Here is a 62,288-nt window from a genome sequence, read left to right as displayed (position 1 = left end):
CAAATTTGTAAGATGCTCAAAAGGATAGATTCAAGAGGGAACTGATCGACTGGTCGAAGAATGTAGGATAAGACAATGCCATTGTCCCTTTGTATTTTATGAATTGTTCTTTCTGATCCTCATCCTTCATTCTCTACCACCATCTCCAACATCATCCTTAATAATGTTTGTTTCCTCCTATTTCATCATGCTAAGTGGTTCAGTTGTCCGACCTTTAGAGTTGATTAGTGCACCCATCCTTCCCATTCCCACTAAAATGTCCCATGGGGTAATATGATTACCACCCAGATGGATGGGAAGAATCTAAGCAGGTTTTTGGAAGAGATACTTTGGGATACCTTGGGAAGTGCTACCACAAGAGATTTTGCAGTAACAAGTTAAGAATTGGCCCTAAGGTCCAGATGTTGTGGGATAGATGACAATGGCTATGCTGTTTTGGAAATTAGCTGTGAAAGAATATGACATTGGTGGTTTATTCTTATTTGCCCATAGAGCAGTCTATTTGAGCAAGTTAAGAAGCTAGGGAGTTATTGATGTCCCTTAACAAGACAACCATTGCTTCGACAAACTCTATTTCTATCGATTTTTTGAAAACCTCTTAACAATTGAATGACGGCAAACTCATTTGATTACCAAACCACTCTCGTTTGTTAACCCCCATTCTGGAGTTCTCTCGAGTTCCATTTCATTATTTTACTGAAATTTTTGAAAATTGACAGTTTTGTCGACTGGTCGTCAGGCATAGATACTGGGGAGGTGTACGATTTTTGTAGAGGGTGGGGTTTGACGCAGTTTTTGCGCAGGAAGGGCGGTGCCTGCGAATCTCTGCAGTGAGAACGTGACCTATGACTAATCTTTTTTCTTTTTTTAAATTTTGCAGAGATCCTTAGTCGGAGTCTATCACGAACACCTTTTCCACCCATCTCCCATTTTGTCGCTCTTGGTAATCACCTGCAGCAACCTCTACGATACTGCTCTTCTCGATTTCCAAAAACTTCCAGATTTTGGAAACCTGAATACAGTCTTTTTGAGAATTGATACAACACCTAAGGATGGCTGAAGAAGACTCTCAATGAAAACTAGATCTTTTGATGGTCTTATTAAATTACCTTCACCTAGTGATCCCTGACTTTATGGTTCCACCATGCATGACTTGGAACCTTGACCTTTTCCCAGATGTCCTTCATTGTATTCTGCATGATTTTAAACAGCATTTTAATGTACATGGATGGTCCCGTCCTGTCTTTTGTGAGTGATCCACAACTTGGACAAGTTTTTGCTGAAATTATGACATTGCCCAGGACACCATTGTGCTTGATCTAACCATGCAGTTCCCTTTCTGTCCATGGTTGTGCCAAGCACCTTGGAGACTTGTGTGCACTTTCTACCAGGTTTTTCTTCTTACTGTTCTTTTCCTCTCGGATCTGCAATCTGAAGAATCAAACTTTGTGCAACAGTTTGATGAAGTGTAAATTTCTTGTCGCATACAAGAGTATTTTAAAGAGAATAAAATACATTGTGTTGTTTTGTTTGTTGAGCCTGACATGATCATTACGGATAGAAAAATGAGTGCAACAAGAAATTAAAATAGTGACACTGCTGTCAAAATAGTGTTAGTTCTATTGCCAAGCTGCACTTCCTCAGCCAAGCTGATGCCATGGCTTCACATATTTCTTTCTTCATGTCCTTTCAGTTTGCTCATATACCCTATTGATTTAAGAAAGAAGAAAGCTGTAACCACCATAAACATAGACACATGTACCCAACCCCCAAAATTCAGAGTAGTCCTCAATCCACACAGGGTTAGTTTGTAATCGGTTTTTTCATCATTTTCACAAGTGGCATTAAAGTTATGGAAAATCCAAGTCCAGTTGCATTCTTATTCATCATAAGAAACTGTGTAGACAAATTCTGCACATCAGCAACCATTTTCACTACTGGAACATAAATATCTGGCTATAAGACAAAAAGACTTTAGTAATGTAAGCCTTGCTTGAGTAAATGCAATCTTAGATGCAGTCGGGAGGTCATGATGATGGGTGGAGCTCACTACGGAGCGGCACTTACAGTCAATCTCTAGATGGATGAACCACTCCGTTTTACCGTTGGAGATCATGTTAGGTTGCACTGCTCAGCTCCAGTCATTTTCGAAGCAATAGACTCCTCTTGAATATTGTGTAATCTGTTTGCCTGTGCACAAGTGTTTTATTTATTGAATCTTTGGAGATTCAACCTTTTCACTGAGACCAGCTAACATTTTAGAATTATTTATAGCACCTTATGAAGATTTTGAGCAATTAACTGATTCAATGAGCAGTTTAAAAAAGATGCATAACCATAAAATGGATGAATGAATCTCTAACTATGAATGTTATCAATCAATAAATGCTATACAAGTCCAGCCAATGAAAATGCACTGTAATTGAAGTACAATCATGACTACCATTATGTATTCCATCACTGTATACACATACTCAAGTCAGTGGTCTAGGTGTGAGGTGCATACTGAACAAGAACAGCAGTAACATACAAAACTTGACTTGTACGTTTACTTTTAAAAGAGATCCTCAGCAGAGTTTGCATGCTGGCACAATGCTCGAACCGACGCTTTGCTATAATTTAGGTTAGCAGCTTATTTAGAACACTAACCTTCAACATGAGCAATGATAATACTGGTAATATTTAGAAAACACCATTAATAATGCATATCTAGACTATGAAATAAATGCAATCTATGAAATTTTATTGGACTTAAACATTTATTTTGCTGTTCCCAGAAGTGGTTGCATATGATGATTAGAAGCTTTTAAACCATCAGATTTACTGACCTGTTTTTGAAGGTCACAGACTTCATACTATGCCTACATTAATGGAAATGAAACAAGACTCAGAAATTAGTTCATATAATTTTACTGTCACCAATTAATGAATTAGGTGGTTCATTTTCACAAAGCAAAAAACAAACTCTCATGCTTCTGGCGTCTCAATCATTCATACATACACTATTTCACTTGAGATTACAGTAGAACACTTCTAGGTTAGATATTAGAAAAAGTGAAAATGCTATCAAGCGCATTAAACCGCAGTTGGGTTTTAATCATGATGCTTTGACTCAAATCATAAGCGGAGTATTGTCAAACACCAAGAAAATTCACTTTTTTAGTATATTAGTGAATATCTGAGATTTCAATGTGATGTTTAAATGAAATGACAGAAAACACTGAATGTGCTCAACAACCATATTAAGAATGGGTGGAAAGTAATGTAAATATACTGGGAATAAATTAACACTTATTTTTGGTAATGACACTGGGATATTTGTATTTATATGCATTAAAGAGCAAAAAAAGTGTAGGTATGCTCTGTTAGCAGACTACGTCATTTCAACCAGGACCGCAACTTTTTTTTTTTTATCTGAAACCGGTCCAAATCAAAACTATCTATGGTCATCGACAACATGCCACAAATGTTGTCAGTTGAGCATAACATCTATAAACCTAGAATATTCCTTAATAACAAGAACTTTCTAAATACCCCTTGACTGACCACTGTGAACAATAATTTTAAACATGAAACAAAATCATAAAAAACCATGATCGCTATAGCCTTAAAACACTTTTTTTTTAACAAAAAGAGTACTGGGATGTAAACAGGGCAGTGCTATCTACGTGATAAACATACACAAATACATTTAGGCCACGTCTTTTTATGAACCTTAACAAAATGGAGCGACAAAAAAGGAGGAATTAATTTCATATGGAACAAAAGTAAATAGGACTCTGATGTTTACTTACACCTTCAATAAAGAGCAGATATTCAAAACAGAAACTCACATGGTTGATTATACAGATGTCATAGTCAACTAACTCAACAGTGCATCTTTGAGACCATTCACATTTGAAGTGCAACAATTTTTTTTAAATTATGCCTGTTTAGTTACAAATCATGTATATTAGTTAATGAAGTCATGCCCTTATCAAGTGCTAACCTTATTCAAACAGAGGACATCTGGATATCATAAACGTGTATACATTTGCACACATCCACCAAATAAAATCTGACCTTGGGATTTGAAAGATCCGTTTTCATTTTAAATGTTTCTCTGCAGAGACTATATATAAACAAGTGTAATCTGCATCAACAAGCCAAGTCTGACTGTACCAATTAATTAATTTTTTTTTTTTACTTTTTTGAAGTATAAACATGTACAGTATAACACAGACAATCCTATCAGAGTGGATTCCCAATCACAAAAAAAAAAAACAATCCCCAATTTTTTTGCACTGGCACAAAATCCATCCTGCAGCGCGTTTGTATGCTTACATTTGCACCGTCCTTCCACTTTCATTACAACATCAAATCACAGTGTCCTCATTTGCTTGAGTAGAAATGATGTTTTACACTTCAAACTGCCCTCTAGAGCGCAAGAGAAAGCCAAGCCTGGTCATGAGGATGCTGCGGTTTGCATAAGACACAGTTTTGGTAATCCTGTGAAGGCTGTTTGGGTTTTACAGGCAGTGAACATTCACACGGTAAATGAGGACGATCTGGTTCTGCTGAGAGCAGTTCATCAGCATAAACTGGAAAAAAGAACCACAAAGTGGAAAAGTGGCTTTGCGCACAAACGGCTTCCTGTAGTTGAACCTTGTGGGCCGTTTGCATGTTTTCCTGTTGTTTTTCAGCATCTCAACAGCATGATCGATTCTGATGATTGTGATGTTAATGTGGAGTGAAAAACTGCTTTGGCAGGAGAATCTACAATTAATAAATTACATTATTTTGGCTCATCTCAGCAGATGTACCAAAACAGGAAGAGGAAGCAAACTAACAGCAAACAAAATGAGGGATGTGAGCGCTCAGAATGACAAGCTAGTACAGGACTTGTCAATGGCATAGATGAATTTTGGGAATAGATGGTTCGGATTTCTTTGTGGCTTCAATTAATGACCCCATAAGTGAAAAATGCTCTGTTCTGGGTCATTTTACCACTGTATATCAATCGCTGTGGCCAGACGCTCAGGCGTAGATCTGATTCGGGCCTCCGGTGTGAGCGTTGTCAGCTAGTCGTTCTTGGGTGGGTTGGGTAGGTTTTACAATGCTGACGTAGTCGTGGACACCGACGTCCATGTTTTTAGCTCTGAGAGCAGCGGTGTGAAGCTTCTCCAGGAAGTCTGGCATGCCTGTGAGACAGAGAGGAAGTGAAATCTGAGTGAACAGGTGTCAAGAAACAGCAGCTGCAGAAAGGGCAGATTTCAAGGACAACTCGCATGATGGCAGCCAATTCATCTGTGAAATTCCCAACTGTGATACTAACATGAGTACAGTTACATTGAACAATAATGACTGTCCAATTGGAAACACACATACTCGGAGAGATCCTAATTATGAAAATATTGTGTCTAAAGAACCTGTTTACATTGTCTACAAAAATAGAAATATCATTACAATTTAAAATAACTTCTCTATTATTATTCGAAATTTATTACGTTAATTTTCAGCATCATTGCTCCAGTCTCAAGAGTCACGTGATCCATCAGAAATCATTATAATATGCTCATTTGCTGCTCAAGAAACATTTTGTATTATCATCATGTTGAAAACAGTTGTTTTTTCATATTTTTGTGGAAACCGTGACACATTTTTCATGACCCTTTGATAAATCGAAAGTTCAAAAGAACAGAATAAAAAAAACTTGTTACATTATAAATATCTTCACTGTCACTTTTGATCAATTTAATGCGTCCTTCACATTTATGTCCTGTAAATTCTCTCAATTCCCTCATATCAGCACTGCCAGATCATTTTTGACCCTGGATCCAACCCACTAAAAAAAAAACTCTCAATGAATGTTTTTACAGTCCAAATAGGGGCACATATTACAAAACAAAATGTGAGTGCATAAGACAGAGGGCTCACCACTAGACACCATCCAGCTGACGCAATAGCGAGGGAAGACCGTCTGGGGATCATCACTGTAAGTCAGCAGGTAATCAAAGCCATTCTGTTGAGACAAGATAACTAGCTTAAGACTGCAAATTAAGACCAACCGCAGACAGACTGACACACAGGAGATTCCCTATTCTCACCTCGTCAAATGACCTGTGTGGGCGAATGACCATCTTGGACTGGTAAGAATGAACTCGGACAAACTCCTGGGTTTCTGGCACAATGGGGTGTCTGACGGCTCTGATCGGAGAAAGGCACACTTAATATAAAGGACACACTTCAACCAATTAACACTAATTTAAAATGTCACTAAATAACGCCTATAAAATGGCAACAACAGTTACCTGGAGACTAAGACCATTAAGTTGTTCTCCATGTCAACATGATAACGGCGCACGTAGACATAGTCTCTGGAGTACATAGGATACTGCACAGGAAAGGTCAACAAATTATAACATCAATGGCTATTAAACAGCACTGTACATACTAACAGACATGTATAAGTACCTGTTAAGAATGTACATTTTTTCTAAATATAAATACTTATGTAAAATACTGTTTACTTAATTTAAGCATGCAAAGCGACTGGCTTAAAAATCTAAGGTCAACCTATTAGGATTTTGAAGTTTTGTAACTTCTTAATCAAGGAATTCTTTAACAATGCAAATTATTCCAAAATGGCAGACTGATGAAACAGGAAAGAAAGAAGATTAAGCTTAAAGGCTTTTAAATCTTCAGTCAACTAGTACTAGATTACACTTCTGTTAATTCGACTAGGGCCCACTCACTGCCCATTGCAAAAATCACAAGGATATTTTCTTGTTATGACAGCATGCAGAAGAGTACTTGTTTCAGAGCTTACTGGAAAATGCGTTGCCCAATGAATGACCTCGGTGCCTGTGTTGATGTCCCTGTCCACCACGTCCAGTTTGATAACCAGCTCGTCCCACTTCTTTCTGTACTCTGTGTCCAACTGGAGTAAAGGGAAATATTTGGTAGAGTCTAAATATAACATTCAAATACCAACAGCAGATGCCAGCCACATGCATACATCAAGTTAAGCCCAAATCGTGTAACTAGGTTGCCAACTCTCGCATTTGGCGTGAAACACAGATGCTGTCCCAGGTCACCACACAGCCAGTAACAAGATGCATTTGAATGATGCTTTCTCCAGTGCATAACTTAGATTTTACCATTTTATTCTTTATTCTGTAAACATTGTGAGTCACATGCATATTCCCACTGTGTGAAATAGTCACAAGATCAAGTACATGCAGGTCGTGTTAAACTTCAAAGATGTGGATGTATGCATACCAGATAGGAGTGCAAGAGAATAAAGAAAGCAATCATTTAGAATAAATAATTTAAAATATTATGATTTTCACCAAATATTTGTTGCTGAACATCAAATTTATATAAAGGAAGTACATGTATAGGAACAGTAACTAATGAAATCTTATAAGAGTCCCCTACATTTACAGGAGAAATAACGACAGTGACATGTTATTCATGTGTTCAGAAGAGTAAATGTGTGCCTGCAGAACATCTGACCACTGACCTGTTAAAACTGTTTGTTTTTTCTTGATTATGTATAATTTAGTGATTTCAAATGGTCTTGCTTGCTTCTCAAGATATACTAGGAAGGTAAACAGCACACAACTGAGTGTTGAAAAGTTTCTTTAAAATAAAACAGTGCATCCTGTAGAAAATTAACCTTAATTATAAAGATGAAACTAAAAATGAAAGGTTGCATCCTCAACCTCATTTAGGTGCCTGTGACTGGTTCAGACCATATCATCAAAATCTCACTCAGCCAGGTAACCAAAGTTGGCAACTCTGCATGCAAGGCTACGGAAGCTTGAACGGATGTACTTTTACTTTGTCTTGCTGTAATAATTGGAGTTTAATATTAACTCTATTTAGTACCTGAACATTGAAGAATTGCCGGGGTGTGACGTCTGTATATGAACCAAACACTGTAAAGAGAGAACCAGTCATGTAAACCCATTGTTTGAACAGGACTGGACAAACAGTCACTATGATGATCAGTTAAATTTGATATGAAGGGGTCCTTCAAAGTGCATGTGCCATGCAAAGATACCCTTTTCACAAAGCCAAATTTATTACTAATGAAAGACACAATAAATACATGCTATTATAATTTTAAAAGTACCTCTGTATTCAAAAAGATGGCTACCCTGGATGGGTCTCCTCCAAACTCTTAAGCTTTTCTTCTCCACAACCACCTCCCAGCTTGGATCTGCATGCACGGCTATCTTTGGGTTCACATTCTGGCTTCTTACCGACTCCAGTGCCTGCAGCTCCCATGCACACCTAAAGCACAAATTCAAACAAGTTGCATTAAACACAAATGCATAAACAAGAATATAAATGGATACCAAATGTGTTAAAAATAAATTCAAATAACATTTGGCTAAATTGCGCCTCTCCTCTCATCAAAACCACGCCCTCTAACAGCCAATCCGACGTCATAACAACTGAATGTGAAAAGTAATTGACAGCTAGAGAGCGTTTCTGACTGGTTAACAGAAGAGAGAGGCGCTCCACTATAACTATCTGACTTGCACAGCTAAGGCCCGTTTCACAGTAAACGCTTAATATCAGATAATAGCGGTGTCTTATTTCCGAAATTACAAATAGCACCATATAAACAGTCCAGAGGTGAGGGAAGTACCTTCTCAGCTCATCATCTCCAATCTTCTCATCTTCCCACATGAAGACCCCAGCCAGTGCAGCTATGAGTTTTCCAGTGGGGGCGTGTATGCTCTGCAGGCGCCGCCATATGTTGCCCACGAGTGTCCACCTGCTCCTCTCAGAGTACAGGTTTGAGTACAGCTCTCCTATCTGAAGGGCCCTTCTCAGCCTCTGGCCCGTCACAAAACTACAATGGTTGACGAATATAGACAACAGTCTCTCCTTCTTTTTGTCGGAGGCCAGCTTGTTCGTTCCCCTTCCTGCTTTTTGGATCCATGACAGCAGCAGGCCCACGCGCTCACCCAGCCACGACAAACTCCACGATTTGCTATTTATCGCACCATTTTGTTTAAAAGTGCTAAAGCTTTGCAGTCGGACAGCTCTGGCCCCTATATTGCACACGGGCCAATGCTGGACGGAGGGGATCATCTTTGTTTCTAGAACCACGACTCGACGATTTCTAAATTTGACTTTGAAGTGCCCTTTAACGCGCCTTGAATTAGCTTAAAAACAAAGATTTACTATACAAAAAAATAGCTCCCATGTATTGATAGGACTGAGACAATGTCAAGTTGACATGCACTAGCGATTATCTTGCAAAATAGTTAACGACAGGTTTTAATGGACAACTAAAATGCACGAGAGCATAATCACTTATTTTTTCGTATTATCATAATGTTATGAGACGCTATCATAGAAATTTATAAGATAAATAAACAGTTTGACATTTGCGAACAACTGCTGTAACGTTAGCTTAGTCAACATTCAATGACATGCGACCGCGAGCAAATTGCGATTAAATCAACGAAAACAACTCGAATGTTCTCAACAGTATGTCATACCCGGTATTTTATGACAGCTAAATTGATTTTCGTATTCCTATTGTTAAATTAATCTTACTTTATCCTCCTGCGTTAGCTTCATACCCTCACACCTCTACAGCGGAATGCGAGTTGCTTTGCGTCAAACGTGACTGTTGACAACGCCCTTTTTTATTTTTGACGAGAATCTATTGGCTGTTTCTTACGTCGAGGATTCTAATAGGCTAATAAGGCTGTCTGTCTTCGTTGGTCGCCACCCTGGATCAACCAGCAAGTTGACATGATGGTCTCACCTTACGTCAACCCATGGTAAAGGTCCTCTACTACAACTACAGATTTACCACGTGTCTACTCCGTGCTGTAAGGATGAAAATGACGAACCTCTTATCTATCCAGATATATTGATCCCATTCAAATATGTGACCCTAGACCACAAAACCAGTCACAAGGGTCATTTTTTCAAAATTTAGATTTATACATACTCTGAAAGCTGAATAAATAAGCATATTGATGTATGGTTTGTTATGATAGGACAATATTTGGCCGAGATACAACTATTTGAACATTTGGAATCTGAGAGTGCAAAAAATAAAAATATTCAGGAAATCGCCTTTAAAGTTGTACAAATGAAGTTCTTAGCAATGCATATTCCTAAACAAAAAATAAGTTTTGATATATTTACAGGAGGACATTTACAACATATCTTCATGGAACATGATCTTTACTTAATGTCCTAATGATTTTTGGCATAAAAGAACAATCTATCATTTTGACCCATACAATGTAGTTTTGGCCATTGTTACAAATATACCCAGCAACTTAAGACTGGTTTTGTGGTCCAGGGTCACATATTGATTCCTGTCTTTATTAGTTTAAATGGGCAATAAATGTCCTATCCAGTGTTGGGCAGTAACTAGTTAATAGTAATTGGGTACAGTAATATTACTTTTTGCATAACTAGTAGTGTAACTAATTACCAATAAGATTTCAGTAATAATATTATTATTTAGTTACTTTTGATGCCCAGACACCTACTGATTTGAAGTCCAACAATCTAATAATTCCTAGATTTATATTCATAATTTGCATGGCTTGCACAGGCACATGAAGTCACCAGTGAAGCAGGCAAATTGGAATTGGCATTATTTTGTCAGGAGAAAAGATTATCTGTAAGTTGTGGCATTACTTTACTCTGGCATTACATGGCTTGCCCCACATCCCTCTGATCCTGATATAAATTGTATTACTAGGATTAAAAATCTTTTTAGAAACTGAAACATTTTCTTGTGAACTTATGATTTCTTTTGATAAAACACATTATGAAATATAATCGTAGATGGGTAACAGAGAAATTATAACTACAATTAACGTCAAGCTACACAATAAGAATAATACAGTACTTTTACTTAAACGTTACTATCAATCACTATTGAGCATTTGTAATAACTTCCGACTTCGATCTAGTGTGGATTTTGGTGAAATGAGGCAGAAATATATTGTTAGTAACATTTTAGAGGTATATTGTGAGGAAGATATGCAATTACAACTTCTGTGGAGCGTGAAAGAAAAGTAATGTAACTAGTGTAACTAATTAATGTTTTCAGGAAGTAATAAGTAACTTAATAGTATTACTTTTGAAAGGAGTAACTAGTAATGAGTGTTAAATCACATTTTTTGAGTAACTATCCTAAGACTGGTCCTATCCGAAGCACATAAATCCTTTGCTCCTGAAGGGAGAACTCCATAGAAATCACTTTTTTTTTCTTTCTTGTTTTTTTGGCCAAATGGTGGAGTTATAGCACAGCTTTCAGGAATTGAAGCGTCACCTTCATAGAGTTTCATCTCAATCTATCCCATGACTTCCGATAACCCATGAGAGGAACTGGAGAAAATTAGAGTCACAGGGGATACAAATACGGGAAACAAGAAACGCCTTTGAAATATGACAGTAGAGCACATGACTATTAATAGTCACCAACAGACACCAATTTAGTTTCAGGACAACAATTAAGTTTTATCTATATAAATACACAATGACTGTACTTTGTGCCATTCTTTAATAATTAAGAGACTGTATTAAAGAAACCGACTCGATTTAGATATTTGTGAACACATTTCTGAACATAGGCCTATATCTGTGCTCCTTTTCGAAATCTTTTTTATATAGTCATGTTTTACTTCTTACAGGTCAGAGAAAATAAATACCAAATCAATTACGAAATTCCAAAAAAATGACTAAATAACTTTTTACAAAAAGAGCATTCTTATATAGCATCTGAAGTGAAGCATCTGTGGGGTAGATGCTGTGTGAATTCTTACATGAATATTTGAAATTTTCAGGTTATATAGTTACAGAGTAGTAGTAATGGTCTACAAGTCTAAGGTTAAGTAAATAGTTGTTTTTTTACTGCCATCGCCAAATAAGGTTAGAGGGCGGGGTTTGCCCTTGACGTCATTATCGACCGAAGACAGTCCCGCCCTCTCAGGCGGATGATATATGTCTTGCGTGGACAAGCAGGAACTCATCGTCTGGAGCCGGTTCAAAGCGGTTTATTGCGAATTTTTCATTGACTCAAGAGCTGAAAACAACCAGCAGTGTCTTGTTTGTAGCCTTAAGCTTTGAATTTACTTATTTATCAGACGTTAGTGCTTAGGAAAGAGCGAGAGCATTTACTGTGTTTTACCCCGCGCGCGCGGAAAGCGTCTACGGGAAGTTGACTGGGCGGGATACATTGTCAAAGATATCTAAATCGACATTTATCGACGGTTTTCTTTGAGTGGTGAGTAAAAAAAAATTTTTTTTTCTTTATTCTAGTTGTCAGTGAGTGATATTTGTCTTACTTTCTCGTCACGTTTTTCCTTTGGCTAATTTGAACGGTTAGAATGAGCGCGAGCTCGTGGCTTTGTCAGCTGACTCGCTGAAAACAATGCCAAGGTCTCTTTACGGTTAGTTAACAACACCGTGTCACTGATATATGTTTATAAGACACATTTTGGGTTATTTTGGTATTTTAATAAAACCATTCTGATTAATAACGTTATATTAGCTGTTAGCGGGTGTGAATGAATGACGACACGTGTAACGTAACGTTAACGTTAGTACGGAGCCGGTGCACAGAAAAGGTGGAAATCGCCCTAAAAAGCCCTACAAAATTTCTATATTGAAATAGTGTAAGATTTTATTTTTACATTAATATCAACGAATTGTAACTGCTTAAAGCGGTCGTTTTTATGGTTATTTTCGAGTAATTCGCTTCCTCAAGCTAACCTTAGCGAGGAAGTGCGTGTCCAGCGCGAGCGGGGAGAACTGGCTCAAACAGCCCTAGAGTGACAGTCAACCGCATTTCATCATTTATTTTCTGCGTTTCTTTGCCAATAAAGGCTGCATTGCAGGAATGATCTGGAAAGCCACATGACCCTGATGCGCTGACGGCTCAATTTGAATAGTAGTTGCTGTTTGTTGTCACAGAGCTTAAAATATTAATAAAAGCTTTGCCTTCTCGGGCTTGTAAAACAAAGTGGACCGATTGACTTTCATCACTGTTTTTACTGATAGTACTGTTTTAGTGTGTAATAGACTTGTCCAAATGCTGGCCCCTCTGCAGTGAAATTGTTACATAACACGGGAACCTTTCCACTTTCTCTTTTTTTTCAGGAATGAGCTACCATTCACCCACAGTGTCTGTTGCACAATGGATGTCCTCTCTGTCTGCCTAATTGCCCAAGCCAAAACAAACTGTAACAGATCTGGTCTATTCAGAGGATAGCAATAAGCCCTCACTCCACCCTCTCCCTTAACGTTACACATCAGTTTAGAGCAGAGCAGTGCAGATTCTCTGGTGTCTGGATTGCTTTGATTTGCTGGTTTAGCGAAGGGGCGAAGGTAGGTCTGAGGCAGAAAACAGATTTAGAAACGCTAGTACCTCAATTATCTGGGGATTAAAATATCCAGTGTGCTGCTGCTTAAATTATTTATATATATATTTGGTTCAGTTCCCTGTAAGATTGTGAAGTTTTAGTTTTTTCCCTGTATAACTTGAAAACCATCTACGCACAATGGTGTCGACAACTCTGGCCACGGTAACAATTTTGACCACCCTTGCTACTCAAGTGGCTCTGACAGATTATCTATGGCTCCTAATCTTAGGCTTTATCATAGCATTTATCCTGGCCTTTTCGGTGGGTGCTAATGACGTTGCCAACTCGTTTGGTACGGCAGTGGGATCAGGTGTAGTTACCCTTAAGCAGGCCTGTATTCTTGCTACTGTCTTTGAGACACTGGGCTCTGTGCTGCTTGGAGCCAAGGTCAGCGAGACCATCCGCAATGGCATAATCGACGTGACTATGTACAATGGCACAGAGCACGTGTTGATGGCTGGATCCGTCAGCGCTATGTTTGGTGAGTAGTTTATGAAGCTTACTACTCGTTTGTCAAATATTAATGAATTTTTTTTTAAACATGAAAAATTGAGGTTTCTCTAAGTTTCTCATTTCACTGCCCTTCAGGCTCTGCTGTTTGGCAGTTGTTTGCTTCTTTTCTGAAGCTTCCTATTTCTGGCACCCATTGCATTGTGGGAGCTACCATTGGCTTTTCACTCGTCGCCAAAGGTCAGCAGGGCGTCAAATGGCTGGAGATTCTTAGAATTGGTGAGTCAACTGCATTCACAAGGACGATCCGTTTGTAGTTGCACTTGTATAATTATTCCTGTTGTCAAGAAACTGGAGATGTTTGTTTCCTAACGTGTCATTGTTCTTTGTTCACTTAGTTGCTTCTTGGTTCCTCTCACCTCTCCTCTCTGGCATCATGTCTGCCGTTCTTTTCTACTTTGTTCGCATGTTCATCCTGCTAAAGGTAAATAAAATGATCTTATCTTTAAACTTGGTTTTCTTTGAATGTAGAAGAATATTATATAAGGTCATGCCAAAGCTGGGTGTTGGCTAAGAGTCTGTACTTTGTCCTTTGCAGAAAGATCCAGTGCCCAATGGTTTGAGGGCCCTGCCTTTCTTCTACGCTATTACAATGGGAATCAACCTGTTCTCCATCATGTTTACTGGAGCACCGAGTGAGTATTGCTCTATGTCTGCCTTTTGCATGCCCATTAACACCCAAAGCAGATACCCAGACTCTGCCAGACACCGTGCTTACGGCAAAGCAATGTTTAACCAGTGGGCTCTGGAGAACTCAGTGGAGCACTCATGACACGGACATGTGGTGCCTGTATTCATGACCTCAGTCAGTGTTTGTTCCTTCTCCATCATAGGAGAGAAAAAAACCCCCAGTGGAATAAAGAATTCATGCCCATCAAAAAGAACCGTCAGCCACAGTAGAGAAAGCGCCATGTTTTTGAGTGCCGTTAACTGTTGAGCTCTAAATACTTTTGCCTTTTGAATTTGAAACCATATTAAATGAGCAACCTTTGCTCCTTTTTGTTTTCTCTTACCCACAGTTCAATTCAAGAAGTCAACTGGCCTGGGCCGTTAAATGAAGGCTTCAGGCCAGAGTATGACACAATATGCACCCTCGGAGTGTGTACACGTATGCACTCCCAGGCGGGTGCACTTTATGTAGGCACAGCAAGGTGCAGCATACACGCATTCACATAGCAGCACGCATATATTCTGTCTTAATGCACCATGTAGGGCTTAAGGGATTGTATTTTTTTTTTATTATTATTAATATTTGGACAGTCTATAAGTAAGTTAGTTATGGGAAGTCTTTAAGTTAAGTTATAAAGTCTTAAATATTAAAGTAAGATTAAGTTTAATTGCTACAAAACCTTTTGACTTAATGTTAAATGCTTAGTCAATTCAGATAATGTGTAGTGGTTTTCATCTGACACACTGAGCACAGTTTCTAATGATCTTAAAGATTAATAGTCTCAAAATTAAAAGGCTGTCCTCTAGAGCCCATTTAATCATTCCTGTCTCACTTCAGGACTCTTAATTAATCAGAATGAGGTTTCTCTTCATCCAAATTCATCAGCTGACACGCACGTCCTGTGAGTTGTTTCAGCACACCAGGTCAAGAACATGTATCCTCACAATTTCCCACACCAATTCAGGTCAACAAAGTTGGCCATAGTCAAAACATCTTAACATAAGCTTATCCTGATCTTTGACCACACTTAGCGACGTTGTCATGTCATCTGATGTTGGATTAGCTTTAAAGGAACCACATCACCAGACATAGTCCCTTCACTCCTCCCACTCTCAGCCTGTTTAAGGCAGTTCACTCAGGTTCAGTTAATCCAGAGCGTCTCTCAGGACAGGACAATACCAGCACTCGCCGTTGAGAGGTATGTGGCATGCCATGAATTGTTGATCGACCTCCTTTGTCTTCTGAAGGGAACTGAACGCAGGCACACATGCCCTATAAAATTTCAGTCAGTATATAACTAGGTGGAGTTTCCTTGAAGCGGTGCGTCTGCACTGGTACTTGGAACACCTTGTTTTTCTGGTTTTGTTTTAACCGTTTGTGCAGTATGAGGGTAACAAAACATTCCAACTCACAGTACAAAAAGTTTAATCCTTTTAAACTGCTTTGGCATGTGAAATGGAAGTGTGAATATGCTCATCAAGTCAGGGATCCCTTTCTAATAACCCCCTTTCCCAAACATGGTGCCTCTCAACACTTTGTTAATCATGTGCTGTAACCCACCCACGCCCCCAGTGTCAGCACACAGATGTACTGTCATTTAGCAACTACAAAGTCTGGAAAGTTCTCCCCATGCAAAATACAGATGACGCACCTCTTTCTCTTTTTAATACCAGCAGCCCTCAGCATGAGACCTTAGTAGGCAAACAATTATTTGTTTGTTCTCCTCTCTTCTGTTTAGTTAGTCAACTAGTTTTCAAAATAACTTCTCTCCATAAACAACATGACTTTTACCCAGATTTTTTTTCTCGAAGAGTTTATACTAGTTGCCAGAAGTCAAGGCTAGTCTGCAGATTTTGGGCAGGTATAGTTGCCATATTTCCCAGAAAAACACACAGTGCATGATGGGCACAGACTTCAGACTGATTCTATGCAGTCAGAGGAGATCAAACTTGTTTAGAATTTTGAGCCGACTTTAGAATACATCTGCATCTCCTAGCAACAAGGCATGTGTTTCTGCATTAGTTTGTTACTTTCATGACTTCTGATAGAATAGTAGTGCGTGAACCTCAGTTACTGTATTATACCAACATTTTTTTTGTAACCATTTGATATATCATCAGGTGCCTGATCCCTAGAGTTTTAAAATCTTTTCTGATTTTTAAAAGTCATGTGTATTCCAGCCTTGTATTACTCATATTCCTAATTTAGGAATAAGGAACATTATGATTGGCTACACCCTCCCGCCCCCAGTACTTCAATGCTCGTTTTCCTGTCTGCTTCCCCCTTTGGAAAAACGGACAGTGGGGTGTTTTGGTTTCCCTGGGGATATAAAGCAAACACGAAAGACAGCAATAACAGACTTGTGGATTTGAAACCGAATGTTTTTATATTTGGCCAGACTTATTTAGCAGGACTCAACACAGTTTACAGTGTCAAAAAGAACGTTTTGTTTATAGTGCGACTCATTTGTGGGTGCTAGGGGTAAAAAAAAACTGGATGTCTCAACAGACACCAAACAATATTCTGGTGGTGCTACAAAGGTAGAATGTTGTGACAGCATAAAAGTTTATTTCATAATGTCAGGTAATTATCAAAAAATGCTTGGAACTTTTGGAACAGACACGAGGCAGTGAAAGAACCACTAATGGCATAATTGGCATAAACACCAGTGCCCAGCCCACAATGACTCCTAAACCATCATCCAGTCACCAGGATGAGGTATAGTGCTGAATGTGTCTGGAAAAACAACTCATGTTATTGTGTAATAAAGGCCATGGGATAACACATTTTATTGTGAGGTGAGGCAGGAAATGAAACCACTTCCATTCATTCATCCTGCTGCATGTTTGTGGTCTGGCTGCTCCCCTTTTGTGGGGGAGTGTTTATCAGACTATGTTGATGTGAGCATGAATGCATTCCCTGCTTAACTCGCATGCACAGGGCTGCAGTTTTCATACCATGAGCAGGAACCATGCCAGACTGCCATACTGGATTACTGGGCCCTATTCGTTGGCCTTTCTTTTATTTCCATCATTCACCCCTCACCTCCTCTGGCCACACCTGTTCTGTCCCTTTAGATGCTGCTAAGTCATTTGGGTATTGGGAAAGTTCAGCTGTTCCTCCTTCACATACCTCAGTGCTCTATTCAAAGAGAGTGGTGCTCCTTGTGTCTTGTCTTCTGAGATTGAACTAAAGTTGCATAACCAAAGCACGCAGTAGCATAGCATGCCCTGCAGTGTCCTACAGTAGTACGTGCATGTGGCAAGGCATGGGAGTTTATGCCCCACTGCTCCCTGTCCTTATCTCTCAACCTCTCTTTCTGTTTATTTTTCACAGCCCTACTCCAATAAAGCTCTGAATACTTCCAGTACCTTTATTCCACCCCTTTTTGGTCTTGTGAACCTGTTGACGCATTTTATTGTCTGTTTGTAGTTTTGGACCCTGTGGGGAATTTGTAAATGGCCGACTTGAACAGCCAGCACTCTTCCTTGAGCATGCAGCACGCATTCTTCATCAAAGCAGCTAACACCGCAGTCTTGGCTCAGATATAACCTTTCTGCAGGAGTGGTCACACTTTTTTTTCCCCCACACGTCCTCCCAAAGAGGTGGGGGTGATATCTTGCCGCAGTAGGCTTTTAAGGCACCCGAACTTGCTGACCATATGGTACAGCGGCCTTGTGCGCTGTCTTGTCACTGCAACATTTTGCTGTTGTTCATACTCTCATCTCACATGAAGTGTTACGTAAGATGACAGGCCTTGTGCTTGCATTCTGAATGTGACCAAGATATTTGTCACTTGGTTGCAGTGGTTGTTTTGGCTTGCATTTATATGGACTCCTAAACAAGTAGAGCAAGTCAAAAAATTTTTTTTTAAATGCTCTTCACAATAGTCTTATAAAGGCATCTTTACACAGCTGATTTAAGGCTGCTCTGAAGCGGGTCTGTGTCTGCTCAGAATTCAGTTTAAGATGCAATGCCGCATAAAAGCAGACCTAAAATACGCCGGGTCTAACCTACCTCAGTCCCTAGTATCAAAGGTGACGCAACGCTATTTTGATTCAGTGTAGATGAAACGCGAAACAGTGTCGCTCTAAGCAGCGTTGTTGTCATGACAACCCAAAGGATGCCTGTCAGTTCGAACCAAAAACACGTAGCCTACAGTAAGCTTGCTCCATTTGGTTTAGCTAACGTTAATTAAAAAAATTGTCTACCAATAGGGGAAACAACTGGTCCAACAAAGAAGTAAAAGAGCTTCTTTTAATAAGAGCAGAGGAAGAAATTAACTGATAAATTGACGGAACCGTAAGAGACAGTAATGTGTACTGTACTGTTGCTGAGAGACTTCGACTTCATTGTGTGCAGAAAGATAAGAAGCAGTTTACGGCTAAGCTCAAAAGTCTGAAAAAAGTCTGGCGCTATATAACTAATGAATATGTCTTTACGAGAAATATATTTTCACTTAAGTAATAATTTAAGAAAACGAGAGAAACTGTGCAACAAGTAGCCTATGCAGAGTTACGGTTAATTTTTGTACTGCGCGAAAGGAAATCGACGGCAGAAATTTCTTAGGCTTATTTTACTAAAGCACAAAGATTTGTTTTTATTGTGAATGTACACAAATAAAAGCAAACCTTTTACAATTCCGATTATCTTCATGACTAAAAGGAGTAGTTGTTTCACTGTTAGAAGGGGGAAAAAAATCAAGTGATTGCACCAGTGCCGCATGCGCGCGCACAGTTAAGCATTCTACCTTGACAATGCTGCCTGTTCATTATCATAATAAAAAAAACAATCAGTCAAACACACTGCTGGAAAAAAAACGCACTGCTCAGTTTAAATATGCAGTAAAATCTGCGCCGTTAAGCATTATCACCATATTGCCGTGCAGTTATGCAAAACATTTTGTTTTACGTGAATATTGGAACGTGAGTGAAGTAGGCCTACATAAAAGGTAAACAATATTTTGGCATTCAGATACATCGCGAATACAGAAACGTTTGATTGTCAAACGAGAGACCCAACATTGGTTTCAGTTTCGTTTTAGCCTAAATGAATTCGTTTTGATTTGTCATTTTATATAGCTATAGCTTCTTACATTTTAATTCTTGTTCTTTTCTGAATAGCCTACTGTTAATTGAAAGGATTTGTTGTGGAGTGAGGGGGAAGTAAAATAGCCTGGCTATGTTTAGTGTTTATTATAATGTTTGTAATTCGCGTCAGCCTATTTCTGAATGAAATAATAAAATGCTACTTTTTTTTTCTCTAAAATTTTTTTTTATACACGTATCTTATTTTAACCATGCAGCAAACCTTTTAAAATATTTTGATAAATTATTGAAAAAAATAAATAAGTGACTTGTGTAAACGTTTAACTGATTTTATTAATTGGTCAAAATTCTTATCAGTCGGTTAACCGGTTAAAATGAACATCCCAAAGCTGGTTTAAGTTCATTAGCCAAGGACATAAAAGTATCTCGACTAGTCCTAAAATGCTTAACCCCGTTAGTATCACTGTAATTTTGTACCGTTACATTCCTAAAAAACATCTCAAAGACGAGATTTCACCCACACACGATGATCTGGCGACATCTGCAGTCTCCCCTGGAAAGCTAACGCTAGTATAAATTTTCGTTTGTGGTGTCTGCGCCTGAGTGAATTCCTGGCTCTTTGAAACTAATTTTGGCCTCTTTTAATTATGCGGTGATGTTCCCGATGCAGTAATTCATAATTTCTTTCAAGTGTTTTTTCCAATTGGAACAATTTTAACAAAAAGAAAATAGTCAATACCACAGAAGCTAACATTTTGACAAACCGTCCAGCGCACGATACACTGTAGCACATGCAGGAAATATAAATTTAGTCTCGTTACCTTTTAAAATGTTGTGTTTTTATTTATTTTGTTACATTATTTGTTCTTTTTTTATATTTATTTAATTCATAGCATTTGTTTTTGTTAAAACTAATTTTAAAATTATTTTAAAAGGTATGTTTCCCACAATTTTAATTCCTGTGTAAATGCATTTATGCTGCTTCAGAACAGCATTAAACGGTCTGTGTAAATGCACATTTTCGTGGTTTTTATGCCGCTTCAGGTTTGGTTTCTGTGCCGCTTTTGCTGTGTAAAGATGCCTTAACTGAAAATGAAAAATGGGAGCTGCTGGCCTATGTATTATCCTCTGAATATGCATTTCTTTTCCTCTAAAAGCGAGTGCAAGCAACTTTTGGATAAAGTAAATCCATTTATTATGTCTTAATGTTTAACTCCAACACCATTACTAACAACCAGGAGTCCACAATGTCCCTGTTCATTCCCTAATGCTGTTTGTTGATGGTAGCACATTCTGCCTGTTGTCTCAAAAGTACCTTTCCTTTCTTCCCCTCCTCTCCCTCGACACCCCTCTTGGCCCCTTTCCACCTGTGAATGATGGGACTTCAGTGCTGGGCTTTGATAAGCTGCCCTGGTGGGGAGTGCTGCTCATTTCCATCGGCTTGGCCCTGGTCATCGCTATCATCGTTTGGTTTGTTGTCTGCCCTCGGCTCAAGAAGAAGATTGAATGTAAGTATCTGTCTTTAGTCTGTGTTAATTTTAACCATGTAAACCATAAAATGTATGTAATCATTAGCAATAGAACTATGAGTCCTATCCAGTTGCACAGTGTTATTTCCAGAGCACAATTGGGTAGCATAACTGTTGCCAAATAGATTATTGAAAGAAAGATAAAGGGGTGGGGTGCCTCAAGGGTGTGTGTTAGGCCCATTACAAATGTTTTTTTTTTTTAGATTGTACTTAAAAGATTTAACAATGCATCAACTATTTTATATTATTTTATGCACACACACTTAAAATTTGTAGGCCCTATTAAAGTCTGGACAACAATCTGTGGACATGCAAGATTTATTAGCCTTAGGCCAAGTACCAGGTGTTCATTGGGATTGGGGATAATACCCTGCAGATTAAAGATGCTGGCAGTGTACTCCAGTTTTAATCATACTCTTTAAAGGGGTCATTGGATGCCCATTTTCCACAAGTTGATATGATGCTATAGGATCTTAATGAAAAGTCTATAATATTTCTCAATGGTAGTGTAAAAAACTCTTTTTACCTTGTCAAAATCAGCTGTTTTCAGCAAGCAGTTTTTTAGACCATGTTGCTTTAAATGCTAATGAGCTCTGCTGATCCTGCCCCTCTCTTCTGTGGGGTGACAAGTAGACTGTAAACTTCAGCAGCGAAACTGGCTAACTAGTACATTATTAGGAAAGGCGATTTGCAAAGATTAATAAAAAACCCTTATACTAACTTATTCTGTAGATGAAACTGGATCACGAATGAATTGCGCGAACACTCATTTAGGCAGATCAGGGATCGGCGCATTCCCTTCAAAAACAAAAGTAACGTTAATCCTAAACGTCTTCAGTGGCTCAGATGTCAGGAGTAAATGACGACTGCTATATTCATTATTATATCCAACAACAAAACACCTCAATCGCTTAATCTGAGACATTCTTATCGACACAATGGCAGACAACTCACTCGGGGTGGGTTTAAGGTAAAACGGCCTTGTCAATCGCCTAACGTGGGAGTGGCCTGCGCAGAACATCATTCTGACAGGAATCTCAGAACAGCCTGATTTGAGAGAGAGGACTTTAAAAAAACAAACCAAAAAAAAAAAACACTGGTTGGATTTTTATCATTATAGAATATACACACTTATGTTCAAACAACGTATAAAGTGAAATTTGCATCTGATGACCCCTTTAAAGGAATGTTCTGGATTCAATAAAAATTATGCTGTCAACTCTATATGGGGTTTTCTTTGTATAAATTATCCTTTTACTGTATCCTTGCACAAGGCATGCAATAGTACTGGGTTTATTTATAAAGTATTTTAACAGCCTCACCTTGGTTCACGGTAACAGAAGTTTAATGGAAAAAAAACTATAAAATTGAATTAAAATTGATAAAATTATGTAAATTAGTTGTTAATTTAAGTAATGAATAAAAAATAGCCATTTAGAAAAATGTCATGGAAACAATCTTCATTCAGTATTCATTCAGTATATGAGGATGATCATATTTGGGGGTCTGTGGCAACTAAAATATTGAAAGCCCCTGTATTATGATATAAATTAAATTATTTTTTCTGCATAATCTGTCCAGATTAAATGTACTCGTGTTACCTTTTTTAATTTGCTAGCAAGCTTGGAGCTGACCATCTATCTTATTTGATATACAGGTGAAATGAAGTCTTCCAGTCCCTCTAAGAGTCCTCTGATGGAGAAGAGGGAGCTGCATGAAGCTCACAGTCCCATCCTGAAACCTGTCCCTGAGGAGACCAGTGCCATGCCCTCTATCACCCCCTCGGCCCCTCTTTCTGAGGAGCGCAGGGTCACCTTTGACATTGGAGATTCAGATGACGCAGATCAGAAGGACTGCAAAGAGTCAGACATGGGCAGTGGTGAGTCTGTAGCGCCTTGCATGCCAATCATGACACGTTTACTGTTTTTTTTGTTGAAGATCGATCATGTAACTTGACTCTTGTTTTCAGCAGCTCCGAAGACTGCCCATGTTCATTTCACCAACGGGCCCGCTCACATTCCTAGCAATGGTTACTCTCAGTACCACACAGTTCACAAGGACTCCGGCCTCTACAAGGACCTGCTGCACAAACTCCATCTGGCAAAAGTGGGAGACTGCATGGGGGAAGGTGGTGACCGGCCCATCCGCCGCAACAACAGCTACACCTCCTACACCATGGCCATCATCGGCATGCACGGAGACTTCAAGCCCAAAGAAGCTGAATTCCATGCTGTCGAAGATGGAGACAAGGAAAAAGCCTGCACCCAGGAGAGGAAGCGCATCCGCATGGACAGCTACACGAGTTATTGCAACGCAGTGGCGGAGAATGGTGCACCTGAAGGTCTCAGTGATGGTGAGGTTGCTTTGGAGGTTGCCGACGATGATGCTGGGAGTAGCCGTAGTTCTTTGGACGAGGATAGAACCGATGCTGACAGACCTGAAGTGTCAATGCTTTTCCAGTTCCTGCAAATTCTCACTGCCTGTTTTGGTTCCTTTGCTCACGGAGGAAATGATGTCAGGTAATGCAAATGCAATGAACTGCATGGTGCTCAAAATAGATTTAAGAGTGCATTATAGTCTTAAGCACTTGAAGCAATTTAACTAGTTCTCTTTTGCTTTCAGTAACGCAATTGGTCCGCTGGTTGCCCTGTGGCTGGTCTATGAGAGTGGGTCCGTTATATCACATTCATCAACTCCAATCTGGTTGCTGCTGTATGGAGGAGTGGGCATCTGTGTCGGTTTGTGGGTCTGGGGCCGTAGAGTCATCCAAACCATGGGCAAGGACCTGACCCCCATCACCCCGTCTAGGTATAAACACAGTCATGTTGTCACATCAGAAAGCACCTGCTGTACAGAACACAACCTCCCAACTGGCAGACTTCCCTAAACAATGTTTTGTTTAATTTCAGTGGTTTCAGCATCGAGCTTGCCTCAGCGGTCACTGTTGTGGTTGCTTCCAACATTGGTCTTCCAGTTTCCACCACTCACTGCAAGGTAAGATGGGCCTGTATGCAAAACAAACCAATGCAAATCAAGTTCTTCACGTAGGCTATTTACATTTACATTTATCTGATGCTTTTATCCATAGCTACTTACAGTATAATACATGTATATTCAGGCTATACTTTTTTTTTTTTTTTTTTTTTTTGTATCCGTATGCGTGTTCCCTGGGAATTGAACCCACGACCTTTTGCGCTGCTAGCGCAGTGCTGTACCACTGAGCCACAGGAACACATGTTCTATTTGAACATGTTTTTTTTTTGCTTTCAGGTTGGGTCAGTGGTGGCTGTTGGTTGGATGCGCTCCAGGAAGGCAGTGGACTGGCGACTGTTCAGAAACATCTTCATGGCCTGGTTTGTCACTGTGCCCATTTCTGGCCTTATCAGCGCGGCCATCATGGCCCTGTTCACCTACGTCATTCTGTGAGGCCTTGAAAGTCCGCTCTGCCTCCTTCTCTGCTCACGAAGAGCCCCCACCTGCAACCAGGATCCCCAGAGAGAGGTGGAGGGCATATCTCAACCTTCTCTGTCTCTCTCTACCTTCCCCCCTCTGTCATCCTTGTGATGAGTGGGGATGAAAAAGGCCCCTTTCGATAGAGCCTGTGATTCTTGGCTGCATTATTTTTTAGCCTGTATTGATTTGTGTGCGTTGCACCAGGTCACATGCCATAGGCCAGAGAAGAAAATGTCTTCAAAACTAAAATGGTTGCCATTTAAATTCCCTCTTGTACATATGTCAAATCACCTTGTTTTTGGTTTTTATGTAATTATGTACAGAACTAAATTTTTTTTTTAAGGTAAATGAACAATTACAATGCAGTATTAGCCTTCATTTGACATGCATTTTTCATTACTTTCATAATTTTAGTTTCTTAGAGAAGCGGTGTTTTGATGCAAAGAATTCTGGGAAGAGGAATTGAGTTGCATTTTCCTTATGCATTCAGTATGTTAATTTTTCCAATTTTTCCTTAAGCAGGCCTAACTAAACTCAAATAGAGCCTTATGATACCCACATTTTTAGGAGTGTCTTATGAGGGTTGATTAGCAAAGTAAATTAGTTTGCTCACATCATGTTCCTTAATACAATTTCAGTGTCCTTTTCCAGATGTCTTTTAGTTCTTTTGTAGGTTACACTACAAAACAGGCCTCTTGGTAAACTAAACAGTTGTTCTGTTATCATTCTTTTAGTTCTCTTTTCTTCAATGGTTTGCAGAATATCAGATTTTTTTTGGTGTTTTACACCACTGTAATTGAGCTGTTAATATTTGCTCTGCTTTGCCCAGCGTCGAATAACTATAACGGACCAACCTGTGCTTGGAGATGCAGTTTAACATCTCAGCAGCTACTGCAAAGATTCACGCTTTTCCTTAAAGAACAGAAGCGCTCTGCTGTAGTTAGTATGCTCTTGGCGACTCCCGTAAATGCAGTTCGTCCCCCAAATGTTTGCTGTAGACAATTGAACTCCATATGGTGGATTATGGCCCATTGTGCTCAGTTGCCAAGGGTCGCTGTTGTTGCATATGGATGAAGTGTTACTAGGATACCCAAACACTCATTTTACAGTTGTAATACTGGTCAGGGTTACTCCAGCGGCCGAAAGATCATAAGTTAATTATTAAAAATCTTCCCCTGCCAAAATGAATTTGGCAATCATTTGTTTTTAGTCAAGAAACATAACCCTGATGAGCCTCTTCCCTTTTAGAGTATTACAGTAATGCTTTGCTGGGACGCTTGACATCAGAAAGTGAAACAAACTCAGTGGAGTGAAGTTTGTGCTGGATGTGAGACCATTGGCATTCCTGTAAAACTTGACGGATGGTGTAACTCATCTGCTCCAGCCTTCAAAGACCTGCCTCTGTAGTTCTGAGGAATGTATACCAATACAAAAAGTATATGTATATATTTTACAAAGGGTTGCTATCGTAACCCCTATGGCAACAAAAATGACTTGCCCTATTTATTAGGTGTGGGGCAGTGGTGTTAAATGATGGTTTGGACTGAAGGCAGCAGTAGCTCCATCTGCACTGCTGTGATTTGGTTGTAACTTAACACATTTAGACCTTACATAGTTGCTGTAGTTGCCTTAAGGATGTTTCTCTTTGTTTTGTTTTTTTGGTTTTGGTTATTTTTTACCAAAGAGAAAAAGGTGGAGTGTTTTGTTGTCCACTTGGCTTTGGGGATGAAAGAATAAATGTCTTTTCCAGTATCCAGTGTTTGCCTATTGATTTTCAAAGGAAGAAATTTCTTGTTCTTATTAAGAAATTATATTTATAATATAATTCTAACAATAGAGTACAATCAAAATCTATTTCTACAGTATCATATACATGTTTGTATTTATAATGCATTTCTGGTTTAAAAATTTAAAACACTATATTTTGGCCATTAAAATATTGTTGGTATCAGAGGAGACATGCATTTAGCAACAACAATATCAATTTCCCTCAACGATTACAAAAAGCATTTCTTGAGAGTTTGAGTCATTTTCTATATGCAGTAAAACAAGCTTGTCCTCACCAGGTTGTGGGAATTGGGGACAGGCAATGATGCATCTTTGGTCCAAAAATAAGCTGGGACAATGCAGATGATATAAATAAAGCTCAAATGAGCACCCAAGGACTGTAGACGGCGCTGGCCTGGATAACCGTCCTAGTTATATTCTAACACTACCTACATCTGCTACTCAGACTGTTGCCTCTAAGAAGCCATGCAATCATCTATTATTATACCCACCTGCAGCCTGGCATTAATATGAACCCTGGACACCCACCAGTGTTTACAATCTTTATTTGGAAAAAAAAAAGCAGCAGCCATCACAAATTGTGTGAACGGTCACCATGCATGTTTTTTGTACAGGTGGTACATAGAGTAGGTTAGAATTTTTGCAATATGCTTTATAAAACAAGGCATTTAGGTTTTAAAGATGTTAGATGGATTCCACACAGCTGCTTCACGTGGTCTTAAGTATTGTAATATACACCGTATTCTTCATCACTGAAATCCTCTAGAAAGAAAGGTCACATTAATATAAATTAAAAAATTTAATTTCTATTTATTAAAAAAAACAATTATATAATTTGTATTTATTTTGTAAAAACATTTATTTTAAATTATTTTTATATAGTTTTATACAATTTTTTTTATACATTTCTTAATTTCATTTGCTGGATTAACAACTCACCAGCACTTTTCACATCCTCTTTAACCTGCTCACTGTGTTCTGGAAAACAACAAAACACAATACTTAAGGACTGGAAACAAGGAGACTATATAAAATGTGTGGTCAATTATCAAAATGCTATTATAATTGCAAGAGTTAAAAAAAGTCAGCCATTCAGTTTCAAGAGAAACACCACATACCACGCATCTTAGACTACTCACTGTTTTCCTCTTTAATAATGGATACGAATAATGTAATGTGAAGCGTTTACCTGTGTTCTGTTCAGAGGCTGTGCAATAAGAGACACGTGTTACATAACTTTACATAAGTCAGGGAAATACTACAGCAATACAACCACTGTATAAAGACTCATAATATTAATATTGTCTGAGATAATCATAGAAATCAAATAACACAAACATTGTGAAACATTGTCCTCGTGTTTTTGTTTGCACTATACTGCTATTTAAATGAATTTACTTACTGTCGTCCTCAGAGTCTGAATCTGAATAAACAAAATCACACAACAAGCTGCGATCAGTCCACATGATCTGTTTTCAAAGGCCAGTCTGCATTGTGAGTGAAGGTCTGTCGCCCTCTCGTGGTGATGAATGAAATCACACCAAGATACACCTACCTATGGGCGCGTCACTTCCGGTGTTCGCTCCTATGTCAAAGCAAACATTGCGTAAGAGACGCAGAGAATTGGTTACATGTGGCTCAGTACAAGAACACTTTGTTTCCACAAAAATACATACAGTTTTTAAATACATTAAATGTTTGCATCCCCCAATAATATGGTAAATTTGGCCTGTTTCACCAAAAATGTCATGGCCTTCCAACAATTAAAATCATATAACAATGGCATAATTTTGACACAATATGTAATATGAAATTTGATAACTTATTAAAATCACCAAAAAAATGTCCTACATTTTGCACAAAATATTGTAAACATCAAATAACATTATCACAAAATAAAACAGATCATGTAATATATAGCTTGACATCTAAGTATTTAGAAATTAATTTTCAGACTCTATTTTCAATGCATTATGTATTGTGTTTATATGTGTATCTTTCTAGAAAACAGAATTCTTGAAAAAGTCTTTGTCTTTACCTGCAGCATCTGTTGGCGTCTCTCTCCCACCATCTATAGGGTTATTCAGAGAGTATAAAATAGACCAATTAATAATAATTATGAATTATAATAATTGACCAATTATAATGCTACCTGCATATCATTTGCTCTATGCTATACTCTAACTTTATGATTGGTAACAGATATGTCATCTCACCATCACCATCTTCCTTCTCAAACAATTTTTCAAAATCAGTTTATGACCACAAATATGAATCAATGTTTTTCAATAATGATCCTGAGCAACAAAAGGGAGATAAATGAGACAGAGACTTCTTACCTTCTGAGTCTTCATCATCTTCCTCCTCCGTAATATGTGACCCTGGACCACAAAACCAGTCAGAAGTGTAAATTATTTCAAAATTGAGATTTCTACATCATATGAAAGCTGAATAAATACACTTTGATGTATGGTTTGTTATGATAGGACAATATTTGGCTGAGATACAACTATTTGAAAATCTGGATTCTGAGGGTGCAAAAAAACTCAAAATATTGAGAAAATCGCCTTTAAAGTTGTTGAAATTAAGTGCTTAGCAATGCATATTACTGATCAGAAATTTGATATATTTTGTTTTATATTATGTTTTGATATTTACAGTAGGAAATTTACAAAATATCTTCATGGAATATGAGCTTTACTTAATATCTATCTATCTATCTATCTATCTATCTATCTATCTATCTATCTATCTATCTATCTATCTATCTATCTATCTATTACATATTTGCATTATCTGTTATGCTTTGTACTAAATCTTTCCAGAAAACAAGATTTTGCAAAAACATTTAATAATAAAAAAGTAATTATCTTTACCTGTAGTGTCTGTCACAGCCTTTGTCTCTCCATCTGTTAGGGTTCAGATGATTCAGATTATAACTAAACAAGACTTTCCCAGGATTGAGTGTGAGTAAATGGCCCTAAACACACATTTTGATTTGCTCCACATTTACCTTTCACATGAGCAGCCTCATACTCCAACTCATCTGAGGAAACAGATATGAAATGACGTCAGCTTGTGAGAATCTGAGTGTACAGTTAATGTGAAGAGATATAAAAGCATCTGTCTGAGATATATCATATCAGTGAGTCATTTCAGTGACCTCCAAAACCAAGAAATTACCAGAGCAAAGCAGGCTGGCATGAGAAATAACGACCCACCTGTTTGTGGAGACGTGCTGTTCTCTTCAAGTGCTGAGGTCAGACAAAACAGAACGAATGTTTGCTTTGCTGTTATCTGTTTTCCTATATCTTTGACTGTAATGCTATGCAAAACAAACTGAATGGAATGTTACCTCTCTCTTCTGGCAATTTAGTCCTTTCATCACATTGCAGAGATGCTGAGATCACTGCAAACACAAAAATGTACAAGTATCATTTAATTTCTGTCATATACAGTTTTCATATTACTCCACAAGCAGATCATGTATAAAATGCTGGCTATTTGGCCATCTATTACTAATCGAGAATGAATGAAATGGTTATTAATGACATGTCTTCATTAAAAACGTATGTTATAAGCACAGATCATTCCAAAACAAAACAAATAGAAACAGCTATTAAACTTTGATAAATAATAATGCTTAATAAAAAAAATAAGCTGTCTAAACAAAACAAAAAATTAATTAAATTAAAAGATGCAAAAACGTGACGGTTGTGATGTATTATGCTATGTGCACTTTGTTTTAAATTTCCCTGAATAAAATTAAATTGAATAAATAATAATAGGTAATAAACTGTCAAAACAAAAAATACAAAATATATTTAAACATTTTTACAAAATTTACATAATTAAATTTAAATTAAATAAATAAATTACCTAAATTAAAATGTAATTAAAGTTGCAAAAACATGTTATGGGCAGTGGCGTAGCATGGCATTTTCAATTAATGTAGTCCTTTTACATTCTGGCTATTATTATTAGGTTACTTTTATTATTAAATTAATATTACAAATAATTTGCTCCGCAATTATTTCGCGCATCACCGCATAACTGACGCTCTGTGAGGATATAGCTTATTAGCTTATGCTACTCCTCATTGAAAATGTTTAAAAAAAAAAAAATTTTTATACATGTCTATTATAGCCTATAGGCTTGTAGCCTAAATAAATTTGTTATTAAATTGTTGTTAAAATTGTTAAAAGTTTCATCAATGGCAGCTTATTTTAAGCGCCGACTTTCAAAAACAACCTGTTCAACAGGAAATACATTTCTAATTATTTTCAATATGTTCAGGCCACAAGACAAACATTAAGGAAATAAATAAAACAGTTTTATACCGCATATTAGGAGATTCGTTTCTCGTAGTCTCTGAATAATACCTACGTCATCAAATGCCGACAACACCGTCAGTCTTTACTTTCACTTTCATGTAGAAATGATTCATTGTTGAAAAGCGGAGCGGAGCGCGGTGTAGAGCGGTGTGATTTTTACTGGAGGGGATTTTTTAAAAGTCGGAGTGTTGTGGTTTTCACTCGCTCCACCATCGCTCTATCACGAGTAGCATACAATGCCAACGGCCCCTAATATAACTGCATATTTAGCAAGAATTGGCATGTTAAACATATAGCTTGCGTGATAGAGACGATCACTCAAATCAGAAAGAATGTGAAGGACGGCAATGGACATGAGTGGGAATAGGCTAGTTCTCAAGGAATTTGTTTGTTCCTTCTAGATACTGAATATTTTTTCAAGTGAAAGCATGATTTAAACAGGTACAACCAGGGCCGTCGCTAGTGGGGTGAAAGGTGGTGTCGATTATAGGGGCCCCCCAGCGATCTCAACCGACTGGCTGAGGCCAGCCTAAAAAGATGCTCAGGACAGTTGTGCGTCGTCACGAAAGCTTATCATTTGCATGTGTTTTTAAGCCTTGCTAATTTAAACATTCAAAAAGTTTAAAGCATTCAAACACGAGATGCGGAAAAGCTCAACTGAGTATAGGCTACTCGCGCGCACGCAGCAAGTCAGCAAGACCGAACCGAGCTCTCCTTCGCATCCTCCTGCACCTGAACGAACAAATACAAATCGCAGTTTAAACTTGCAATCAGAAAAAGATGTGAAAGAGGCCAATTCAGCACCTGCACGAGGCGTTCTGTGCGCACGTCTCAAAGCGCATCAACACCGAATTTGCCTCTTCTTGCTCTTGTACAGACAAATCCATACAAAATTATGTCAAAATACCCGTTTTGGAGAGTATCCTCGAAAAAACTGTCGGTTATGTCTTAAGTGAAAGTAAACAGTTGAGAAAGAAATCGGATGTGCATCATTATATTGGATGCATTGTCTCTTAAAGTGACCGTGCCTAATTTACTAGCTGCTGTCGGTGTCCTTAATGTTAATCCAAAAAAATGAAAGAAAGAAAATCACTCAATGCTCTTGACTGAATTACTTTGTAGTTATAACAATAACAGTCAAACCAAAAATTATTCAGACACCAGATATAATTTTTTATTTTTTTTTACTAGTGGGTGCAGGACACTATAGTTCATTTATGTAAGTGAGTATAGCAAAATAAAGAAAACTGGCATATTACTGTATACCCCAAAATTCAGTGGACTACCAGTAAAATTGATTAAAAAAAATTGAGGACCAAAAATTATCCAAACCCTTGTTTTGCTTAAGTGTTTTTTCTTTAATTGCTAATGCAACCTTTTTACACCACAGTCTGAACAAAATGAAGCATTGTTTGGTAATTGGTCAACAACGTATTGATAGTTGTGTAAATATTGTCACACTAACAGTTATCCATTACATACCTTTCTCTCAAAGTTATCTGACATTATCAAGACTAATTTGTTCAGACACAGTTTAACTCTAATCATTTTCTAAACTATAGCAAATAAACAGTGATTATTTGGTTTCAGTACCTGGGCACCTACAAACTTGAAAAAACGTAAACATTGTGAAAATAGCACAAATAAATAAATAGAACGAACATACTTTCAAACAGGGCCCACTGGTACAACCTGCACCGGGGCCCCGCAAACTACGGCCCTGGGTACAACACTTATTCACATGCAATCGCTCTCTCAATAATGCATTCAAACAAATGTAATCTTACAGAGATACTTCATCTGTAGGCTGTCCAATTTCGAATGAGCAGAAATCTGTGAGAAATGCAGCAATCCGTAGGTAAAATAACTGATGAAAACGTACTGTTATTTTCATCACAAACAAAATTTGCACTGCAAAAAGCAACAGTTATACCTTTTAATGCTGACAACCATTATTAGCTTGGCATGTGGTAGGAAAAAAGTTTGCACAGTGTTCCAATAAAACGCTCCAGTTATTTAATTAATTTAATTTTTTCTTTTAATATAACAGAACTGTGATATTTAAAACATACTTAGATAGGCTACTTAGGCGGAGCGGTGATTCTAATATCAGTGAGCTGGAGCGATTATTATGCTATTTTTATAAACTATAAAAGTAATATTTATGCATGATTTTTTAATTTTATAGATGGTTAATAATATAAACATCATATAATAATATTAATAAAAATTTAATATTGTGGTTTTATTGTAATGAAAAAATAACAAGTGACAAACGTGTGTAGGCTATATATATTGTATATTTTCCAGTTCAACTCAAATAACAAACATAATATAATAATAATTAAATAAAAAAATTGTAATTAAAAGAATAAGAGACATTGTTGTTCAAAACTGGCATGAGAGAGAGAGAGAGAGAGAGAGAGAGAGAGAGAACAGATAAATTACACAGACATCAATACAAATGTGTGGTGTTATATTGTAATCTTACCACTGTGGAAACCTGCCACTGCAGCAAAGAGGATTATTGATACACTAATTCTCATCTTGGATAAAAGAGGTGGATGTCGAACAAATTGAAACAAAGGGCTAAATGTCAGCGTGCACATTGAATCACACATTTGCCGGCGGGTCTTTTTATATGTTTGCTGGCATCACATGCTGTGGCGGGACAGACTCGTCTCTGTTTACCTGCCAGCAGCTGGATGGCACATCTCGCACGACACACAGATGTGCCATTATTTCCACACTCAAAGCCTTTCATTGTTGACTTTGTGATCAGACATTCCTGTATTGTGGTCAGTGGTGACTGGTGTAAGAATGGGATGGATGTTAATTTGTGTTTTCAAAAGTAAAAGGTCATTTCCTGTCCAAATTGGATTGTGTTTGGCGTTTCAGTAAAGGGAATGATTGATTGTTCACAGATCTGATGTCACTGCTGTTGGCACATGGGTTTGTTGTTGTTTAGTGTGATTGTAAGGGGCCGTTCACATAGAACACAATTTTTTCCTTATTATTTTTCTATGGAAACACACACTAGACGGACATAAAACCTGTGGTGCTCAAGTTAAAATAAGCTCAATTTACACAAAAAAGTACCCCGTCCTCTTTTTCAAAGTAAAAGTGCATTCTGTGTGAATGCACATTTCTAAAGCAAAGTTATTTAATCCTCAGCCACATCATATACATATATATACAGTCATGGCCAAAAATATTGGCACCCTTGGTAAATATGATCAAAGAAGGCTGTGAAAATTAATCTGCATTGTTAATTCTTTTGATCTTTTATTTAAAAAAAAAAAAAAAAAAATCTAACCTTTCATTGGATTATAAGAATTTAAAATGGGGGAAATATAATTATGAAATAAATGTTTTTCTCAAATACACATTCTCAATCGGGTCCATGGACTTCCATTCGCTCGCCACCATCACACTGACTTTCACACCACACAGACTGTTACATATTACCCTGGACTACATTTCCCAGCAGCCATTTCACTAATCACACGCTCACACCTGAGAACTATCACACAATCATACACACTTTATAAGCCTTAGACTTCCTCTTCCAGATTGTCGAGTATTGTCTAGCGTTTAGCACGCTCCTAGTGTTAGCTACTGTACCAAGCCATTCCGTGTTTGTGTTCTGTCTAGTCTCTAGTATTGTTCTGTGTTTATCACTCACTGTGTGATAGCTGCTTTACCGAGTCTAGTTCTAGTTTAGTCTTGTCTTTTCATGTCACCTTGTTTCTTGTTTTCTGCCCGTGTACCTTGGATTAACCCTTGTCTCTCTGCTCGGACTCTGTTCCTCATCTGGATTATTGCTCACGTTATTGGATTACCCCTCTTGTCAGGTCCTCTGGATATTGTTCCCTGATCAAAGACCAACGCTTTCCCTACGATTACTCTTGTTCCCTTAATCATCCATCACAATGAGAAAAACCAAAGAATATATTTCTGATGTGCAGCAAAAGATAACTGAGCTTTGAGTGAAGTGATTTTAAGAAAAGAGCTAGAGCAGTGGCAATTCCCATTTCCACCATCAGGGCAATAATTAAGAATTTCCAATCAACAGAAAATGTTACGAAACTGCCTGGAAGAGGATGTGTGTCTATATCGTCCTAATGCACAGTGAGAAGGAGAGTTTGAGTGGCTAAAGACTCTCCAAGGACCACAGCAGGAGAATTGCAGAAAATAGTTGAGTCTTGGGGTCACAAAACCTTAAAAAAAATAGTCAAACAGCACCTACATCACCACATGCTGTTTGGGAGGGTTTCAAGAAAAATTCTCCTCACTCATCCAAAAACAAACTCCAGCATATTCAGTTGTCAGACACGACTGGAACTTCAAATGGGACTGGCTTCTATGGTCAGATGAAACTAAAAAAATAGCTTTTTAGCAGCAAACACTCAAGATGGGTTTGGTGAACACAGGGATGAAAAGTACCCCATGTGTACAATAAAATATACTGCTGTATTTTTTATGTTGTTGGCCTATATTTCTGCTGGAGGTCCTGCACATCTTGTTTAGACACATGGCATCATGGATTGTATTAAATACCAACAGATAAAAAATCAATAAGTGACTGACTCTGTTAGAAATCTTATAATGGGGCATGCTTGGATCTTCCAACCAGACAATAATCCAAACACTAACCTCAAAAACAACACAAAAATGAGTCACTGAGCACAATACCAAGCTTCTGCTGGCCATTCCAGTCCTCTGACCTGAACACTACAGAAAATGAGTGAGGTGAACTGAAGAGAAGAAGCACCGTCATGGAGCTGGGAATCTAAAGGATCTGGAGTGATTCTGGATGAAGGAATGGTCTCTGATCTCTTGTCAAGTGTTCTCTAACCTCATCAGGCATTATAGGAGAAAATCTTGAGCTGTTAGCAAATGGAGGTTTCAAAAAGTATTGAATAAAAGTGTGACCAATGTGTATTAGAGAAAAAACATTTATTTCATAATGATATTTCCCCCCATTTTAAATTCTTGTTATCCAATGAAAGGTTAGATGTTTGTGAATCTTTTAAATAAAAGATCAAAATATTTTTTTTTTTCTAAAATTAGTACTTTTCTCAGGATCATATGTTTATGTTATTTCACTTTAAGAAATATCTATTTTTTTTTTTTTTTTTTACAATTTGTACAATGTTTGTACAGTATATATAACTGAATGTCCATGTGCATTTTTTATTATTTTGTTAAGCAAAGAGAATTAATGTTTCTTGTCACATTTAATCTTCACAGAAAGTGAAGTCTTTAACCAAAGGCCTGATTATTTTTTAACTGTTTTACTGAAATTTTCCTGAATAAAATAAAATAAAATAAAATAACACATTCCATGTTCAAGGTATGATGTATTATGCTGTGTGAAGTTTGCTTTATATTATATTCCCCTGAAAATAAAACAAAATAAAATAATAAAATAAAATAAAAAGTTATAAAAACATGTTCCATATCAGATGTATTATGCTGTGTGGATTTTGTTTTAAATTGCCCTGAAAATAAATAAAATAAAAAATAAATAAAAATGACAAACACACATTCCATGCTCCAGGTATGATGCATTATGGTGTGTAAAGTTTGCTTTATATTCCCCTGAAAATAAAACAAAATAATATAAAATAATAAAATAAAAAGTTACGAAAAGAAAAGATTCTGGAACAAAAACATTTTCCAGAATTTAATAACCTCTAATTTATTTTGGACAAATTAAGTTTAGTTGATTAAAAAACAAAATATATTTCTGAGGTATTTGTTGTAATAAGATAATAATGTAATAAAATCCTGCCACAATTATTTTACTACAATCACATAAATTTGAGCCAGTACAAGAGACACTAAATCAGGGGCGTTCCAACCCTGCTCCAACACACAAACCATGTAGTTTTCAAATAAGCCTAATGCCTTGATTAGTTGGATCGGGTGTAATTAGGGTTGCATCTAAACTGTGCAGGGCTGTGGCCCTCCAGGAACTGCTTGACACCCCTGCTCTAAACTGATGTAGCGTGACCCGAGAGGCTTTTATTTTGAAGATCAGAAAACGGTGTCTTTTATATTGATAGTCGTCTTAACCTGTAACCGTCAGGCGCACTGCGCATGTCAACGGAAGTGGAAACCGGGCTGCAAGATGACCAATATTTAAACAAAACCGACATGCAATTAGGCTGCATGTCAGCGAGTGTAGAGCAGCAGTGAAGCTCTGATAGCACCGCTGCCAGATGTTGGTGGACCTGCGGCGCTTTAGGCCCCATTCAGTGGATGCGCGGTCTACATTTACGATCCTGAAGAGAGAGAGGACGAACGCAGAGAAGCAAGGTCAGTACTGGAAGCATGCAACACACTCGCCTGCAGTTATGGACTCCGTCTCAGGTGCATTCCCTAGTATGTGCTAGTAAGGCCTGGCTAATATAACTTATACAGTTACTCTCTTAAAGGTTGGTGTATCGGTTTTTACTTGCTATGTAACATTTGCTCGTTGTGACTGTGTCTCAAAACCTAGTGTGTTACACTTATGGTGACTAGGAAGGGAACTAAATGTTTAAATGAACTTGGTGTTTAGTGATATTTTATTTTATGTTATATTTTAAGTTTTAAAATGTTACAGTCTTACACAAATATTTTGTGTACCCAGTGTTTCAGTTGGCTTAAAATTGCGTTTGTTGCTTAAATTTTTTTTTTTTTTTCAGTGTGCATTTTTTCTTTTTTAAAGTGAGTCTTGAGTTTAACACATTGAGAAAAATGTTAGATAAAAAATTTTTATTACAACACTATGCAAGCAACATAATTTGATGTTATTTTTTACACATTTAATTTTTATCACATTATTGAACGTGTCGTCATTTTATTCAATATTTAATCTACAGTAACCCATTAAGGAGTATATTAATTGACTAGGAACTATATTAGGTCCAGTGTTATGATTTGCAGTATCTTTAATTAATTTTTATATATCAAGAAATTAATATATGGTTGGCTTAAGATACCCTGTAAAGCCATTTTTCAGATGACACATCCTTGCATAATATAATATAATTGTATTAATAAAAGGCAGAATCTTTACTAAAAAAAATAATAAAAAAGTCCATATTCACTGTGCACATATCTGAAAAAAAAAGATCCTTAAAATTATTTTAAAACGGTCATTGTACGGCATACAGTTTGTCTCTAACACAGTTGACAAATTCACAGGGGAAGCTTCCTTTCCCTTGTAATATCATACTGTTGTTTAATAATTAAACTGGCAGATTTTACACTGAAGAAATGAATAAATGAAGAATCCTACAGAGAAACCATTGTTAATTCTCTATCTCCATCTTGCCTAGAATGAGAAGACTTCCAGTCCTGGTCACCCTCATCTGGGTCTGCTCAGTGTTTTACACAGGCATCTTCCTGTTTGTGGGAGGCTTCCTCCTAGTCAGACTGGAGGTCAACAGAACGAGCACCTGTGCCGACGTCTTGTCTCCAGGAGTTCAGGTGAAGGGAGATTTCTGCCTGAGTGAGCCACGCTTTCGTAGGGCAGTGGTGCTGATCATCGACGCTCTGAAGGCCGACTTCACCCGCTATGATCCGGAGAACACAGCACCCAAACCGTTTGAGAACAAGCTGCCGGTGTTAGATGAGATGGCATCGTCTCACCCCTCTCATGCCAGACTCTACACCTTTCGGGCCGATCCGCCCACCACTACCATGCAGAGGATCAAAGGCTTTACCACAGGTTCCCTGCCCACGTTCATTGATGTGGGGAACAACTTCGCATCCAACGCCATCCTGGAAGACAATCTAGTGCACCAGCTGGGCCAAGTGGGTGAGTGAATCTGCAACTGGGATTTTCCTTTATACCAAAGTCAAGAAATTATATTTTTCTCTAAAGAAAAGGAAGACTATTTTTAGGACCACAATTTTTTTTTCACATTGTCATTATTTAAAAGCAATTTTCCAACTAATCTCATTGCAATGCAAAAACCACAAAACTTTTTTACGTTTTTAAATATGCCGCTATAAATATGCTGATTTAAATAGAAACAATATTGTATTAAAGTAAAAGTTGCCATTACATGGTAAATAAAAATATGGGAAATTGGGAATTATCAAAAACCCAAATCTTAAACTTCCAGATGAATTATGGTAATGAGAATGTGCTTAATTTTTTTATTTTTTTTAAATACTTTATTCTACAAAGACACATTAAAATGATCAAAATGACAGAAAATAATAAACATAAGTAAATACTGTGCTTTTGAATTTTATATTCATTAAAGAATCCTGATAAATATGTATCATGGTTTCCACAAAGTTTCTTGAGCAGAAAATAAGCATATTAGAATGATTTCTGAAGGTTTGACACTGAAGAGAGACCGGAGTAATGATGCTGAAAATTCAGCTTTGCATCACAGAAATTACAAATTACTTTTTAAAATATATTAAAACATAAAATGTTTACTTTAAATTGTAATATTTCAGAATATTACTATTTCTATTGTAACTTGATAAGCATTTTTTTTTTTTTTTTTTCAAAAACTTCAAAATCTTACTAACTTTTTTTTTTTTTTTTAACAGTAGTGTATTTTGTATTTCTTTTGTATTTTTAGGCTGAAATGTGACCTGGACCTATTTTTGTGACCTTTGTGAGATTTGCCAAAACAAACAAAAATATTTATAGCATTATATTACCATAATCATGTTGTTTGCCATTATTGCAATTAATGACACTTGTATAAATTTTATAAAGTCACAATTTTATCAAATTAAATGAATCGTGTTTACATTAAAATGATCACAAAGTGTAGCTTTTTTTGCTGGAGTCTTTGTTAATCATTGCATTTTTTTCTCCTTTTAAAAAGGCAAGAGAGTTGTTTTTATGGGGGATGACACATGGGTGAGTCTTTTCCCCAAGAAGTTCCACAGATCACTACCCTTCCCCTCCTTCAATGTGAAGGATTTGCATACTGTTGACAACGGCATTCTCCAAAACATTTATCCTACCAGTAAGCAGAATGATTAGCACATCAATTAGAAACTTGCCTGGTTGGTTTAAGATCCCACTTTGTTTACTTTGTAAATAGATGTACATATCTCTCATGTTTACACTGTAAACAAGGGTTTTTGTTTGCTCTTTTCAGTGGAGGGGGATGACTGGGATGTGTTGATTGCTCACTTCCTGGGTGTGGATCACTGTGGGCACAGATTTGGCCCGGATCACCCTGCAATGGCTGAGAAACTCTCCCAGATGGATGGAGTTATCAGGTTAGCAGCAGTCTCATTCATCTACCCACATTCTGCCATGTTTTTAGTTTTATTATATTTTCTTGCATTATGCAATTGTTTTTCATCTGTTACTCACTGCTGACCCCAGGTCAGTGATAAAGCGTCTGAAGAACGACACCTTGTTGGTGGTGATGGGTGATCATGGAATGACAGACACTGGGGATCACGGTGGAGAGAGCCTGAAAGAGACAGATGCTGCTCTGTTTCTCTACAGTTCATCTCCCTTATTTCCAGCACCAGGCTCCCAGGTATAAGAGACACTGTTATGATTTGTCTATATTTAATATTTTACTACCAGTGGTGTGTCCAGGAAAAATTTAACTGGGTGGCCAGATGGAGAAAAATGTGGGGTGTCACAAAATATACTGTAGTAAGGCTGTAGTCAACACTATTGGTCTGTAATTGCATGATAATAGCGTTAATACTGTTTACTTGTGCTGGATACTTAAAAACCAAATTGTTTATGTGCCTTTTCCCCATTTTCCATTTCCTAACATGTGAGAAAAATTAAAATAAAAAGTGCCACTGAGAGACTAATTTAAATGTTGTCTTTGGGTTATCTATTGACTTTTTCCATACATTTGGAGTTCAGCATCTTTTTGTTTGTAGGTGGAACCCGAGGTAGTACCTCAGACTGATCTGGTGCCCACGCTGGCACTTTTGCTGGGAGTGCCCATTCCTTATAGCAGTGTGGGCCAGGTTCTTCTTCCACTTTTTCCTCAGAATGGCTCCCGGGGTGCACCTACAGGACTCAGCCAGGCTGAGGCGCTGTGGATTAACGTCAAACAGGTTAGAGCAGGGATCCTCAAATCTGGCCCACTCTGCAGAGTTTAGCTCTAACCCTAATCAAACACACCTGAGCATGCTAATCAGAGTCTTCAAGATCATTAGAAAATCACAGATAGGTGAGTTTGATCAGGGTTGGAGTTAAACTCTGCAGCAGATTGGCCCTCCAGGAAAAGATTTGAGGAACCCAGTGTTAGAGGAATTTCTCTTAGTCTGTGTTTTAAGGTTCATTTGCCTGCGTTGTCTTGTATCTCATGTTTTCTTTAGTACAACAATTATGATGAATTTAGCTAAATTCTGTCTGATTCCTCCATTTTCACTCTTCCATAAAGGTAAACCGCTTCTTGGAGACCTACTCTAACATGGCCAAAGACATCCCACCAGACAGTCTGTCTCAGCTGCGTGCTGACTTCTCAAACATTTCCTCTCAGTACTTGGCCGCTGTCCACAAGGGCCATCTTCCCTCTCTTGAGCTAGTCGTCTCCATGCAGAACTATCTGACTGCTGTCAGGGAGACTTGTAGAGCCTCCTGGGCCCGTTTCAGTCCCATCAAAATGGCTGCTGGGCTCTTAATCTTAGGAGTTGCCTGTATGCTCTGCTATGTCCTTTCTGAGTTGTCTCACGTAGTGATTCAGGAAGGCCTGCTGAAGTTGCCCATACTCTCAGGGTTGGCCGTGGGACTAGTTGTAGCTGCAGGTCATCTGTTCTTGCAAGGATATTTGGAGCTCTCATGGAGTGTGGGAGCTGCAGCACTTTCTTCTGAGGTTTTTTTTCTATGGAGAACTCGAGGAGTTTCTCCAAAAGAGAGGTGGTCACCTTCTGACCTCCTCACGCCGGCCCTTCTGGTGCTTTTCCTGCGCTGTGCCTCCCTACTCTCAGACAGCTATGTCATCTATGAGGGCAATGTGGTTACTTTCTTGCTCTTCACTTTGAGCATCTATGTTCCTCTCTGTCTAAACTGGGATGGACTCCTGGTGCCACTTCCCCCACAAGACACCCAGAAGCCACCTCGGCTGCTCCCAACAGCGCTGCCATACTCGGTGGTTAGACGGCAGGCCACTATCTTGTTGGTTTGGTTGGGAGTGCTGGTCGGATCGCTCTACCTATCCCTCTCCTTCCACAACTGCCGAGAGGAGCAGGGCACCTGCCAGCCCTCTCCTTTCCTCTCCCCGCTTTCACGAGTACAGAACAGCCAACTGCGCAACCTCCACTATGTCCTCTCCGTTGGCTCACTGGCCTTGTGGGGGTACCTTCTACACCGATGGCTCAGACATTACGGGAACCTCAACTGTACCAGTGTGACACTGTTTTTGGCCTGCTTCCTCATACCCCTGGCCTGTGTTTGCATGGGGTTGCACTGGGCAGTAAGTGCCACCCCAGAGGACACTTTCAGGAATTTGTCTGAACTCATCGGCTTAGCTCAAGTGTTCCTGCCTCGAACCACTTTCTGCCTGCTGGGCCTGGGACTGCTCCTGTTGTGGGTGGACCCCATGACAGTGTTCCTCAAGTCAAGGACTCCATTGAACTCTCGAGGAACGTCCCTGCCACCCCCCAAATACCGAGCCAGTACAGGAATCAGTCCACAGGCTGAACTGCACCACCTCATACCACAGTTGTATCAGCGCATCCGACACTCGCTGGAGGATGGGGCCATGGAAAGTGGCGAAACTGACAGCAGGCCAGCTGTGGAGGCTTACGGGCTGGGTACAGTGTATTCTGCCCCATTGGTCCTGCTTTGTGGGCTCCTGGGATTGGTGCTTCTGCTTCTCCATCCGGAGGGAATGGCTCTTGCCTTCCTGCTTCTCCTGCTGGAGGCCGGAGCCATGCTGCACATCCACTCCTGTAGCGCCAACCTCTCCAGCCTTCACAAGCAGTCCAGTAAGACACACTCCATTGTTATCTTCACAACTTATGCCTTGCTGAGCTATTACAACTGATGCATCAAATCTTCCTACTTTAACCCTCCCAGATTGTTTCAGTGTGCCATGGGCTCCAGTGGTTTCATGGTCTCTGGCAGCCACCCAGTTTTTCCATGCAACTGGACACCTGCCTACCTTCCCCTCTATTCAGTGGGGTGCTGCATTTGTGGGCTTTCCTCAAGGACACACAGGCACTGCACTTCCTGCATCATTGGTTACCCTCAACACCTTCTCCTCTCACATCATCTTTGCAGGTAACTTAACACTAGATCCAGGATACTCTCAACATCATTCACATTAGATTTGTTTCTCTATCAGCATCTTTTTGAAGCTTTCTGTCCATTCTTTCTTTCCATTTCTAATGATCACTGTCTAATTTGCACATGCAGTTGGTTGTCCTCTGCTGCTGTTCTGGCCTCTGGTGTGCGAGCTGCGTGGGACCCGACGTACACGCTCAGCAGGAGCGGAAGAGAGCGAGGACGCTGTCATGGAGATGAGACTGAGAGAGAACCCTCAGAAGTTCAGCTCGGGTCTCCTGCAGCTTGCTGCACGCTACCTCTTTGTGAATGGAGTGCAGGTGCGTTGCATAACACTCCCATTAAGTCAGGCACAACGACATTTTTAATCTAAACGATGTTTCTGTGACCTCCTTTATAGTGAAATGGTGTTCTACAGTAATCGCACTGTTATTTTTATCATTCACCAGACTGTGTGAATTGTTCCAATAAGTATTTTTGTGTTTAGTCATGGCGTGTAGAGGCTAATGTGTTCTCATCTAATGTGATTTGCATGCTCTTCTAAAATGGATCATAAATTAGAAATAACTTGTTTACCTTTAGGTTTTTGCGTCGGTTTGTGCTGCAGCCATCCTCAGGAGACACCTCATGGTGTGGAAAGTGTTTGCACCCAAGTGAGTCACCATCTCTAACTTATTGTATCTTTCTCTTCTACCTCTAATCACTTTTTTTTTTTTTTTAAGGTATTGATCAAATGATCTAGGGCTGTGCACATTTTTGAAATGGACTAGTTGATGGGTTGAACAATGGTGGTTGATGGTGTTTGATAATGTTGTTTTGTACGAGGCCCTTTATAACATTACTAAAATTCACCCACACACCACTTGCTTTTCACGTTGAGCGAGTTTAGTCCGCTAACTGTCACGCTTTATAAGTAGATGATGTTAACCCTGAATTATGACTAAGAGTTTGACAACTGACTTTCACAAGAGGTAAATTAATGTAGTGAAGCAGTTTGCCATCATTATGAACAAACCCACACAGGGATCCATTGTGGCGTTATAAGTGTTGCCAGAGAAACCAGAGTAGAATCTGCTGGTTTCCATCTTGTAATTACAGTAATTATTACATTGGCCCAGTAGTACACAACACAATGAAATCTCCACAACATAACAAACAAGTCGCAACACAACAAAATTAGCACAACAGAAGCGAGCTGCAACACAACAAAATTTGCACAATACAACAAAATCAGTCCTATGCATTGTGTTGTGGAGATTTCGTAGTGTTGTGCACTACTGGGCTACCATAAACTTTGATTTCAGTGTAAGTTAAAGATTAAAAAAGCTCTTCTCATTTTAACTGCATTCTAAGATATATTTTTCTCTTCGGCAGACTGATGTTTGAGGCATCGGGCTTCATTGTGGGCAGTGTGTTTGTGCTACTGGGGTTCGCCATGGTTATGAGGGTGGACATATCAGTGGGCGGGTTATTTAAGAAACTCCTCCCTCAGAACTCCAGGTAGCACTGGCTACCCTGACCACGCCCCCTTTTCCTCCTACAAACCCAATCCAGAACTCTTCAGAGATGTGCTGGTCATCCTCCTCAACTCCACTGCCAACCATACGAATGGAAACCAGATTTGTTTTGCATCTGACTTTGTCTGTTTTGGACCAAAGAGGTCTAAAGCATCTCCTCATTTTCAAATACATGAAGTCGATAAACTGAAGTTGATATTTTATAAAAGAAGACTGCAACAGTCCTTATGCTTTCGACAAGCTATTGAACTGTCGCCCTTTGTTGTTCTGCTGCCTTTGTATTGAAAAAGAGAGAGAAGATTATCTTTGTGCATGTCTTTTTACTGCCATGTTCCACAAGGTCATTATAGAGATGATTATAAGTTATTACATTTGAAGGGCTACATGAACTCCACAGTGTTGCAATGGTATGAAAAGAAAACCCCTGCTGTTCCAATATTTAAAGAGCCAGTTCACATTTAATGTAAATTCTGTCATTTCCACCCTCATGTGGTTACAAACCTCAAAGCAGTGATTTAGATGACCAAGCTGCTCCATACAATAATAGTGGATTGGGACCAGGCACAATTGTGGACACCATTTCATATTCATTGTATGGAAAAGAGCAGCTTGGATATTCTGCTACAGGTGTGCTGTAGCAGAATGTCCAAGCTGCTCTTTTCCAAACCTTTTTCCATTCCTTTGTGTTTTACAGAAGAAAGTAAGTCACACAGGTTTGATAGGTAAATGATGAGGAGTGTAAGTGGTAGGAGTGTTTTTGGTTTAACTGTCCCTTTAAAAGCTACAAGTGCATGCTTGAGGGCGTCATTGACTTCAGCAGTGGACTGGAGCTATTGTTTTTTTTTTACTTACTTTTTTAATTTTTTTTGTTTAATCCCCCTGACCATGTTTTCTTTTTAAAGCTTGAACATTGTTTGATAACAGCTCATTCATGTTAATGTGTTGTCCTGTCTATTCCCTAGCAATAACCACTCAAGCATCAGGGTTGAACCAATAACAATATAGTAGAAATGCCTTTCAAGCGGTGCAGAATATAACTTTTTTGCACCACTTGAAAAGTATTTTTTACTATTTTAAATTCCTCACCTAGATAACGGGTCACTAGCTTTAATGCTAACCTTGTTTGATGTTAGTGAATGAAATTTGTGTTCATTCAATTTGCATGGACTGTTACTTATTTAGTTCACTTATGGATTAAATGACTTCTGATCTCATTTTTGTGAGAAATGCATGGGGAAGATAATTACATCATGTGCTCAGGTTAATTTAGCCATAATGCAATAAGTATTCTGCTCTGCCTGGTGCATTTGTGTGTGAGGGCTGAATTTTTTTTTAATTTTTAATTTAAATTTTTTTTTAAATGTCTTCATGTGGGGTTGACGATTGAATTAGCTGTGAAAGAAATCATTTTAATTGTCCTAAAATTGTTTTAATTCATTGATTAAAAGGGAGAAAGTCGATTAAATATTTTGTACAATTTGAAGTGTGTGTGTTCGTGTTCTAGTTTGATTTCGTTTGCTGGAACAGCTGTTGGCCTGCAGAGGGCAGTGTTTTATCTAAAAAAACACTGAAATCTGATTGATTCTGCGGTCTGTAAGTGCCAGGGTAAATTCAATAAAAAAGTGCTCTCATTTCCATGAGTGGTACTTTTTTGCATAAGTGGCTGTTAAGCTGAGGAATGATCGACATGCAAAATTCATCTGTCTGTGAGATTTCTGTTCAACCGTGTTATGTGACATTTCCCCTTTAAATAATAGTTAGATCTTTCTCACATATTTAAGGGAGTGACTTTTTTTAACAACAGTTGAGACGGGTGTATTTCTTTTACAGTCTTTATCGGTACTTCTCTGTGATTTAATTTTTACAGAAATATAATTTTTTTGGTATAAAGCACAAGAATAATGACTGTAAATAATGTGGTGCCCCATTTTCAGAAGGTATGGCAATGATATATTGGGCCAGAGGTGGCAAAGTTCTGCTGTAACCTTTAGAAATGAAAATACAAAAATAAAAGCAGCCATTTTCCAGCATAAATAGTATGGTTTCTTGAGATGACCCATTTATCGAACGTCACTGGAATAAGGAAATAGCAATATTTTATTAGAACCTACACTGAAGACAAACCTTTTAAATTAAAATGATAAATTAACATGCTTAATATGCAGTATATGCACACAAGGTATACATTTTAATTGATTTTTATTTTAGTACAACAAGTGCATAATTAAAATGAGAATGTTCCTTTGGCAATTAGCAGAACACGTAAAAACACGTTTTCTATATTTGATATAATTTCAGTTAAAGTTTTTTATTTCAAGTAATGTAGTGTTTTTTGATTGGTTTTAATAACCCTGTCAGCTAATCCCTCAAAACACATAATTCATCAAATCCGTTACTAGCCACAGAAGTTTGTGCTATTGTTTTCCAGCCAAAAATGGAGTCACCTTTTGGAGAATTCTTGCTTTTATTAAACATTTTTAGTAGTAGTAATGGACACAGAGGTCTGGAGGTAATCAGGCTCATAGGAAAAAGCTATTAACTGAAAATAAATTAAAGCAATATTCCCAAGAAAAGATGCTTTGGTTTAGACATTTTGAATAGGGAAGAAAAAAAAAATCATATTAAGCAAGCTCTGAGTTTTCTCCTATAATGCCTGAAGAGTTTGGAGAACACATGATAAAAGACCAGAGACCATTTTCTGCATACAGAATCTCTCCAGATCCTTCAGATTCACAACTCCATGTTAGTACTTCTCTTCAGTTCACCCCACGCTGTAGGGTTCAGGTCAGAGGACTGGGACAGCCATGGTAAAAGATTCATTTTGTGCTCAGTGACCCATTTTTGTGTTTACTTTGATGTTTGTTTTGGATTGTTGTCCTGGTGGAAGATCCAAACATGGCCCATTATGCAGATTTTTAAGATTTCTAACAGAGGTAGTCATGTTTTGATTTTTTATCTGTTGGTATTTGATAGAATCCATGATCCCATGCATCTGAACAAGTCGTCCAGGACCTCCGACAGAAAATCAGGCCCACAACATTAAAGATCCAGCAATATATTTAACCATGGACATGGGGTACTAAGAAAAAAAAAAAAAAAAAAATCCCTGTTTGTACTAAACTCATCTGGTGGGTTTGCAGCCAAAAAGCTCTTTTTTTTCAGTTTCATTTGACCATAGAAGCCAATGCCATTTGAAGTTCCAGTCGTGTCTGATAACTGAATTTGCTGGAGTTTGTTTTTGGATGAGTGAGGAGAATTTTCCTTGAAACCATCCCGAACAACATGTGGTGACGTAGGGGATGTTTGATATATATATATATATATTAGGTTTCTGACCCCAAGCCTCAACTAATCTCTATAATTCTCCAGCTGTGATCCTTGGAGAGTCTTTGGCCACTCAAACTCTCCTCCTCACCGTGCATTAGAACGATATAGACACACATCCTCTTCCAGGCAGATTTTTATCATCTTTAGTTGATTGGAACCTCTTAATTATTACCCTGATGGTGGAAATGGGGATTTTCTGTGCTTTAGCTCTTTTCTTACAGCCACTTTCCATTTTGTGATGTTCAACAATCTTGTTCTGCACATCTGCACATCATTCTAAGAATCCTTTTAGAGAGCTCCTAATTTATCTTAAAAATTTCTAACTAGGAGTCTTAGCTTAAAAGTGATTCAGGACCAATCTGAGAGCAACTCGCGAAGAAAAGACAAAAACTTTTATCTTAGTGAGGAGGCGGGGCTGACCCCGTTGCTATGACACAGTCTTTTGAAGACTGTGATTGGTTTGTTGTCCAAGAAGGAAATAAAAGAGCGCTTTTAAGAGTAGGATTTAAATTACAGGCGTACTTTTTCCTGTTTTACTCTCTCTCTCTCTCTCTCTCTCTCACACACACACACACGTACACACACACATTATATATGCATATATATTCTTTATTTTTATTTACCATGCTGTCATACTGTATTTTATAGGAAATTAACAGCGACATAATAAGTGCTTTAACAGACCCAAATCATCACTGCTGCATAGTTGCATTTTTCCAGTTGCCAAATATGCTAATGTAGTGATTACGTCCATTTCTGGCGCTATGGCATTTCAGCCTCGGTGTCGGAGATGTTAGCATGTCTTTAATAAGATCAGTCACAAACATGATCCCTGCACGATCTAATGTGTAGCGTCTTATTAACTCAATGTCATACATTGCGTGCAACACATTTCTTCTCCCTCTTCATGTTTCATCCATTTTCTCTGCTGCTAAAGAAACTCTTAAGCCCCTTAAAAGTCCTCGTCCGTACTCCTAACAATTTTGGACCTTAGGACCTCTTTTAAGGGTTAAGATGCTTTCTGAATTACATTCCTCCTCCAACAAACATGGTGAATTGAGTTGATGCCAAAGAGCTGGATTTTGGTCTCATCTAACCACAACACTTTCACCCAGTTCTCCTCTGAATCATTGGTGAACTTCAGACAGGCCTGTACATGTGCTTTCTTGAGCAGGGCAACCTTGCAGGCGCTGCAGGATTTCAGTCCTTCACGGCATAGTGTGTTACCAATTGTTTTCTTGTTGACTATGGTCCCATGCAGCTGCCTTGAGATCATTGACAAGATCCTCCCGTGTAGTTCTAGGCTGATTCCTCACCACCGTTCTCATGATCATTGAAATTCCACAAGGTGAGATCTTGCATGGAGCCTCACACCGAGGGAGTTCATTTGACAGTTATTTTGTGTTTCTTCCATTTGTTAATAATCACACCAGCTGTTGTCACCTTCTCACCAAGCTGCTTGGCGATGGTCTTGCAGCCCATTCCAGCCTTGTGTAGGTCTACAATCTTGTCCCTGACATCCTTGGACAGCTCTTTAGTCTTGGCAATGGTGGAGAGTTTGGAATCTGACTGATTGATTGCTTCTGTGGACAGGTTGTCTTTTCATACAGGTAACAAACTGAGATTAGGAGCACTCCCTTTAAGTGACTGTACGAAATCAGCAGGGGATCAAATAATTTTTTCCCCCACTGTACATACACACACACACACACGCACACACACACATAAATATATATATACATATATATACACTCTATTAGGGACACCTTGCTAGTACTGGGTTGGACCCCCTTTTGCCTTCAGAACTGCCTTAATTCTTCGTGGCATAGATTCAACAAGGTGTTGGAAACATTCCTCAAGATTTTGGTCCATATTGACATGATAGCATCATGCAGTTGTTGCAGATTTTTCGGCTGCACATCCATGATGCGAATCTCCCGTTCCACCACATCCCAAAGGTGCTCTATTGGATTGAGATCTGGTGACTGTGGAGGCCATTTGAGTAAAGTGAACTCATTGTCATGTTCAAGAAACCAGTCTGAGATGATTTGAGCTTTGTGACATGGTGCATTATCCTGCTGGAAGTAGCCATCAGAAGATGGGTACACTGTAGTCATAAAGGGATGGACATGGTCAGCAACAATACTCAGGTAGGCTGTGGTGTTTAAACAATGCTCAATTGGTACTAAGGGGCCCAAAGTGTGCCAAGAAAATATCCCCCACACCATTACACCACCACCACCAGCCTGAACCGTTGAGACAAGGCAGGATGGATCCATGCTTTCATGTTCTTTACGCCAAATTCTGACCCTACCATCTGAATGTGGCAGCAGAAATCAAGACTCATCAGACCAGGCAACGTTTTCCCAATGTTTTATTGTTGTGCGTTCAGAGATGGTGTTCTGCATACCTTGGTTGTAATGAGTGTTTATTTGAGTAACTGTTGCCTTTCTATCATCTCTGACCAGTCTGCCCATTCTCCTCAGACATCAACAAGGCATTTTCGTCCACACAACTGCCGATCACTGGATATTTTCTCTTTTTTGGACCATTCTCTGTAAACCCTAGAGATGGTTGTGCGTGAAAATCCCAGTAGATCAGCAGTTTTTGAAATACTCAGATCAGCCCCTCTGGCACCAACAACCATTCCACATTCAAAGTCACTTAAATCCCCTTTCTTCCCCATTCTGATGCTCGGTTTGAACTTCAGCAAGTCGTCTTCACCACATTTAGATGCCTAAATGCATTGAGTTGCTGCCATGTGATTGGCTGATTAGCAATTTGTGTTACCAAGCAATTGAACAGGTGTACCTAATAAAGTGGCCGGTGAGTGTATGCACACACATACACACATATACAGTTGGGCAAAAAAGTATTTAGTCAGCCACCAATTGTGCAAGATCTCCCACTTAAAAAGATGAGAGAGGCCTGTAATTTTCATCATAGGTACACTTCAACTATGAGAGACAGAATGGGGGGAAAGAATCCAGGAAATCACATTGTAGGATTTTAGGATCTTGCACAATTGGTGGCTGACTAAATACTTTTTTGCCCAACTGTATATATATATATATATACAGTATACACACACACACATATTCATGTTTCTTCATTGCAGGAATTACCTATTATGTTTCTGTTTTTGATCACTGATCACATTGAAGAAACACAACCAAAACCAAACCCAAACCAGGTTATTTATTTTAAAAATAATCAGTGCTTTCCCCACCAGTTTAGTTTTGTTTGTTACACATGATAGCAATGTAAAAAATAGAATCAAAACAAAACAAAATTTCCACCCCTACAAAACACAATTAACCAAGCAGGTGGACACCCTTTGTGTCCTACATAAAAGTAGGAAATAGCTGTCCGTCATGTTAAGAAATTACCCATGACCATCTGTGACTGGAACATAAACAAACTAATCTTATGGACTTTCCAGAGTGTCCTTTGTCCCTGAACTACAATAGATCTCACATAATAGCAGGCTCACTGCACAAACATAAAGAACAGATTGAGAACAAGGATAGTTGAGAGACTAAGCACATTTTATCAAAGAAACGACCTGCTGAGCATAACTGTAAACTTGCAAGGTCCATTTAGCAAACCAATACTACTGTTTATCTCAGAAATGCCTTTAGCCATTCTGAATTCCTTTAGTATCAGACCTCAGGTTCAGTCTGGTTTATGGGTGCAAAGTATTATCGGAATATCCTGCTTATCTTAAAGATCTATAAAATCCTGCTGATAGCTAGGTATGCATGACTTCTTGAAAATGGCACTCCCACTTAACCTAAGCTGGCAGTCAAAAGGGGATTTCTGCAGCCATGGCTCGATTCCAATCATGGTGATCATGCCATTGTCAGTTAATATCTTTGTCGTTATCTGTTGACTAGGGTGGCCATTTCCATAATACCAAAAAGGAAGACACTTTGCAGGATTTGTGAAGCCAGGACAAAAAAATAAAACTAAATAAGTAATCCAAAAACAAAATTTTAATGAATGAATAAATAAATGAATGAATTAATAAATGAATAAATATTTCCTTCAAGGGGCAGTATTTTCCCCCTTAAATTGATTTCCAGGGACATTTTAAATGTATGCATAATCTTTCATGTTAATTTATATATTTATTCAATAAATGTAACACATACCAGTCAAACGAATTCGCTATAAAAAAAATCCATCTTTTCGCTTCAGAAGAGGCACAGAAGCGACATTTGGATGTATTTACACAGACTATTTAATGCAGCTCAGAGATGCCATGTGTGCATTTACACTACAGCTACAATTACATCAATAACAAAAGGAGATTAATGTTTTAAATATAAAATATACTAAATATGGAGCTATGAAATCGTACTTTATATTTGAACCTAAGACCACCAGTAGGTGGCGACAAGTCACTGTCTTATTGAGTGAGTCATTGATTCAATTAATTTAAAACGGCTGATTCATTCAGAAATCAAGCAAATGACTTGCTGATTTTGGAGCTGTGTACTATCATACTGTTTCTGCCATAAAAACATATGCTAAAAATTGATGTATACGCAATGCAGTTTCAAATTTAGCGACTGTCTTAATGAATGGCTTATTGAATCAGTGACCCTATTCACTCATAAATGGATGAAAAGAGAATGAACCCATTACTATGACTGGTGAAATGCAGCCACACAGTTCATACTGACAATATTGTCTGAAATGTACATCACTTAATATTAACTCTAATAATAATATTAACTTTGCTAACCTTGTTGTAACTAATGCTTTCGTAATAGAAAATAGCATTTAACTTTACCCAGGCCGCATACTAGTAATTCTATGTGACACTGGAAGACATTAAAACTCATTAGTTTCAGGGCATCAACGATAAGAATCAGACTTTTTGGAGACCTGTAGATTTCTGTGGTGAGTTTATCTTGTACCGATTCCAGACAGATCTGGCAACTGTACAACCTAACTGCGGGAAGAGGCTTTTTTCCCCATTGAAGGAACGTGAATTTGAGCCTCTAGTATAAACAAACGCTTTGAGTCGTGGGCGAGCCTATACAAGGAAGACGGATCTTTGCCATTCATTATGAGCATAATGAGTTGAACCTCCAAATGAACAGAACGTTTTGTTACAAGAGCCTCTTGCAATTTAAACAACTTTTGCCAATTACTAACCGCAAATATTTCATAACTCCCACTCTGAAGTTATGACAAGTCTGTATATGTTGATAGAGGACAGATAAAACATCTCTTTCAAATCTACATCTGTTCTCAGTGTAAATGAAAACCAACTATTGGTTGAATGAACTATTCAATGAAAAACAACAGCAGATCATATAAAAAAAATCATATAAATACTGCTGAAAGAAACTAACATGTTACATAACACAAGTCAGCATCAAAATAATACTTTTTATTAAAAATAATGAAAATGCAGTTCATTAATACACTTACTTCAATACACATTTTCTATGATGAGCATTTTAATATTTCTAAAATAAATTTTTTGGGTGGCCTGAAGTCAAAATTATAAATGAAGGGAGAAAAAACATGCATGCTTGAATGAATGAATGAATGAATAAATATTCAAATAAATAAATGAAAAAACATGCATGCTTGAATGAATGGAAAAGATATATATTTAGTGCTGTCAAATGATTAATCGTGATTAATTGCATCCAAAATAAATACATAATATTTTTACAATATGTGTACTGTTTATTATGTATATAAATACACACATACAGTATATACATATTTATATTATATATAAATCTATTTAATATATAGCATATTTTTCTTAAATATATGCATGCATGTGTTTGTATTTATATATATTAAATATACACAGTACACACTCATATATGTAAAAAAAAAACTTTTATTTTGGATGTGATTATTCATGATTAATCGTTTGACAACACTTGCCACACATGGTGCTGTAACATGCGCAAAAAAACAAAACCCAAAATAAAATTTTGACTAGTCTTCAATTAGTTTTGATTGTCTGTAATTTCCTTATCACCTCCTTATCAGACAAAGCAGCTTGATTACTGCATAATTACCTCTGGACCTGCTGAAGTTATTGCTGCCCAAGTGGAAGTAAGCCATCATATAGGAAGTGACACGACATGTGGCTCATTCCCTGACAATCTTGAAGTAATGAGTGAAAACTGAATGCAGCTGTAGTTAGAAATCAAACTGCTTGAACTCAATAGAGGATCAAAGTCATCTGCTCCCCTCGTCATGCTTCATTAGAGCTCAAAAGATACACTCAGATTCACAGCACAGAATGAAGAACTGGCTGAGTGTGGAGCTACAGCCCTTGAGGAAGTTTTAATTGAGCAGGACTTCAGGATATGGGCAGTTTTTTTTTTTTAAACAGATTTTAGTTCTGCGTAATTAACACATGTCCGAGGCCTTCAGACATTTTGCTGGCTGTATTCCATGCATATTTAGCGTTCACATGTAGATGCATGCCTGAAACATAACACTGCAGTATTGCCAAAACACAGGAACACAGGCCATGTGCACACTTCAGCTGCTCTGAGAGAAACGTAGAATACAAATCTGTAAATGAATGTTAATTCTAACAGTAGCATAAAAAAGGTAGTCAGCAATGCTGTTAAAAAATACTAAGCAAGTTACATCATAATCTTCCAAAAGCATTTATTGCTTACCTGTAGGCAACAGCAGGTACGTGTTCATGCAACTTTTATGTTGGATTACAACCAAAAGACACATGAACCCCCACATTAGTAGTGCTGTCAATCAAACTACTTGTGGTTTGGTGAGAATTTGTCAGCTTTGATATTAAATATGTTCCTTTCATAAGAGTTAATGTTACACAAGTCATAAAATGGTCATTATCATAACCATAATGACTATAACTGGTATATCATCTTATCAGATATCCATATGCAAAGTGTGTTAATATGGTTACTCAGATACTGCAGACATTGACTGGCAAGATATATGCAGATTATATGATTATTTTATTTTATTTTTTATCCCTGACGAGCCCCCACATTTATGTTACATCTGCAAGGCAGTTAAGGGTATAAAAGATAATTTAACATAAAATAAATAAACCCCAGGTCTTTTAAAAATACCTGTTTTACAAAAAGAACTAAGGACAAAAGAGTTACAATAAATATTATTATTATTATACTATTTTTTTATTTTTTTTATTTTATAAGGTAATTTAATTTTAAAGTATTTGAACCCACTCACAAATCAGTGTGGACACTTGAGCAATTGTGAATTCAATCCAGATCTGCATGCACTTTTAAAAAAAAGTGATTTAAATATTTTTATTTATTTTAAGTACTTTAATTCACCCCAAAATCATTGGGGACACTTCTGATTAAAAGGCACACAAAATCTAAAAATTTGTTACTTCACACTACTATTAGCACTTAGTAGAATTTAAGCAACATCTAATTTGTCCCAAGGCCACTTATGTGCAACCTGTTCCCTCCAACTATGAGTGACATTGACTAATACGACTTTACTTTCACCATGTTTGTTTCTTATGAGGCAGTGACACTAATAAGCATATTTCAAAAGCCCAGAAAACATGTCGAAACTTTCACTCCAGTTCACAAGAAGGATCCCCTGGCAGGCGCCACCATATCCAGTTAACAAAGAAGGTGAAAGGGTTCTTTTTATAGGGATGGAATTACAGGAAACGGTTGCCTTAAAGCATAAAGAAAGTGAAAGTTTGTGAAGAAGCATATAAAGGGTGTGCAAGCAACGGTGAGGCACAAATCTGCTGAGCACCGGTGAACGAACACATACAGAGGGACAAAATGATGCTCTCGAACGCTCTGACATTATGGACAGGTGCTCTGCTTATATTGAGCATCAGTCTATGGAGCTGTACAACAGGTGAGTCAAAATGTACAATTATTTAGCAATATCCTTCTGCAAGAGGTTTAAACTAATCTGTTTGAAATTTATTTGAACTTAAAAAATTTAGTGTTTTTTACAATATGCATATTCAATATACAATGTACAATATTCTTTTACTTTACTTTCTGCAAATATGATCTCTTAATTTAAATGTTTTTTTAGGTGAGACTGTTGATGTTGCTAATGGTTAACATTCTGTGCACTGTTTAACTATCACAGCTCAGAACGATGGAGCAGCGGATTGTTGTTTAACCACCAGCGACCGGCGCATCCCGCAGAGGGTGGTGATTTCCTTCACCATTCAGACTGGTGATGGAGCCTGCAGAATTCCTGCCACTATGTAAGTTGCATTTCAAAATACCTCCAAAGTACTGCAGACTTCAAGGTGTATTTGAGTTTGCATATTTAAATATGAATTTCCACAGATTTGTCACAAAGAAGGGCTTGAAGCTCTGTGCACCATTTCCAAGTGAGAATAACTGGGTGAGCAAACTGATCAACTACATACTGGCAGGACCTGTACCCCCAAAACCTAGAGGTACGTGTTTGTAGGTATTTCATCATCAAGTCTTGGTGCTTAAAAAATACAAATGCACATGCATGCTGTTTGCATAACATAAGATAACATTTAGAATACAAGACCTAGCAACATCATATAACACTTCAAACACCGCATAACATTTAGAAGAGATAATGCTGCAACATTTACAACATAATATAACACAACAAAAATATTATAGAAGATGGCAACATTTTGAACACAAAGTCACAGTAATGTTTAGAAAATAATATAAAAACAACACATTTAGAACACCGTAACGTCACAACACAACACAACACAACACAACATTTAGAACACCGTAACGTCACAACACAACACAACACAACATTTAGGTAACGGCATAACATTTAGGACTCATATCAATGCAACAAAAACAAACTAAAACACAACATAGTATAACATTTTGAACATAACACTGCATAACATAACATTACATAAACACATCATATAACATTTAGAACACAACAGAGCAACATAATAACACAAAGCAAAATAACATTTAGAATGTAACATTTAGAAGACAAAGAAATGTAACAATAACACAATACCAAAGTACATACACACAACAAAAATATAACATTTAACACAGTGTAACATTCAGAACATAACAGTTAGAACACAACAATTTAACATAACATAACATTAAACAACACATGACATGAAATAAAATTTAGAACATAACATAAACATCACATGAAATAACATTTTTGAACATAACATTAAACAACACATTACATAAAATAACATTTTGAACAGAAAACACCACATCACATGAAATAACATTTTGAACTTTACATGACAAAACAACAAATTACATAAAATAACATTTAGAACATAAAACATTACATGAAACAACATTTATTACATAACATTCTTTTTTCTCTTTTCTTACAGGAAAGAAGCATAGACAACAGTAAACCATCACAGATTATGCAGGTCCAGCCTGCTCTCACTTTACACAAATGAATGGGACTGATCCTGGAATAAGTATTAATAGTAAATACTTAATAGTAAATACTCATTCTCAGGTTTGAGAACATGAGTACTCTAGTGGAGCAGGTCAAGTGAATCTACTGTCATAGGAATAAGCTTTACAAGATATGAACTATTTTTGAAATGTGAACCCTTCCCCCACTGGTCTACATGAAGAGATTTTAAGCTAACTAATTTCTAATTTCCATCACTTGTTGTTGAGTTTGTATTCTGTCTACTTGTATAAAGTTACTGTGTTTCCTGAGCCACTGAATAAAAATATTTTGTTTTCTATATTTTTACTTTGTATTTTGGAATATAAATAAAAGATTTTACATTTTAAATATGACATCTGTGTGCATGACCCCCCCCCCCCCCAAGTTACAGAAAAAAAGCAAGTATCTAAAATGAACAAATGACCTTAAAAATCATTCTTTCAGTCAAAATAACTAAACATATATTTGTCCCATTAAAAAAGTTATTGTTGCAGCAACTACAGGGATTATGTCTAGATGATGTTCTATATTTTATGCTAATGTTGTTGTGATTGTAAAGAGGTCCTGACTTTCACACATGCTCTGCATCTAAAGTAACACTCAGCATACACATTAGGAGATCTTAAGCAACTGAAGTGACCTTTAAAATGGTTATTTGTGTAGGAAGCATTTAACCTCTAGACTATAATCAAAGGGCATTCAAGCCTGTTTGACATATCTATAATCTATAAGTAGTGCCACCATTGATTATTTAATAGTTCTAAATAATACATCCCACAATTAAGCAGTGCATGATTTGGTCATGTCCAAACTGCAATATGAACACTCCCCTCACAGGAAAATAAAGTTGTGTCAAGTCAGTTTATATCTGTTGAGATTTTCACGCAATATATTGTTTGAAACCATAAAAAGTGCAACATTTAACAATTATATGACTATTCTGTTGTGAATATATTGCAATATCAGCTCTATGCATGTGGTAGGTGAACACTGACTGTGTCATCTCATCAGCTGGGCGGTAATCCAGACCATTGCTCTCAGCTGTGAGATGAAAGTGCAGATGATTCCAGTTTTCTGAAGGATTAGGAGAAAGTTTTACCCCACGGACAGCAGCACTGTACACACAAACACATACAAATGTGCACAAAAATTCCCAGAAACCCACAATCCAGATGCCCCAGAATTCTTTGCAGCCCTCCAGCATAGAATGCACTGATCACTGAAGTGAAAAATCGCAGCAATCTGCAGAGGGTCAAACCTGTGAAATAAGACTCGATAGATAGACAGATCAACACTTTGACTTTCTCAGTTTGTGTAAATACACATGGGGTTCAGAGTATAATTATTATCCAGATTAATTTCACACTTTTCTAGCACAAATATGTGGCTTTGTTTCATAATTACAGTGTATACGTTTTTTCTTTATTTATCCCAAAAGAATAGAAGTGAAATGTGACAACATGCCCCGTAGGTGAGGTGCATCTTAGGGGCACATTGTAATATGACCATATGGCAGCTTAAAATGTTATCTGATCTAATGGAAAAAACAAACAAGACTACAATATTTTGTCAATAATAAAAAATTCTTGACTTTTTCAAATAAAATAATGGTGTTTTTTAAAGACGAGATAACATTTGTTGGAGATTGATGAATTTGGATTTATTTTTGTAATAAATAATATAAACATGTATATAAATTATTTTATGCAGTGTTGCCTGCTCTGCATGAATGTAAACTTTTAAATATAATTAACATTGAACATTTTCAATACAGTAATGTAAACATCAGTATCTTTCTTTTAAAGTGCTAAACTTATTTACTGAATAAACTTATGTCTGCATTTCTAAACTTACTGTATAAATGAATAGAAATTTAATTTGAAAAAAAGTTTAGAAAATTTCAACATTATTTTAAAATATGAACAATAAATTCATCCTTTATTTCTCTATTGTTGTCTCCCTACTCTCTCTTCTCTGTCTTCCTCATAGATCTGAAACAAGTCGCCCTCACGCTGATCTCTCCTGTCACCTGATCCTTTTCAGAGACTGAAAAAAATGACATAGCTTTAAAGGGTCATACAAATCGTATTAACATAATAACATTAGTGAAACTATAAAAACAGAAGATCTTAAAAAGGTTAAGTAAACAAAACACAGCCTATAAGAGTATGCACTGTCACAAACGAAGCTAGCTAACGACCAGAGTGATTTTACCAGCCCTTTTGCTCACTCTGGATAAGTACAGATCTTGGAGAGTGGGAAGGGTTGTACCAATGATTCGCTCAGCAGTCCGGACTACCCTACGTAGTCTTCTGAGGTCAGATTTGGTAGCTGAGCTGAACCAGACAGTTATTGAAGTGCAGAGGACAGATTCGATGATGGCGGAGTAGAACTGTTTCAGCAGCTCCTGTGGCAGGTTGAACTTCCTCAGCTGGCGAAGAAAGTACAGCCTCTGCTGGGCCTTTTTTACAATGGACTCAATGTGATTGTCCCATTTCAGGTCCTGAGAAATTTTGGTGCCCAGGAATCTGAATGACTCCACTGCAGTCACAGTGCTGTTCATGATTGTGAGTGGGGGGAGAGCAAGGGGGTTCCTGTTTTGAGCGTGTTAAGCTCCAGGTTGTTAAGACTGCACCAGACAGCCAGCTCCTTAACCTCCTGTCTGAAAGCAGACTCGTCACCGTCCTGGATGAGGCCGATCAGTGTGGTGTCGTCTGGAAACTTCAGGAGGTTGACAGAGGGGCCTTTACATGTGCAGTCGTTGGTGTAGAGGGACAAGAGCAGTAGGGAGAGAACGCAGCCTACTAATAGCAAAACTGCAAGTTCATCTTCTTCAAGAACAGCACCGTTATTTGTGAGAAATGACATATAGCTTTTAAGTTGCTAAACTTTTTTAATGATAAAATCGTCAGAGCAGTGCTAACAACATGATTGTCACATGATTGTCTGCTGTAAATAAAATAATTGTATTTATTTTCATAATTTAAATTTTTATTATTGTGTAAGATGTATTTAAAAAGACTTATGTAAAATGTATTATTATTATTCCAAGCATATTTTATAAAATATAATCCTATTTATTTTTTGATTATTTAAATCTCCCGTTTATAAATAGGAAAATAGATGCGTTATAGTTGTATATAATTATATGCGATATAGTTATGTATAGGCTATATCTGTGTATAATGCATACTTTAAAATTGTATTGCATACCTGCTGTTGCCATAATTGAGACCCATTTCGAATGTTTACATGCTTTTCTTCTTTTACTGATCCCAGTCGCTGGGGTGGAGAAGACATGAAGTATTGTTCTTTTAAATACTTTCCAGCATTTCAGAAATAAATATGTATGCAAATTACACCGAAGTACAACAGTTGCCGTTTGGTTTTCGGGAGTGCTCAAAAAGGGTTTAAACACTGAATTTTGAACCGATTTCTTCTCGTAAACTCAGAGATGTGAATTCGACCAGCAATTAAATTACCACACGACCTTGGTGTTTGTCAAAAAACAGTAGGTAATTTGGCTGTGGATTTTTACGGGGGTGGTGAGAGAAAAACACAGACATCCTGAATTCGGACGGCAATTAAATCACTGACTAACCACGTAAATGGTGTAAATCACTTACGTCCCCCTGAGAAACAATTAGTGTCCGAATAGGGCTTAAGAAGAAGATGGAAAGGTAGAGTGAGATGGGATAGTCTGATGTTGTCCGGCCTTAACACATTTTGACCTGGAAGAGTCTGCTCGAGTCTGAGCGGGCCTCCGTCTCTCTGTGTCTTGTCTCCTCTGAGAGTTTGTGTGTTGGGGGTTTTAAACTCAGGTGATTGTTCCGGCCCCTATTAGAGTTCTGACTAATTAGGCATTTTCTTTGATTCGGGGTGTGACTATTTCTGTACTCAGCATGCTATTTCTTAATCACGTGAGCTTCAGCTTTCCTGCTCTTAGAAGGGTACAATTTAAACATGAATTTTATATTGTGAACATGGTGCATTTTACCCAGGTTTGATTAATATCATAATTAAAGAAATGGAAGGAAGAGAAAGAGATTCACTCATTCATACCAAACATGATACACTTGCGACAAACCATTCAAAAGTTTGTAATAATTTGACGTGTTCTGCATGATCAAAGCATGATGTTCAAAATATATGGGTCGCAGACATGATATAGAGTTATGTAATGAAATGACATTTGATTATAAGTCCTTTATCATAATTTTGAGGATGATCTGATGCATTTTAACGCTTAGCGAGTGTTTCTGGGTTTGAGAGAGGTTTTGGTCCTTCGTTTAAAGCAAGGTCTGTGTTATCGCTCTGTCTTGGGAGGGGGAGAATCAACCCTCCCCCTCTTCAGGTGTTAACCGAGGGATTCCTTTGTGAGAGATATTGTCGACCATTTGTCTTGGAGTCACTTAATTAGGAAGTTAGGTCTGGTGACACACACATGTGATAGGATCCTTATGGCCCTGACTTGTTGATTTGGAATTCAGCTCTTTTGATCAAAGTAGTTCTTATCATCGGTGTCTGATTGAATCGTTTGTGTTGATTCAATTATTGGTGTCTGCGTCGCTCAGTTCCTACATCTTTCTTCTTTTCCTTTTCTATTTCCTGTGAGGGCATCCATTCACCAGGTTTCTCTATGATATATTAACATGTTGCTTGCAAAGGTGGCTCACCTCTGGAACACAATTTAGCTACTCATTTTAAGATAATTTGTTTGGTGGAAAACATAGTATAGTGAAAACACTGACCTAAGGTTACCTGGCTTGAGTCTTTTATTTTGGTTTGAAACATGTCAAGTATTACTCTGAGAAAACATTAGCTCAAACTCAAAGGTGGATGAATTCAAAGCTGACACAGAAATCCAAGCAAAGAAAAACAGAAACTGTTCAACATGAAATAAATGCTTAGCTAAAACTGCATCATATGCAGTTTGCACATAAGTATTTATATTTTTAAAGTAAATTATTTCTGTAATAAGTACTCTTTTTAAAAGTATGCTAAAGTGTACTTTTCACAAGGGCATACTTGTAGTGCTTAGC

General features: G+C 37.8%; 4 protein-coding genes across 5 annotated transcripts; 3 read left to right on the top strand and 1 right to left on the bottom strand.

The window, feature by feature from the left end:
• Positions 1–2,747: 2,747 nt before the first annotated feature.
• Positions 2,748–9,932, bottom strand: LOC306864471 (stAR-related lipid transfer protein 7, mitochondrial-like). Its single transcript, XM_079408497.1, has 8 exons — positions 8,642–9,932; positions 8,120–8,280; positions 7,873–7,922; positions 6,809–6,919; positions 6,291–6,373; positions 6,087–6,186; positions 5,917–6,001; positions 2,748–5,180 (listed from the first exon to the last, which is right to left on the bottom strand). Exons 1-8 carry the CDS (start codon positions 9,088–9,090, stop codon positions 5,017–5,019), a joined length of 1,203 nt encoding a protein of 400 aa, XP_079264623.1. The 5' UTR covers positions 9,091–9,932; the 3' UTR covers positions 2,748–5,016.
• Positions 9,933–11,960: 2,028 nt separating this feature from the next.
• On the top strand, positions 11,961–26,362 carry LOC306864469 (sodium-dependent phosphate transporter 1-B-like). 2 transcript variants are annotated; one of them, XM_079408495.1, is made up of 11 exons: positions 11,961–12,262; positions 13,138–13,881; positions 13,989–14,129; positions 14,249–14,334; positions 14,449–14,545; positions 21,017–21,136; positions 22,815–23,036; positions 23,130–23,676; positions 23,780–23,965; positions 24,067–24,151; positions 24,428–26,362. In XM_079408495.1, the coding sequence occupies exons 2-11, from the start codon at positions 13,539–13,541 to the stop codon at positions 24,581–24,583; spliced, it is 1,983 nt and encodes a 660-aa protein (XP_079264621.1). In that variant the 5' UTR covers positions 11,961–12,262; positions 13,138–13,538; the 3' UTR covers positions 24,584–26,362. The 2 variants fall into 2 exon arrangements, with proteins under 2 accessions (XP_079264621.1, XP_079264620.1); XM_079408494.1 differs by having other exon boundaries at positions 23,127–23,676.
• Positions 26,363–36,815: 10,453 nt separating this feature from the next.
• Positions 36,816–46,515, top strand: LOC306864093 (GPI ethanolamine phosphate transferase 3-like). Its single transcript, XM_079407806.1, has 11 exons — positions 36,816–37,056; positions 38,064–38,545; positions 39,582–39,725; positions 39,861–39,984; positions 40,094–40,253; positions 40,615–40,794; positions 41,124–42,669; positions 42,761–42,964; positions 43,100–43,287; positions 43,550–43,620; positions 44,342–46,515. Exons 2-11 carry the CDS (start codon positions 38,065–38,067, stop codon positions 44,469–44,471), a joined length of 3,228 nt encoding a protein of 1,075 aa, XP_079263932.1. The 5' UTR covers positions 36,816–37,056; position 38,064; the 3' UTR covers positions 44,472–46,515.
• A 9,022-nt stretch (positions 46,516–55,537) lies between these two features.
• LOC306863983 (C-C motif chemokine 20-like) lies at positions 55,538–57,740 on the top strand. Its single transcript, XM_079407619.1, has 4 exons — positions 55,538–55,692; positions 55,936–56,056; positions 56,142–56,254; positions 57,173–57,740. Exons 1-4 carry the CDS (start codon positions 55,614–55,616, stop codon positions 57,193–57,195), a joined length of 336 nt encoding a protein of 111 aa, XP_079263745.1. The 5' UTR covers positions 55,538–55,613; the 3' UTR covers positions 57,196–57,740.
• Positions 57,741–62,288: the final 4,548 nt, after the last annotated feature.

The sequence above is a fragment of the Barbus barbus genome (genome assembly GCF_936440315.1).
Source record: "Barbus barbus genome assembly, chromosome: 45".
NCBI lineage: Eukaryota > Metazoa > Chordata > Actinopteri > Cypriniformes > Cyprinidae > Barbus > Barbus barbus.
Note: the sequence above shows the minus strand (reverse complement) of the source record. Positions and strands in the feature narration are given on the sequence as shown.

Bases quoted from the DNA above. Each gene is read 5' to 3' on its own strand.
- LOC306863983 (XM_079407619.1), top strand. From the start codon at position 55,614: ATGATGCTCTCGAACGCTCTGACATTATGGACAGGTGCTCTGCTTATA. The intron at 56,057-56,141 runs GTAAGTTGCATT...GAATTTCCACAG, and splicing joins TGCAGAATTCCTGCCACTAT to ATTTGTCACAAAGAAGGGCT. The intron at 56,255-57,172 runs GTACGTGTTTGT...CTTTTCTTACAG, and splicing joins TGTACCCCCAAAACCTAGAG to GAAAGAAGCATAGACAACAG.
- LOC306864469 (XM_079408494.1), top strand. From the start codon at position 13,539: ATGGTGTCGACAACTCTGGCCACGGTAACAATTTTGACCACCCTTGCT. The intron at 14,546-21,016 runs GTGAGTATTGCT...ATGGGACTTCAG, and splicing joins CATGTTTACTGGAGCACCGA to TGCTGGGCTTTGATAAGCTG. The intron at 21,137-22,814 runs GTAAGTATCTGT...TTTGATATACAG, and splicing joins GCTCAAGAAGAAGATTGAAT to GTGAAATGAAGTCTTCCAGT.
- LOC306864471 (XM_079408497.1), bottom strand. From the start codon at position 9,090: ATGATCCCCTCCGTCCAGCATTGGCCCGTGTGCAATATAGGGGCCAGA. The intron at 6,374-6,808 runs GTAAGCTCTGAA...TTTCCTGTGCAG, and splicing joins ATTGGGCAACGCATTTTCCA to TATCCTATGTACTCCAGAGA. The intron at 5,181-5,916 runs GTGAGCCCTCTG...TCTGTCTCACAG, and splicing joins CAGCTGGATGGTGTCTAGTG to GCATGCCAGACTTCCTGGAG.
- LOC306864093 (XM_079407806.1), top strand. From the start codon at position 38,065: ATGAGAAGACTTCCAGTCCTGGTCACCCTCATCTGGGTCTGCTCAGTG. The intron at 40,795-41,123 runs GTTAGAGCAGGG...TCTTCCATAAAG, and splicing joins TGTGGATTAACGTCAAACAG to GTAAACCGCTTCTTGGAGAC. The intron at 42,965-43,099 runs GTAACTTAACAC...TTGCACATGCAG, and splicing joins CTCTCACATCATCTTTGCAG to TTGGTTGTCCTCTGCTGCTG.